This window comes from Hydractinia symbiolongicarpus, chromosome 6 (genome assembly GCF_029227915.1).
Source record: "Hydractinia symbiolongicarpus strain clone_291-10 chromosome 6, HSymV2.1, whole genome shotgun sequence".
Taxonomy (NCBI): Eukaryota; Metazoa; Cnidaria; class Hydrozoa; order Anthoathecata; family Hydractiniidae; genus Hydractinia; species Hydractinia symbiolongicarpus.
Genome location: NC_079880.1, coordinates 2,669,262 through 2,741,350, shown reverse-complemented (window position 1 = coordinate 2,741,350; position 72,089 = coordinate 2,669,262).

Genomic DNA, 72,089 nt, shown 5'->3' with positions numbered 1-72,089 from the left:
ATTTTTTAAATTATTTTTTCACCACTAAAACGCATGAGACTTGTAGTTTTCAAAAATGTTTTCATTTTTGATGAGACGCTGAATAAAAGAAGTTTAATCGCCGGCAAACGAAAACCTGCGACTTCCCGTAAATCCCTGACTCGGCCCGTATTGTCAAAAGTATACAAAGAAAGTATCCAGGGAGTAAACTCATTTACCGAACGATTTTTTAAATTATTTTTTCACCACTAAAACGCATGAGACTTGTAGTTTTCAAAAATGTTTTCATTTTTGATGAGACGCTGAATAAAAGATGTTTAATCGCCGGCAAACGAAAACCTGCGATTTCCCGTAAATGCCGGACTCGGCACGTATAATAAAGAAAGTACCCGGGATGTAAACTCATTTCAGGAACGATTTTTTAAATTATTATTTCACCACTAAAACCCATGAGACTTATAGTTTTTAAAAATGATTTCATTTTTGATGAGACGCTGAAAAAAAGAAGTTAAATCGCCGGCAAACGAAATCCCGCCATTTCCCGTAAACCCATGACTCGGCCCGTATTGTCAAAAGTATACAAAGAAAGTACCCAGGGAGTAAACTCATTTCCCGAACGATTTTTTAAATTATTTTTTCACCACTAAAACGCATGAGACTTGTAGTTTTCAAAAATGTTTTCATTATTGATGAGACGCTGAATAAAAGAAGTATAATCGCCGGCAAACGAAAACCTGCGATTTCCCGTAAATCCAGGACTCGGCCCGTATTGTCAAAAGTATACAAAGAAAGTACCCAGGGAATAAACTCATTTCCCGAACGATTTTTTAAATTATTTTTTCACCACTAAAACGCATGAGACTTGTAGTTTTCAAAAATGTTTTCATTTTTGATGAGACGCTGAATAAAAGATGTTTAATCGCCGGCAAACGAAAACCTGCGATTTCCCGTAAATGCCGGACTCGGCACGTATAGTAAAGAAAGTACCCGGGATGTAAACTCATTTCCGGAACGATTTTTTAAATTATTATTTCACCACTAAAACCCATGAGACTTATAGTTTTTAAAAATGATTTCATTTTTGATGAGACGCTGAAAAAAAGAAGTTAAATCGCCGGCAAACGAAATCCCGCCATTTCCCGTAAACCCATGACTCGGCCTGTATAGTCAAAAGTATACAAAGAAATTACCCAGGGAGTAAACTCATTTTCCGAACGATTTTTTAAATTATTTTTTCACCACTACAACGCATGAGACTTTTAGTTTTTAAAAATGTTTTCATTTTTGATGAGACGCTGAATAAAAGAAGTTTAATCGCCGGCAAACGAAAACCCGCCATTTCCCGTAAACCCCGGACTCGGCCCGTATAGTCAAAAGTATACAAAGAAAGTACCCAGGGAATAAACTCATTTTCCGAACGATTTTTTAAATTATTTTTTCACCACTACAACGCATGAGACTTGTAGTTTTCAAAAATGTTTTTATATTTGATGAGACGCTGAATAAAAGACGTTTAATTGCCGGCAAACGAAATCCCGCGATTTCCCGTAAATCCCGGGCTTGGCCCGTATAGTCGAATGTATACAAAGAAAGTACCTAGGGAGTAAACTCATTTCCCGAACGATTTTTTAAATTATTTTTTCACCACTAAAACGCATGAGACTTGTAGTTTTTAAAAATGTTTTCATTTTTGATGAGACGCTGAATTTAAGAAGTTTAATCGCCGGCAAACGAAAACCCGCCATTTCCCGTAAACCCCGGACTCGGCCCGTATAGTCAAAAGTATACAAAGAAAGTACCCAGGGAGTAAACTCATTTCCCGAACGATTTTTTAAATTATTTTTTCACCACTAAAACGCATGAGACTTGTAGTTTTCAAAAATGTTTTCATTTTTGATGAGACGCTGAATAAAAGAAGTTTAATCGCCGGCAAACGAAAACCTGCGACTTCCCGTAAATCCCTGACTCGGCCCGTATTGTCAAAAGTATACAAAGAAAGTACCCAGGGAGTAAACTCATTTACCGAACGATTTTTTAAATTATTTTTTCACCACTAAAACGCATGAGACTTGTAGTTTTCAAAAATGTTTTCATTTTTGATGAGACGCTGAATAAAAGATGTTTAATCGCCGGCAAACGAAAACCTGCGATTTCCCGTAAATGCCGGACTCGGCACGTATAATAAAGAAAGTACCCGGGATGTAAACTCATTTCAGGAACGATTTTTTAAATTATTATTTCACCACTAAAACCCATGAGACTTATAGTTTTTAAAAATGATTTCATTTTTGATGAGACGCTGAAAAAAAGAAGTTAAATCGCCGGCAAACGAAATCCCGCCATTTCCCGTAAACCCATGACTCGGCCCGTATTGTCAAAAGTATACAAAGAAAGTACCCAGGGAGTAAACTCATTTCCCGAACGATTTTTTAAATTATTTTTTCACCACTAAAACGCATGAGACTTGTAGTTTTCAAAAATGTTTTCATTATTGATGAGACGCTGAATAAAAGAAGTATAATCGCCGGCAAACGAAAACCTGCGATTTCCCGTAAATCCAGGACTCGGCCCGTATTGTCAAAAGTATACAAAGAAAGTACCCAGGGAATAAACTCATTTCCCGAACGATTTTTTAAATTATTTTTTCACCACTAAAACGCATGAGACTTGTAGTTTTCAAAAATGTTTTCATTTTTGATGAGACGCTGAATAAAAGATGTTTAATCGCCGGCAAACGAAAACCTGCGATTTCCCGTAAATGCCGGACTCGGCACGTATAGTAAAGAAAGTACCCGGGATGTAAACTCATTTCCGGAACGATTTTTTAAATTATTATTTCACCACTAAAACCCATGAGACTTATAGTTTTTAAAAATGATTTCATTTTTGATGAGACGCTGAAAAAAAGAAGTTAAATCGCCGGCAAACGAAATCCCGCCATTTCCCGTAAACCCATGACTCGGCCCGTATAGTCAAAAGTATACAAAGAAATTACCCAGGGAGTAAACTCATTTTCCGAACGATTTTTTAAATTATTTTTTCACCACTACAACGCATGAGACTTGTAGTTTTTAAAAATGTTTTCATTTTTGATGAGACGCTGAATAAAAGAAGTTTAATCGCCGGCAAACGAAAACCCGCCATTTCCCGTAAACCCCGGACTCGGCCCGTATAGTCAAAAGTATACAAAGAAAGTACCCAGGGAATAAACTCATTTTCCGAACGATTTTTTAAATTATTTTTTCACCACTACAACGCATGAGACTTGTAGTTTTCAAAAATGTTTTTATATTTGATGAGACGCTGAATAAAAGACGTTTAATCGCCGGCAAACGAAATCCCGCGATTTCCCGTAAATCCCGGGCTTGGCCCGTATAGTCAAATGTATACAAAGAAAGTACCTAGGGAGTAAACTCATTTCCCGAACGATTTTTTAAATTATTTTTTCACCACTAAAACGCATGAGACTTGTAGTTTTTAAAAATGTTTTCATTTTTGATGAGACGCTGAATAAAAGAAGTTTAATCGCCGGCAAACGAAAACCCGCCATTTCCCGTAAACCCCGGACTCGGCCCGTATAGTCAAAAGTATACAAAGAAAGTACCCAGGGAATAAACTCATTTTCCGAACGATTTTTTAAATTATTTTTTCACCACTAAAACGCATGAGACTTGTAGTTTTCAAAAATGTTTTCATTTTTGATGAGACGCTGAATAAAAGAAGTTTAATCGCCGGCAAACGAAAACCTGCGATTTCCCGTAAATCCCGGACTCGGCCCGTATAGTCAAATTTATACAAAGAAAGCACCCAAGGAGTAAACTCATTTCCCGAACGATTTTTTAAATTACTTTTTCACCACTAAAACGCATGAGACTTGTAGTTTTCAAAAATGTTTTCATATTTGATGAGACGCTGAATAAAAGAGGTTTAATCGCCTACAAACGAAATCCCGCGATTTCCCGTAATTCCCGGGCTTGGCCCGTATAGTCGAATGTATACAAAGAAAGTACCTAGGGAGTAAACTCATTTCCCGAACGATTTTTTAATTTTTTTTTTCACCACTAAAACGCATGAGACTTGTAGTTTTTAAAAATGTTTTCATTTTTGATGAGACGCTGAATAAAAGAAGTTTAATCGCCGGCAAACAAAAACCTGCGATTTCCCGTAAATCCCTGACTCGGCCCGTATTGTCAAAAGTATACAAAGAAAGTACCCAGGGAGTAAACTCATTTCCCGAACGATTTTTTAAATTATTTTTTCACCACTAAAACGCATGAGACTTGTAGTTTTCAAAAATGTTTTCATTTTTGATGAGACGCTGAATAAAAGATGTTTAATCGCCGGCAAACGAAAACCTGCGATTTCCCGTAAATGCCGAACTCGGCACGTATAGTAAAGAAAGTACCCGGGATGTAAACTCATTTCCGGAACGATTTTTTAAATTATTATTTCACCACTAAAACCCATGAGACTTATAGTTTTTAAAAATGATTTCATTTTTGATGAGACGCTGAAAAAAAGAAGTTAAATCGCCGGCAAACGAAATCCCGCCATTTCCCGTAAACCCATGACTCGGCCCGTATAGTCAAAAGTATACAAAGAAATTACCCAGGGAGTAAACTCATTTTCCGAACGATTTTTTAAATTATTTTTTCACCACTACAACGCATGAGACTTGTAGTTTTTAAAAATGTTTTCATTTTTGATGAGACGCTGAATAAAAGAAGTTTATTCGCCGGCAAACGAAAACCCGCCATTTCCCGTAAACCCCGGACTCGGCCCGTATAGTCAAAAGTATACAAAGAAAGTACCCAGGGAATAAACTCATTTTCCGAACGATTTTTTAAATTATTTTTTCACCACTACAACGCATGAGACTTGTAGTTTTTAAAAATGTTTTCATTTTTGATGAGACGCTGAATAAAAGAAGTTTATTCGCACTCAAACGAAAATCCGCGATTTCCCGTAAATCCCGGACTCGGCCCGTATAGTCAAAAGTATACAAAGAAAGTACCCAGGGAATAAACTCATTTCCCGAACGATTTTTTAAATTATTTTTTCACCACTAAAACGCATGAGACTTGTAGTTTTCAAAAATGTTTTCATTTTTGATGAGACGCTGAATAAAAGATGTTTAATCGCCGGCAAACGAAAACCTGCGATTTCCCGTAAATGCCGGACTTGGCACGTATAGTAAAGAAAGTACCCGGGATGTAAACTCATTTCCGGAACGATTTTTTAAATTATTATTTCACCACTAAAACCCATGAGACTTATAGTTTTTAAAAATGATTTCATTTTTGATGAGACGCTGAAAAAAAGAAGTTAAATCGCCGGCAAACGAAATCCCTCCATTTCCCGTAAACCCATGACTCGGCCCGTATAGTCAAAAGTATACAAAGAAATTACCCAGGGAGTAAACTCATTTTCCGAACGATTTTTTAAATTATTTTTTCACCACTACAACGCATGAGACTTGTAGTTTTTAAAAATGTTTTCATTTTTGATGAGACGCTGAATAAAAGAAGTTTAATCGCCGGCAAACGAAAACCCGCCATTTCCCGTAAACCCCGGACTCGGCCCGTATAGTCAAAAGTATACAAAGAAAGTACCCAGGGAATAAACTCATTTTCCGAACGATTTTTTAAATTATTTTTTCACCACTACAACGCATGAGACTTGTAGTTTTCAAAAATGTTTTCATATTTGATGAGACGCTGAATAAAAGACGTTTAATCGCCGGCAAACGAAATCCCGCGATTTCCCGTAAATCCCGGGCTTGGCCCGTATAGTCGAATGTATACAAAGAAAGTACCTAGGGAGTAAACTCATTTCCCGAACGATTTTTTAAATTATTTTTTCACCACTAAAACGCATGAGACTTGTAGTTTTTAAAAATGTTTTCATTTTTAATGAGACGCTGAATAAAAGAAGTTTAATCGCCGGCAAACGAAAACCCGCCATTTCCCGTAAACCCCGGACTCGGCCCGTATAGTCAAAAGTATACAAAGAAAGTACCCAGGGAATAAACTCATTTTCCGAACGATTTTTTAAATTATTTTTTCACCACTAAAACGCATGAGACTTGTAGTTTTCAAAAATGTTTTCATTTTTGATGAGACGCTGAATAAAAGAAGTTTAATCGCCGGCAAACGAAAACCTGCGATTTCCCGTAAATCCCGGACTCGGCCCGTATAGTCAAATGTATACAAAGAAAGCACCCAGGGAGTAAACTCATTTCCCGAACGATTTTTTAAATTACTTTTTCACCACTAAAACTCATGAGACTTGTAGTTTTCAAAAATGTTTACATATTTGATGAGACGCTGAATAAAAGAGGTTTAATCGCCTACAAACGAAATCCCGCGATTTCCCGTAATTCCCGGGCTTGGCCCGTATAGTCGAATGTATACAAAGAAAGTACCTAGGGAGTAAACTCATTTCCCGAACGATTTTTTAATTTTTTTTTTCACCACTAAAACGCATGAGACTTGTAGTTTTTAAAAATGTTTTCATTTTTGATGAGACGCTGAATAAAAGAAGTTTAATCGCCGGCAAACAAAAACCTGCGATTTCCCGTAAATCCCTGACTCGGCCCGTATTGTCAAAAGTATACAAAGAAAGTACCCAGGGAGTAAACTCATTTCCCGAACGATTTTTTAAATTATTTTTTCACCACTAAAACGCATGAGACTTGTAGTTTTCAAAAATGTTTTCATTTTTGATGAGACGCTGAATAAAAGAAGTTTAATCGCCGGCAAACGAAAACCTGCGACTTCCCGTAAATCCCTGACTCGGCCCGTATAGTCAAAAGTATACAAAGAAAGTACCCAGGGAATAAACTCATTTCCCGAACGATTTTTTAAATTATTTTTTCACCACTAAAACGCATGAGACTTGTAGTTTTCAAAAATGTTTTCATTTTTGATGAGACGCTGAATAAAAGATGTTTAATCGCCGGCAAACGAAAACCTGCGATTTCCCGTAAATGCCGGACTTGGCACGTATAGTAAAGAAAGTACCCGGGATGTAAACTCATTTCCGGAACGATTTTTTAAATTATTATTTCACCACTAAAACCCATGAGACTTATAGTTTTTAAAAATGATTTCATTTTTGATGAGACGCTGAAAAAAAGAAGTTAAATCGCCGGCAAACGAAATCCCGCCATTTCCCGTAAACCCATGACTCGGCCCGTATAGTCAAAAGTATACAAAGAAATTACCCAGGGAGTAAACTCATTTTCCGAACGATTTTTTAAATTATTTTTTCACCACTACAACGCATGAGACTTGTAGTTTTTAAAAATGTTTTCATTTTTGATGAGACGCTGAATAAAAGAAGTTTAATCGCCGGCAAACGAAAACCCGCCATTTCCCGTAAACCCCGGACTCGGCCCGTATAGTCAAAAGTATACAAAGAAAGTACCCAGGGAATAAACTCATTTTCCGAACGATTTTTTAAATTATTTTTTCACCACTACAACGCATGAGACTTGTAGTTTTCAAAAATGTTTTCATATTTGATGAGACGCTGAATAAAAGACGTTTAATCGCCGGCAAACGAAATCCCGCGATTTCCCGTAAATCCCGGGCTTGGCCCGTATAGTCGAATGTATACAAAGAAAGTACCTAGGGAGTAAACTCATTTCCCGAACGATTTTTTAAATTATTTTTTCACCACTAAAACGCATGAGACTTGTAGTTTTTAAAAATGTTTTCATTTTTGATGAGACGCTGAATAAAAGAAGTTTAATCGCCGGCAAACGAAAACCCGCCATTTCCCGTAAACCCCGGACTCGGCCCGTATAGTCAAAAGTATACAAAGAAAGTACCCAGGGAATAAACTCATTTTCCGAACGATTTTTTAAATTATTTTTTCACCACTAAAACGCATGAGACTTGTAGTTTTCAAAAATGTTTTCATTTTTGATGAGACGCTGAATAAAAGAAGTTTAATCGCCGGCAAACGAAAACCTGCGATTTCCCGTAAATCCCGGACTCGGCCCGTATAGTCAAATGTATACAAAGAAAGCACCCAGGGAGTAAACTCATTTCCCGAACGATTTTTTAAATTACTTTTTCACCACTAAAACTCATGAGACTTGTAGTTTTCAAAAATGTTTACATATTTGATGAGACGCTGAATAAAAGAGGTTTAATCGCCTACAAACGAAATCCCGCGATTTCCCGTAATTCCCGGGCTTGGCCCGTATAGTCGAATGTATACAAAGAAAGTACCTAGGGAGTAAACTCATTTCCCGAACGATTTTTTAATTTTTTTTTTCACCACTAAAACGCATGAGACTTGTAGTTTTTAAAAATGTTTTCATTTTTGATGAGACGCTGAATAAAAGAAGTTTAATCGCCGGCAAACAAAAACCTGCGATTTCCCGTAAATCCCTGACTCGGCCCGTATTGTCAAAAGTATACAAAGAAAGTACCCAGGGAGTAAACATATTTCCCGAACGATTTTTTAAATTATTTTTTCACCACTAAAACGCATGAGACTTGTAGTTTTCAAAAATGTTTTCATTTTTGATGAGACGCTGAATAAAAGAAGTTTAATCGCCGGCAAACGAAAACCTGCGACTTCCCGTAAATCCCTGACTCGGCCCGTATTGTCAAAAGTATACAAAGAAAGTACCCAGGGAGTAAACTCATTTACCGAACGATTTTTTAAATTATTTTTTCACCACTAAAACGCATGAGACTTGTAGTTTTCAAAAATGTTTTCATTTTTGATGAGACGCTGAATAAAAGATGTTTAATCGCCGGCAAACGAAAACCTGCGATTTCCCGTAAATGCCGGACTCGGCACGTATAGTAAAGAAAGTACCCGGGATGTAAACTCATTTCCGGAACGATTTTTTAAATTATTATTTCACCACTAAAACCCATGAGACTTATAGTTTTTAAAAATGATTTCATTTTTGATGAGACGCTGAAAAAAAGAAGTTAAATCGCCGGCAAACGAAATCCCGCCATTTCCCGTAAACCCATGACTCGGCCCGTATAGTCAAAAGTATACAAAGAAATTACCCAGGGAGTAAACTCATTTTCCGAACGATTTTTTAAATTATTTTTTCACCACTACAACGCATGAGACTTGTAGTTTTCAAAAATGTTTTCATTTTTGATGAGACGCTGAATAAAAGAAGTTTAATCGCCGGCAAACGAAAACCTGCGATTTCCCGTAAATCCCGGACTCGGCCCGTATAGTCAAATGTATACAAAGAAAGCACCCAGGGAGTAAACTCATTTCCCGAACGATTTTTTAAATTACTTTTTCACCACTAAAACTCATGAGACTTGTAGTTTTCAAAAATGTTTACATATTTGATGAGACGCTGAATAAAAGAGGTTTAATCGCCTACAAACGAAATCCCGCGATTTCCCGTAATTCCCGGGCTTGGCCCGTATAGTCGAATGTATACAAAGAAAGTACCTAGGGAGTAAACTCATTTCCCGAACGATTTTTTAATTTTTTTTTTCACCACTAAAACGCATGAGACTTGTAGTTTTTAAAAATGTTTTCATTTTTGATGAGACGCTGAATAAAAGAAGTTTAATCGCCGGCAAACAAAAACCTGCGATTTCCCGTAAATCCCTGACTCGGCCCGTATTGTCAAAAGTATACAAAGAAAGTACCCAGGGAGTAAACTCATTTACCGAACGATTTTTTAAATTATTTTTTCACCACTAAAACGCATGAGACTTGTAGTTTTCAAAAATGTTTTCATTTTTGATGAGACGCTGAATAAAAGATGTTTAATCGCCGGCAAACGAAAACCTGCGATTTCCCGTAAATGCCGGACTCGGCACGTATAGTAAAGAAAGTACCCGGGATGTAAACTCATTTCCGGAACGATTTTTTAAATTATTATTTCACCACTAAAACCCATGAGACTTATAGTTTTTAAAAATGATTTCATTTTTGATGAGACGCTGAAAAAAAGAAGTTAAATCGCCGGCAAACGAAATCCCGCCATTTCCCGTAAACCCATGACTCGGCCCGTATAGTCAAAAGTATACAAAGAAATTACCCAGGGAGTAAACTCATTTTCCGAACGATTTTTTAAATTATTTTTTCACCACTACAACGCATGAGACTTGTAGTTTTTAAAAATGTTTTCATTTTTGATGAGACGCTAAATAAAAGAAGTTTATTCGCCGGCAAACGAAAACCCGCCATTTCCCGTAAACCCCGGACTCGGCCCGTATAGTCAAAAGTATACAAAGAAAGTACCCAGGGAATAAACTCATTTTCCGAACGATTTTTTAAATTATTTTTTCACCACTACAACGCATGAGACTCGTAGTTTTCAAAAATGTTTTCATATTTGATGAGACGCTGAATAAAAGACGTTTAATCGCCGGCAAACGAAATCCCGCGATTTTCCGTAAATCCCGGGCTTGGCCCGTATAGTCGAATGTATACAAAGAAAGTACCTAGGGAGTAAACTCATTTCTCGAACGATTTTTTAATATTTTTTTTCACCACTAAAACGCATGAGACTTGTAGTTTTTAAAAATGTTTTCATTTTTGATGAGACGCTGAATAAAAGAAGTTTAATAGCTGGCAAACGAAAACCTGCGATTTCCCGAAAAATCCCTGACTCGGCCCGTATTGTCAAAAGTATACAAAGAAAGTACCCAGGGAGTAAACTCATTTCCCGAACGATTTTTTAAATTATTTTTTCACCACTACAACGCATGAGACTTGTAGTTTTTAAAAATGTTTTCATTTTTGATGAGACGCTGAATAAAAGAAGTTTAATCGCCGGCAAACGAAAACCCGCTATTTCCCGTAAACCCCGGACTCGGCCCGTATAGTCAAAAGTATACAAAGAAAGTACCCAGGGAATAAACTCATTTTCCGAACGATTTTTTAAATTATTTTTTCACCACTACAACGCATGAGACTTGTAGTTTTCAAAAATATTTTCATTTTTGATGAGACGCTGAATAAAAGAAGTTTATTCGCACTCAAACGAAAATTCGCGATTTCCCGTAAATCCCGGACTCGGCCCGTATAGTCCAAAGTATACAAAGAAAGTACCCAGGGAGTAAACGCATTTTCCGAACGATTTTTTAAATTATATTTTCACCACTAAAACGTATGAGACTTGTAGTTTTCAAAAATGTTTTCATATTTGATGAAACGCTGAATAAAAGACGTTTAATCGCCGGCAAACGAAATCCCGCGATTTCCCGTAAATCCCGGGCTTGGCCCGTATAGTCGAATGTATACAAAGAAAGTACCTAGGGAGTAAACTCATTTCCCGAACGATTTTTTAAATTATTTTTTCACCACTAAAACGCATGAGACTTGTAGTTTTCAAAAATGTTTTCATTTTTGATGAGACGCTGAATAAAAGACGTTTAATCGCCGGCAAACGAAAACCTGCGATTTCCCGTAAATCCCGGACTCGGCCCGTATAGTCAAATGTATACAAAGAAAGCACCCAGGGAGTAAACTCATTTCCCGAACGATTTTTTAAATTACTTTTTCACCACTAAAACGCATGAGACTTGTAGTTTTTAAAAATGTTTTCATTTTTGATGAGACGCTGAATAAAAGACGTTTAATCGCCGGCAAACGAAAACCTGCGATTTCCCGTAAATCCCGGGCTTGGTCCGTATAGTCGAATGTATACAAAGAAAGTACCTAGGGAGTAAACTCATTTCCCGAACGATTTTTGAATATTTTTATTCACCACTAAAACGCATGAGACTTGTAGTTTTTAAAAATGTTTTCATTTTTGATGAGACGCTGAATAAAAGAAGTTTAATAGCCGGCAAACGAAAACCTGCGATTTCCCGTAAATCCCTGACTCGGCCCGTATTGTCAAAAGTATACAAAGAAAGTACCCAGGGAGTAAACTCATTTCCCGAACGATTTTTTAAATTATTCTTTCACCACTAAAACGCATGAGACTTGTAGTTTTCAAAAATGTTTTCATTATTGATGAGACGCTGAATAAAAGAAGTATAATCGCCGGCAAACGAAAACCTGCGATTTCCCGTAAATCCAGGACTCGGCCCGTATTGTCAAAAGTATACAAAGAAAGTACCCAGGGAATAAACTCATTTCCCGAACGATTTTTTAAATTATTTTTTCACCACTAAAACGCATGAGACTTGTAGTTTTCAAAAATGTTTTCATTTTTGATGAGACGCTGAATAAAAGATGTTTAATCGCCGGCAAACGAAAACCTGCGATTTCCCGTAAATGCCGGACTCGGCACGTATAGTAAAGAAAGTACCCGGGATGTAAACTCATTTCCGGAACGATTTTTTAAATTATTATTTCACCACTAAAACCCATGAGACTTATAGTTTTTAAAAATGATTTCATTTTTGATGAGACGCTGAAAAAAAGAAGTTAAATCGCCGGCAAACGAAATCCCGCCATTTCCCGTAAACCCATGACTCGGCCCGTATAGTCAAAAGTATACAAAGAAATTACCCAGGGAGTAAACTCATTTTCCGAACGATTTTTTAAATTATTTTTTCACCACTACAACGCATGAGACTTGTAGTTTTTAAAAATGTTTTCATTTTTGATGAGACGCTGAAAAAAAGAAGTTTAATAGCCGGCAAACGAAAACCTGCGATTTCCCGTAAATCCCTGACTCGGCCCGTATTGTCAAAAGTATACAAAGAAAGTACCCAGGGAGTAAACTCATTTCCCGAACGATTTTTTAAATTATTTTTTCACCACTACAACGCATGAGACTTGTAGTTTTTAAAAATATTTTCATTTTTGATGAAACGCTGAATAAAAGAGGTTTAATCGCCGGCAAACGAAAACCCGCCATTTCCCGTAAACCCCGGACTCAGCCCGTATAGTCAAAAGTATACAAAGAAAGTACCCAGGGAATAAACTCATTTTCCGAACGATTTTTTAAATTATTTTTTCACCACTACAACGCATGAGACTTGTAGTTTTCAAAAATATTTTCATTTTTGATGAGACGCTGAATAAAAGAAGTTTATTCGCACTCAAACGAAAATCCGCGATTTCCCGTAAATCCCGGGCTTGGCCCGTATAGTCGAATGTATACAAAGAAAGTACCTAGGGAGTAAACTCATTTCCCGAACGATTTTTTAATATTTTTTTTCACCACTAAAACGCATGAGACTTGTAGTTTTTAAAAATATTTTCATTTTTGATGAAACGCTGAATAAAAGAGGTTTAATCGCCGGCAAACGAAAACCCGCCATTTCCCGTAAACCCCGGACTCGGCCCGTATAGTCAAAAGTATACAAAGAAAGTACCCAGGGAATAAACTCATTTTCCGAACGATTTTTTAAATTATTTTTTCACCACTACAACGCATGAGACTTGTAGTTTTCAAAAATATTTTCATTTTTGATGAGACGCTGAATAAAAGAAGTTTATTCGCACTCAAACGAAAATCCGCGATTTCCCGTAAATCCCGGGCTTGGCCCGTATAGTCGAATGTATACAAAGAAAGTACCTAGGGAGTAAACTCATTTCCCGAACGATTTTTTAATATTTTTTTTCACCACTAAAACGCATGAGACTTGTAGTTTTTAAAAATGTTTTCATTTTTGATGAGACGCTGAATAAAAGAAGTTTAATAGCCGGCAAACGAAAACCTGCGATTTCCCGTAAATCCCTGACTCGGCCCGTATTGTCAAAAGTATACAAAGAAAGTACCCAGGGAGTAAACTCATTTCCCAAACGATTTTTTAAATTATTTTTTCACCACTACAACGCATGAGACTTGTAGTTTTTAAAAATGTTTTCATTTTTGATGAGACGCTGAATAAAAGACGTTTAATCGCCGGCAAACGAAAACCTGCGATTTCCCGTAAATCCCGGGCTTGGTCCGTATAGTCGAATGTATACAAAGAAAGTACCTAGGGAGTAAACTCATTTCCCGAACGATTTTTGAATATTTTTATTCACCACTAAAACGCATGAGACTTGTAGTTTTTAAAAATGTTTTCATTTTTGATGAGACGCTGAATAAAAGAAGTTTAATAGCCGGCAAACGAAAACCTGCGATTTCCCGTAAATCCCTGACTCGGCCCGTATTGTCAAAAGTATACAAAGAAAGTACCCAGGGAGTAAACTCATTTCCCGAACGATTTTTTAAATTATTTTTTCACCACTAAAACGCATGAGACTTGTAGTTTTCAAAAATGTTTTCATTATTGATGAGACGCTGAATAAAAGAAGTATAATCGCCGGCAAACGAAAACCTGCGATTTCCCGTAAATCCAGGACTCGGCCCGTTTTGTCAAAAGTATACAAAGAAAGTACCCAGGGAATAAACTCATTTCCCGAACGATTTTTTAAATTATTTTTTCACCACTAAAACGCATGAGACTTGTAGTTTTCAAAAATGTTTTCATTTTTGATGAGACGCTGAATAAAAGATGTTTAATCGCCGGCAAACGAAAACCTGCGATTTCCCGTAAATGCCGGACTCGGCACGTATAGTAAAGAAAGTACCCGGGATGTAAACTCATTTCCGGAACGATTTTTTAAATTATTATTTCACCACTAAAACCCATGAGACTTATAGTTTTTAAAAATGATTTCATTTTTGATGAGACGCTGAAAAAAAGAAGTTAAATCGCCGGCAAACGAAATCCCGCCATTTCCCGTAAACCCATGACTCGGCCCGTATAGTCAAAAGTATACAAAGAAAGTACCTAGGGAGTAAACTCATTTCTCGAACGATTTTTTAATATTTTTTTTCACCACTAAAACGCATGAGACTTGTAGTTTTTAAAAATGTTTTCATTTTTGATGAGACGCTGAATAAAAGAAGTTTAATAGCCGGCAAACGAAAACCTGCGATTTCCCGTAAATCCCTGACTCGGCCCGTATTGTCAAAAGTATACAAAGAAAGTACCCAGGGAGTAAACTCATTTCCCAAACGATTTTTTAAATTATTTTTTCACCACTACAACGCATGAGACTTGTAGTTTTTAAAAATGTTTTCATTTTTGATGAGACGCTGAATAAAAGACGTTTAATCGCCGGCAAACGAAAACCTGCGATTTCCCGTAAATGCCGGACTCGGCACGTATAGTAAAGAAAGTACCCGGGATGTAAACTCATTTCCGGAACGATTTTTTAAATTATTATTTCACCACTAAAACCCATGAGACTTATAGTTTTTAAAAATGATTTCATTTTTGATGAGACGCTGAAAAAAAGAAGTTAAATCGCCGGCAAACGAAATCCCGCCATTTCCCGTAAACCCATGACTCGGCCCGTATAGTCAAAAGTATACAAAGAAAGTACCTAGGGAGTAAACTCATTTCCCGAACGATTTTTTAATATTTTTTTTCACCACTAAAACGCATGAGACTTGTAGTTTTTAAAAATGTTTTCATTTTTGATGAGACGCTGAATAAAAGAAGTTTAATAGCCGGCAAACGAAAACCTGCGATTTCCCGTAAATCCCTGACTCGGCCCGTATTGTCAAAAGTATACAAAGAAAGTACCCAGGGAGTAAACTCATTTCCCAAACGATTTTTTAAATTATTTTTTCACCACTACAACGCATGAGACTTGTAGTTTTTAAAAATGTTTTCATTTTTGATGAGACGCTGAATAAAAGACGTTTAATCGCCGGCAAACGAAAACCTGCGATTTCCCGTAAATCCCGGGCTTGGTCCGTATAGTCGAATGTATACAAAGAAAGTACCTAGGGAGTAAACTCATTTCCCGAACGATTTTTGAATATTTTTATTCGCCACTAAAACGCATGAGACTTGTAGTTTTTAAAAATGTTTTCATTTTTGATGAGACGCTGAATAAAAGAAGTTTAATAGCCGGCAAACGAAAACCTGCGATTTCCCGTAAATCCCTGACTCGGCCCGTATTGTCAAAAGTATACAAAGAAAGTACCCAGGGAGTAAACTCATTTCCCGAACGATTTTTTAAATTATTTTTTCACCACTAAAACGCATGAGACTTGTAGTTTTCAAAAATGTTTTCATTATTGATGAGACGCTGAATAAAAGAAGTATAATCGCCGGCAAACGAAAACCTGCGATTTCCCGTAAATCCAGGACTCGGCCCGTATTGTCAAAAGTATACAAAAAAGTACCCAGGGAATAAACTCATTTCCCGAACGATTTTTTAAATTATTTTTTCACCACTAAAACGCATGAGACTTGTAGTTTTCAAAAATGTTTTCATTTTTGATGAGACGCTGAATAAAAGATGTTTAATCGCCGGCAAACGAAAACCTGCGATTTCCCGTAAATGCCGGACTCGGCACGTATAGTAAAGAAAGTACCCGGGATGTAAACTCATTTCCGGAACGATTTTTTAAATTATTATTTCACCACTAAAACCCATGAGACTTATAGTTTTTAAAAATGATTTCATTTTTGATGAGACGCTGAAAAAAAGAAGTTAAATCGCCGGCAAACGAAATCCCGCCATTTCCCGTAAACCCATGACTCGGCCCGTATAGTCAAAAGTATACAAAGAAAGTACCTAGGGAGTAAACTCATTTCCCGAACGATTTTTTAATATTTTTTTTCACCACTAAAACGCATGAGACTTGTAGTTTTTAAAAATGTTTTCATTTTTGATGAGACGCTGAATAAAAGAAGTTTAATAGCCGGCAAACGAAAACCTGCGATTTCCCGTAAATCCCTGACTCGGCCCGTATTGTCAAAAGTATACAAAGAAAGTACCCAGGGAGTAAACTCATTTCCCAAACGATTTTTTAAATTATTTTTTCACCACTACAACGCATGAGACTTGTAGTTTTTAAAAATGTTTTCATTTTTGATGAGACGCTGAATAAAAGACGTTTAATCGCCGGCAAACGAAAACCTGCGATTTCCCGTAAATCCCGGGCTTGGTCCGTATAGTCGAATGTATACAAAGAAAGTACCTAGGGAGTAAACTCATTTCCCGAACGATTTTTGAATATTTTTATTCACCACTAAAACGCATGAGACTTGTAGTTTTTAAAAATGTTTTCGTTTTTGATGAGACGCTGAATAAAAGAAGTTTAATAGCCGGCAAACGAAAACCTGCGATTTCCCGTAAATCCCTGACTCGGCCCGTATTGTCAAAAGTATACAAAGAAAGTACCCAGGGAGTAAACTCATTTCCCGAACGATTTTTTAAATTATTTTTTCACCACTAAAACGCATGAGACTTGTAGTTTTCAAAAATGTTTTCATTATTGATGAGACACTGAATAAAAGAAGTATAATCGCCGGCAAACGAAAACCTGCGATTTCCCGTAAATCCAGGACTCGGCCCGTATTGTCAAAAGTATACAAAGAAAGTACCCAGGGAATAAACTCATTTCCCGAACGATTTTTAAAATTATTTTTTCACCACTAAAACGCATGAGACTTGTAGTTTTCAAAAATGTTTTCATTTTTGATGAGACGCTGAATAAAAGATGTTTAATCGCCGGCAAACGAAAACCTGCGATTTCCCGTAAATGCCGGACTCGGCACGTATAGTAAAGAAAGTACCCGGGATGTAAACTCATTTCCGGAACGATTTTTTAAATTATTATTTCACCACTAAAACCCATGAGACTTATAGTTTTTAAAAATGATTTCATTTTTGATGAGACGCTGAAAAAAAGAAGTTAAATCGCCGGCAAACGAAATCCCGCCATTTCCCGTAAACCCATGACTCGGCCCGTATAGTCAAAAGTATACAAAGAAATTACCCAGGGAGTAAACTCATTTTCCGAACGATTTTTTAAATTATTTTTTCACCACTACAACGCATGAGACTTGTAGTTTTTAAAAATGTTTTCATTTTTGATGAGACGCTGAATAAAAGAAGTTTAATCGCCGGCAAACGAAAACCCGCCATTTCCCGTAAACCCCGGACTCGGCCCGTATAGTCAAAAGTATACAAAGAAATTACCCAGGGAATAAACTCATTTTCCGAACGATTTTTTAAATTATTTTTTCACCACTACAACGCATGAGACTTGTAGTTTTCAAAAATGTTTTCATATTTGATGAGACGCTGAATAAAAGACGTTTAATCGCCGGCAAACGAAATCCCGCGATTTCCCGTAAATCCCGGGCTTGGCCCGTATAGTCGAATGTATACAAAGAAAGTACCTAGGGAGTAAACTCATTTCCCGAACGATTTTTTAATATTTTTTTTCACCACTAAAACGCATGAGACTTGTAGTTTTTAAAAATGTTTTCATTTTTGATGAGACGCTGAATAAAAGAAGTTTAATAGCCGGCAAACGAAAACCTGCGATTTCCCGTAAATCCCTGACTCGGCCCGTATTGTCAAAAGTATACAAAGAAAGTACCCAGGGAGTAAACTCATTTCCCGAACGATTTTTTAAATTATTTTTTCACCACTACAACGCATGAGACTTGTAGTTTTTAAAAATGTTTTCATTTTTGATGAGACGCTGAATAAAAGAAGTTTAATCGCCGGCAAACGAAAACCCGCCATTTCCCGTAAACCCCGGACTCGGCCCGTATAGTCAAAAGTATACAAAGAAAGTACCCAGGGAATAAACTCATTTTCCGAACGATTTTTTAAATTATTTTTTCACCACTACAACGCATGAGACTTGTAGTTTTTAAAAATATTTTCATTTTTGATGAGACGCTGAATAAAAGAAGTTTATTCGCACTCAAACGAAAATCCGCGATTTCCCGTAAATCCCGGACTCGGCCCGTATAGTCCAAAGTATACAAAGAAAGTACCCAGGGTGTAAACTCATTTTCCGAACGATTTTTTAAATTATATTTTCACCACTAAAACGTATGAGACTTGTAGTTTTCAAAAATGTTTTCATATTTGATGAGACGCTGAATAAAAGACGTTTAATCGCCGGCAAACGAAAACCCGCCATTTCCCGTAAACCCCGGACTCGGCCCGTATAGTCAAAAGTATACAAAGAAAGTACCCAGGGAATAAACTCATTTTCCGAACGATTTTTTAAATTATTTTTTCACCACTACAACGCATGAGACTTGTAGTTTTCAAAAATGTTTTCATATTTGATGAGACGCTGAATAAAAGACGTTTAATCGCCGGCAAACGAAATCCCGCGATTTCCCGTAAATCCCGGGCTTGGCCCGTATAGTCGAATGTATACAAAGAAAGTACCTAGGGAGTAAACTCATTTACCGAACGATTTTTTAATATTTTTTTTCACCACTAAAACGCATGAGACTTGTAGTTTTTAAAAATGTTTTCATTTTTGATGAGACGCTGAATAAAAGAAGTTTAATAGCCGGCAAACGAAAACCTGCGATTTCCCGTAAATCCCTGACTCGGCCCGTATTGTCAAAAGTATACAAAGAAAGTACCCAGGGAGTAAACTCATTTCCCGAACGATTTTTTAAATTAATTTTTCACCACTACAACGCATGAGACTTGTAGTTTTTAAAAATGTTTTCATTTTTGATGAGACGCTGAATAAAAGAAGTTTAATCGCCGGCAAACGAAAACCCGCGATTTCCCGTAAATGCCGGACTCGGCACGTATAGTAAAGAAAGTACCCGGGATGTAAACTCATTTCCGGAACGATTTTTTAAATTATTATTTCACCACTAAAACCCATGAGACTTATAGTTTTTAAAAATGATTTCATTTTTGATGAGACGCTGAAAAAAAGAAGTTAAATCGCCGGCAAACGAAATCCCGCCATTTCCCGTAAACCCATGACTCGGCCCGTATAGTCAAAAGTATACAAAGAAATTACCCAGGGAGTAAACTCATTTTCCGAACGATTTTTTAAATTATTTTTTCACCACTACAACGCATGAGACTTGTAGTTTTTAAAAATGTTTTCATTTTTGATGAGACGCTGAATAAAAGAAGTTTAATCGCCGGCAAACGAAAACCCGCCATTTCCCGTAAACCCCGGACTCGGCCCGTATAGTCAAAAGTATACAAAGAAATTACCCAGGGAATAAACTCATTTTCCGAACGATTTTTTAAATTATTTTTTCACCACTACAACGCATGAGACTTGTAGTTTTCAAAAATGTTTTCATATTTGATGAGACGCTGAATAAAAGACGTTTAATCGCCGGCAAACGAAATCCCGCGATTTCCCGTAAATCCCGGGCTTGGCCCGTATAGTCGAATGTATACAAAGAAAGTACCTAGGGAGTAAACTCATTTCCCGAACGATTTTTTAATATTTTTTTTCACCACTAAAACGCATGAGACTTGTAGTTTTTAAAAATGTTTTCATTTTTGATGAGACGCTGAATAAAAGAAGTTTAATAGCCGGCAAACGAAAACCTGCGATTTCCCGTAAATCCCTGACTCGGCCCGTATTGTCAAAAGTATACAAAGAAAGTACCCAGGGAGTAAACTCATTTCCCGAACGATTTTTTAAATTATTTTTTCACCACTACAACGCATGAGACTTGTAGTTTTTAAAAATGTTTTCATTTTTGATGAGACGCTGAATAAAAGAAGTTTAATCGCCGGCAAACGAAAACCCGCCATTTCCCGTAAACCCCGGACTCGGCCCGTATAGTCAAAAGTATACAAAGAAAGTACCCAGGGAATAAACTCATTTTCCGAACGATTTTTTAAATTATTTTTTCACCACTACAACGCATGAGACTTGTAGTTTTCAAAAATATTTTCATTTTTGATGAGACGCTGAATAAAAGAAGTTTATTCGCACTCAAACGAAAATCCGCGATTTCCCGTAAATCCCGGACTCGGCCCGTATAGTCCAAAGTATACAAAGAAAGTACCCAGGGTGTAAACTCATTTTCCGAACGATTTTTTAAATTATATTTTCACCACTAAAACGTATGAGACTTGTAGTTTTCAAAAATGTTTTCATATTTGATGAGACGCTGAATAAAAGACGTTTAATCGCCGGCAAACGAAAACCCGCCATTTCCCGTAAACTCCGGACTCGGCCCGTATAGTCAAAAGTATACAAAGAAAGTACCCAGAGAATAAACTCATTTTCCGAACGATTTTTTAAATTATTTTTTCACCACTACAACGCATGAGACTTGTAGTTTTCAAAAATGTTTTCATATTTGATGAGACGCTGAATAAAAGACGTTTAATCGCCGGCAAACGAAATCCCGCGATTTCCCGTAAATCCCGGGCTTGGCCCGTATAGTCGAATGTATACAAAGAAAGTACCTAGGGAGTAAACTCATTTACCGAACGATTTTTTAATATTTTTTTTCACCACTAAAACGCATGAGACTTGTAGTTTTTAAAAATGTTTTCATTTTTGATGAGACGCTGAATAAAAGAAGTTTAATAGCCGGCAAACGAAAACCTGCGATTTCCCGTAAATCCCTGACTCGGCCCGTATTGTCAAAAGTATACAAAGAAAGTACCCAGGGAGTAAACTCATTTCCCGAACGATTTTTTAAATTATTTTTTCACCACTACAACGCATGAGACTTGTAGTTTTTAAAAATGTTTTCATTTTTGATGAGACGCTGAATAAAAGAAGTTTAATCGCCGGCAAACGAAAACCCGCCATTTCCCGTAAACCCCGGACTCGGGCCGTATAGTCCAAAGTATACAAAGAAAGTACCCAGGGTGTAAACTCATTTTCCGAACGATTTTTTAAATTATATTTTCACCACTAAAACGTATGAGACTTGTAGTTTTCAAAAATGTTTTCATATTTGATGAGACGCTGAATAAAAGACGTTTAATCGCCGGCAAACGAAAACCCGCCATTTCCCGTAAACCCCGGACTCGGCCCGTATAGTCAAAAGTATACAAAGAAAGTACCCAGGGAATAAACTCATTTTCCGAACGATTTTTTAAATTATTTTTTCACCACTACAACGCATGAGACTTGTAGTTTTCAAAAATGTTTTCATATTTGATGAGACGCTGAATAAAAGACGTTTAATCGCCGGCAAACGAAATCCCGCGATTTCCCGTAAATCCCGGGCTTGGCCCGTATAGTCGAATGTATACAAAGAAAGTACCTAGGGAGTAAACTCATTTACCGAACGATTTTTTAATATTTTTTTTCACCACTAAAACGCATGAGACTTGTAGTTTTTAAAAATGTTTTCATTTTTGATGAGACGCTGAATAAAAGAAGTTTAATAGCCGGCAAACGAAAACCTGCGATTTCCCGTAAATCCCTGACTCGGCCCGTATTGTCAAAAGTATACAAAGAAAGTACCCAGGGAGTAAACTCATTTCCCGAACGATTTTTTAAATTATTTTTTCACCACTACAACGCATGAGACTTGTAGTTTTTAAAAATGTTTTCATTTTTGATGAGACGCTGAATAAAAGAAGTTTAATCGCCGGCAAACGAAAACCCGCCATTTCCCGTAAACCCCGGACTCGGGCCGTATAGTCAAAAGTATACAAAGAAAGTACCCAGGGAATAAACTCATTTTCCGAACGATTTTTTAAATTATTTTTTCACCACTACAACGCATGAGACTTGTAGTTTTCAAAAATATTTTCATTTTTGATGAGACGCTGAATAAAAGAAGTTTATTCGCACTCAAACGAAAATCCGCGATTTCCCGTAAATCCCGGACTCGGCCCGTATAGTCCAAAGTATACAAAGAAAGTACCCAGGGAGTAAACTCATTTTCCGAACGATTTTTTAAATTATATTTTCACCACTAAAACGTATGAGACTTGTAGTTTTCAAAAATGTTTTCATATTTGATGAGACGCTGAATAAAAGACGTTTAATCGCCGGCAAACGAAATCCCGCGATTTCCCGTAAATCCCGGGCTTGGCCCGTATAGTCGAATGTATACAAAGAAAGTACCTAGGGAGTAAACTCATTTCCCGAACGATTTTTTAAATTATTTTTTCACCACTAAAACGCATGAGACTTGTAGTTTTCAAAAATGTTTTCATTTTTGATGAGACGCTGAATAAAAGAAGTTTAATCGCCGGCAAACGAAAACCTGCGATTTCCCGTAAATCCCGGACTCGGCCCGTATAGTCAAATGTATACTAAGAAAGCACCCAGGGAGTAAACTCATTTCCCGAACGATTTTTTAAATTACTTTTTCACCACTAAAACGCATGAGATTTGTAGTTTTCAAAAATGTTTTCATATTTGATGAGACGCTGAATAAAAGAGGTTTAATCGCCTACAAACGAAATCCCGCGATTTCCCGTAATTCCCGGGCTTGTCCCGTATAGACGAATGTATACAAAGAAAGTACCTAGGGAGTAAACTCATTTCCCGAACGATTTTTTAATTTTTTTTTTCACCACTAAAGCGCATGAGACTTGTAGTTTTTAAAAATGTTTTCATTTTTGATGAGACGCTGAATAAAAGAAGTTTAATCGCCGGCAAACAAAAACCTGCGATTTCCCGTAAATCCCTGAGTCGGCCCGTATTGTCAAAAGTATACAAAGAAAGTACCCAGGGAGTAAACTCATTTCCCGAACGATTTTTTAAATTATTTTTTCACCACTAAAACGCATGAGACTTGTAGTTTTCAAAAATGTTTTCATTTTTGATGAGACGCTGAATAAAAGAAGTTTAATCGCCGGCAAACGAAAACCTGCGATTTCCCGTAAATCCCTGACTCGGCCCGTATTGTCAAAAGTATACAAAGAAAGTACCCAGGGAGTAAACTCATTTACCGAACGATTTTTTAAATTATTTTTTCACCACTAAAACGCATGAGACTTGTAGTTTTCAAAAATGTTTTCATTTTTGATGAGACGCTGAATAAAAGATGTTTAATCGCCGGCAAACGAAAACCTGCGATTTCCCGTAAATGCCGGACTCGGCACGTATAGTAAAGAAAGTACCCGGGATGTAAACTCATTTCCGGAACGATTTTTTAAATTATTAATTCACCACTAAAACCCATGAGACTTATAGTTTTTAAAAATGATTTCATTTTTGATGAGACGCTGAAAAAAAGAAGTTAAATCGCCGGCAAACGAAATCCCGCCATTTCCCGTAAACCCATGACTCGGCCCGTATAGTCAAAAGTATACAAAGAAATTACCCAGGGAGTAAACTCATTTTCCGAACGATTTTTTAAATTATTTTTTCACCACTACAACGCATGAGACTTGTAGTTTTTAAAAATGTTTTCATTTTTGATGAGACGCTGAATAAAAGAAGTTTAATCGCCGGCAAACGAAAACCGCCATTTCCCGTAAACCCCGGACTCGGCCCGTATAGTCAAAAGTATACAAAGAAAGTACCCAGGGAATAAACTCATTTTCCGAACGATTTTTTAAATTTTTTTTTCACCACTACAACGCATGGGACTTGTAGTTTTCAAAACTGTTTTCATATTTGATGAGACGCTGAATAAAAGACGTTTAATCGCCGGCAAACGAAATCCCGCGATTTCCCGTAAATCCCGGGCTTGGCCCGTATAGTCGAATGTATACAAAGAAAGTACCTAGGGAGTAAACTCATTTCCCGAACGATTTTTTAATATTTTTTTTCACCACTAAAACGCATGAGACTTGTAGTTTTCAAAAATGTTTTCATTTTTGATGAGACGCTGAATAAAAGATGTTTAATCGCCGGCAAACGAAAACCTGCGATTTCCCGTAAATGCCGGACTCGGCACGTATAGTAAAGAAAGTACCCGGGATGTAAACTCATTTCCGGAACGATTTTTTAAATTATTAATTCACCACTAAAACCCATGAGACTTATAGTTTTAAAAAATGATTTCATTTTTGATGAGACGCTGAAAAAAAGAAGTTAAATCGCCGGCAAACGAAATCCCGCCATTTCCCGTAAACCCATGACTCGGCCCGTATAGTCAAAAGTATACAAAGAAAGTACCCAGGGAATAAACTCATTTTCCGAACGATTTTTTAAATTTTTTTTTCACCACTACAACGCATGGGACTTGTAGTTTTCAAAACTGTTTTCATATTTGATGAGACGCTGAATAAAAGACGTTTAATCGCCGGCAAACGAAATCCCGCGATTTCCCGTAAATCCCGGGCTTGGCCCGTATAGTCGAATGTATACAAAGAAAGTACCTAGGGAGTAAACTCATTTCCCGAACGATTTTTTAATATTTTTTTTCACCACTAAAACGCATGAGACTTGTAGTTTTTAAAAATGTTTTCATTTTTGATGAGACGCTGAATAAAAGAAGTTTAATAGCCGGCAAACGAAAACCTGCGATTTCCCGTAAATCCCTGACTCTGCCCGTATTGTCAAAAGTATGCAAAGAAAGTACCCAGGGAGTAAACTCATTTCCCGAACGATTTTTTAAATTATTTTTTCACCACTACAACGCATGAGACTTGTAGTTTTTAAAAATGTTTTCATTTTTGATGAGACGCTGAATAAAAGAAGTTTAATCGCCGGCAAACGAAAACCCGCCATTTCCCGTAAACCCCGGAATCGGCCCGTATAGTCAAAAGTATACAAAGAAAGTACCCAGGGAATAAACTCATTTTCCGAACGATTTTTTAAATTATTTTTTCACCACTACAACGCATGAGACTTGTAGTTTTCAAAAATATTTTCATTTTTGATGAGACGCTGAATAAAAGAAGTTTATTCGCACTCAAACGAAAATCCGCGATTTCCCGTAAATCCCGGACTCGGCCCGTATAGTCCAAAGTATACAAAGAAAGTACCCAGGGAGTAAACTCATTTTCCGAACGATTTTTTAAATTATATTTTCACCACTAAAACGTATGAGACTTGTAGTTTTCAAAAATGTTTTCATATTTGATGAGACGCTGAATAAAAGACGTTTAATCGCCGGCAAACGAAATCCCGCGATTTCCCGTAAATCCCGGGCTTGGCCCGTATAGTCGAATGTATACAAAGAAAGTACCTAGGGAGTAAACTCATTTCCCGAACGATTTTTTAAATTATTTTTTAACCACTAAAACGCATGAGACTTGTAGTTTTCAAAAATGTTTTCATTTTTGATGAGACGCTGAATAAAAGAAGTTTAATCGCCGGCAAACGAAAACCTGCGATTTCCCGTAAATCCCGGACTCGGCCCGTATAGTCAAATGTATACAAAGAAAGCACCCATGGAGTAAACTCATTTCCCGAACGATTTTTTAAATTACTTTTTCACCACTAAAACGCATGAGACTTGTAGTTTTTAAAAATGTTTTCATTTTTGATGAGACGCTGAATAAAAGAAGTTTAATCGCCGGCAAACAAAAACCTGCGATTTCCCGTAAATCCCTGACTCGGCCCGTATTGTCAAAAGTATACAAAGAAAGTACCCAGGGAGTAAACTCATTTCCCGAACGATTTTTTAAATTATTTTTTCACCACTAAAACGCATGAGACTTGTAGTTTTCAAAAATGTTTTCATTTTTGATGAGACGCTGAATAAAAGAAGTTTAATCGCCGGCAAACGAAAACCTGCGATTTCCCGTAAATCCCTGACTCGGCCCGTATTGTCAAAAGTATACAAAGAAAGTACCCAGGGAGTAAACTCATTTACCGAACGATTTTTTAAATTATTTTTTCACCACTAAAACGCATGAGACTTGTAGTTTTCAAAAATGTTTTCATTTTTGATGAGACGCTGAATAAAAGAAGTTTAATCGCCGGCACACGAAAACCTGCGATTTCCCGTAAATCCCGGACTCGGCCCGAATAGCCAAAAGTATACAAAGAAAGTACCCAGGGAGTAAACTCATTTCCCGAACGATTTTTTAAATTACTTTTTCACCACTAAAACGCATGAGACTTGTAGTTTTTAAAAATCTTTTCATTTTTGATGAGACGCTGAATAAAAGAAGTTTAATCGCCGGCAAACGAAACCCGCGATTTCCCGTAAATCCCGGGCTGGGCCCGTATAGTCGAATGTTTACAAAGAAAGTATCCTGTGAGTAAACTCATTTCCAAAATGATTTTTTAAATTATCTTTTCACCACTAAAACGCATGAGACTTGTAGTTTTCAAAAATGTTTTCATTTTAGATGAGACGCTGAATAAAAGAAGTTTAATCGCCGGCAAACGAAAACCCGCCATTTCCCGTAAACCCCGGACTCCACCCGTATAGTCAAAAGTATACAGAGAAAGTACCAAGGGAGTAAACTCATCTCCCGAACGATTTTTTATATTATTTTTTTACCACTAAACGCATGAGACTTGTATTTTTCAAAAATATTTTCATTATTGATGGGACGCTGAATAAAAGAAGTTTAATCGCCGGCAAACGAAGATCCGCGATTTCCGGTAAATCCCGGACTCGGCCCGTATAGTCAAAAGTATACAAAGAAAGTACCCAGGGAGTAAACTCATTTCCCGAACGATTTTTTAAATTATTTTTTCACCACTAAAACGCATGAGACTTGTAGTTTTCAAAAATGTTTTCATTTTTGATGAGACGCTTACTGAAAGAGGTTTAATCGCCGGCAAACGAAATCCTGCGTTTTCCCGTAAATCCGGGGCTTGGCCCGTATAGTTGAATGTATACAAAGAAAGTACCCTGTGAGTAAACTCATTTACTGAACGATTTTTTAAATTATTTTTTCACCACTAAAACGCATAAGACTTGTAGTTTTTAAAAATGTTTTCATTTTTGATAAAACGCTGAATAAAAGAAGTTTAATCGCCGGCAAACGAAAACCCGCGATTTCCCGTAAATCTCGGCTTGGCCCGTATAGTCAAAAGTATACAAAGAAAGTACCCAGGGAGTAAACTCATTTCCCGAACGATTTTTAAAATTATTTCTTCACCACTAAAACCCATGAGACTTATAGTTTTTAAAAATGTTTTCATTTTTGATGAGACGCGGAAAAAAAAGAAGTTAAATCGCCGGCAAACGAAAACCCGCCATTTCCCATAAACCCCTGACTCGGCCCGTATAGTCAAAAGTATACAAAGAAATTACCCAGGGAGTAAACTCATTTTCCGAACGATTTTTTAAATTATTTTTTCACCACTACAACGCATGAGACTTGTAGTTTTCAAAAATGTTTTCATATTTGATGAGACGCTGAATAAAAGACGTTTAATCGCCGGCAAACGAAATCCCGCGATTTCCCGTAAATCCCGGGCTTGGCCCGTATAGTCGAATGTATACAAAGAAAGTACCTAGGGAGTAAACTCATTTCCCGAACGATTTTTTAATATTTTTTTTCACCACTAAAACGCATGAGACTTGTAGTTTTTAAAAATGTTTTCATTTTTGATGAGACGCTGAATAAAAGAAGTTTAATAGCCGGCAAACGAAAACCTGCGATTTCCCGTAAATCCCTGACTCGGCCCGTATTGTCAAAAGTATACAAAGAAAGTACCCAGGGAGTAAACTCATTTCCCGAACGATTTTTTAAATTATTTTTTCACCACTACAACGCATGAGACTTGTAGTTTTTAAAAATGTTTTCATTTTTGATGAGACGCTGAATAAAAGAAGTTTAATCGCCGGCAAACGAAAACCCGCCATTTCCCGTAAACCCCGGACTCGGCCCGTATAGTCAAAAGTATACAAAGAAAGTACCCAGGGAATAAACTCATTTTCCGAACGATTTTTTAAATTATTTTTTCACCACTACAACGCATGAGACTTGTAGTTTTCAAAAATATTTTCATTTTTGATGAGACGCTGAATAAAAGAAGTTTATTCGCACTCAAACGAAAATCCGCGATTTCCCGTAAATCCCGGACTCGGCCCGTATAGTCCAAAGTATACAAAGAAAGTACCCAGGGAGTAAACTCATTTTCCGAACGATTTTTTAAATTATATTTTCACCACTAAAACGTATGAGACTTGTAGTTTTCAAAAATGTTTTCATATTTGATGAGACGCTGAATAAAAGACGTTTAATCGCCGGCAAACGAAATCCCGCGATTTCCCGTAAATCCCGGGCTTGGCCCGTATAGTCGAATGTATACAAAGAAAGTACCTAGGGAGTAAACTCATTTCCCGAACGATTTTTTAAATTATTTTTTCACCACTAAAACGCATGAGACTTGTAGTTTTCAAAAATGTTTTCATTTTTGATGAGACGCTGAATAAAAGAAGTTTAATCGCCGGCAAACGAAAACCTGCGATTTCCCGTAAATCCCGGACTCGGCCCGTATAGTCAAATGTATACAAAGAAAGCACCCAGGGAGTAAACTCATTTCCCGAACGATTTTTTAAATTACTTTTTCACCACTAAAACCCATGAGACTTATAGTTTTTAAAAATGTTTTTATTTTTGATGAGACGCGGAAAAAAAAGAAGTTAAATCGCCGGCAAACGAAAACCCGCCATTTCCCATAAACCCCTGACTCGGCCCGTATAGTCAAAAGTATACAAAGAAATTACCCAGGGAGTAAACTCATTTTCCGAACGATTTTTTAAATTATTTTTTCACCACTACAACGCATGAGACTTGTAGTTTTCAAAAATGTTTTCATATTTGATGAGACGCTGAATAAAAGACGTTTAATCGCCGGCAAACGAAATCCCGCGATTTCCCGTAAATCCCGGGCTTGGCCCGTATAGTCGAATGTATACAAAGAAAGTACCTAGGGAGTAAACTCATTTCCCGAACGATTTTTTAATATTTTTTTTCACCACTAAAACGCATGAGACTTGTAGTTTTTAAAAATGTTTTCATTTTTGATGAGACGCTGAATAAAAGAAGTTTAATAGCCGGCAAACGAAAACCTGCGATTTCCCGTAAATCCCTGACTCGGCCCGTATTGTCAAAAGTATACAAAGAAAGTACCCAGGGAGTAAACTCATTTCCCGAACGATTTTTTAAATTATTTTTTCACCACTACAACGCATGAGACTTGTAGTTTTTAAAAATGTTTTCATTTTTGATGAGACGCTGAATAAAAGAAGTTTAATCGCCGGCAAACGAAAACCCGCCATTTCCCGTAAACCCCGGACTCGGCCCGTATAGTCAAAAGTATACAAAGAAAGTACCCAGGGAATAAACTCATTTTCCGAACGATTTTTTAAATTATTTTTTCACCACTACAACGCATGAGACTTGTAGTTTTCAAAAATATTTTCATTTTTGATAAGACGCTGAATAAAAGAAGTTTATTCGCACTCAAACGAAAATCCGCGATTTCCCGTAAATCCCGGACTCGGCCCGTATAGTCCAAAGTATACAAAGAAAGTACCCAGGGAGTAAACTCATTTTCCGAACGATTTTTTAAATTATATTTTCACCACTAAAACGTATGAGACTTGTAGTTTTCAAAAATGTTTTCATATTTGATGAGACGCTGAATAAAAGACGTTTAATCGCCGGCAATCGAAATCCCGCGATTTCCCGTAAATCCCGGGCTTGGCCCGTATAGTCGAATGTATACAAAGAAAGTACCTAGGGAGTAAACTCATTTCCCGAACGATTTTTTAAATTATTTTTTCACCACTAAAACGCATGAGACTTGTAGTTTTCAAAAATGTTTTCATTTTTGATGAGACGCTGAATAAAAGAAGTTTAATCGCCGGCAAACGAAAACCTGCGATTTCCCGTAAATCCCGGACTCGGCCCGTATAGTCAAATGTATACAAAGAAAGCACCCAGGGAGTAAACTCATTTCCCGAACGATTTTTTAAATTACTTTTTCACCACTAAAACGGATGAGACTTGTAGTTTTCAAAAATGTTTTCATATTTGATGAGACGCTGAATAAAAGAGGTTTAATCGCCTACAAACGAAATCCCGCGATTTCCCGTAATTCCCGGGCTTGGCCCGTATAGTCGAATGTATACAAAGAAAGTACCTAGGGAGTAAACTCATTTCCCGAACGATTTTTTAATTTTTTTTTTCACCACTAAAACGCATGAGACTTGTAGTTTTTAAAAATGTTTTCATTTTTGATGAGACGCTGAATAAAAGAAGTTTAATCGCCGGCAAACAAAAACCTGCGATTTCCCGTAAATCCCTGACTCGGCCCGTATTGTCAAAAGTATACAAACAAAGTACCCAGGGAGTAAACTCATTTCCCGAACGATTTTTTAAATTATTTTTTCACCACTAAAACGCATGAGACTTGTAGTTTTCAAAAATGTTTTCATTTTTGATGAGACGCTGAATAAAAGAAGTTTAATCGCCGGCAAACGAAAACCTGCGATTTCCCGTAAATCCCTGACTCGGCCCGTATTGTCAAAAGTATACAAAGAAAGTACCCAGGGAGTAAACTCATTTACCGAACGATTTTTTAAATTATTTTTTCACCACTAAAACGCATGAGACTTGTAGTTTTCAAAAATGTTTTCATTTTTGATGAGACGCTGAATAAAAGAAGTTTAATCGCCGGCACACGAAAACCTGCGATTTCCCCTAAATCCCGGACTCGGTCCGTATAGCCAAAAGTATACAAAGAAAGTACCCAGGGAGTAAACTCATTTCCCGAACGATTTTTTAAATTATTTTTTCACCACTAAAACGCATGAGACTTGCAGTTTTCAAAAATGTTTTCATTTTTGATGAGACGCTGAATAAAAGAAGTTTAATCGCCGGCAAACGAAAACCTGCGATTTCCCGTAAATCCCTGACTCGGCCCGTATTGTCAAAAGTATACAAAGAAAGTACCCAGGGAGTAAACTCATTTACCGAACGATTTTTTAAATTATTTTTTCACCACTAAAACGCATGAGACTTGTAGTTTTCAAAAATGTTTTCATTTTTGATGAGACGCTGAATAAAAGAAGTTTAATCGCCGGCACAGGAAAACCTGCGATTTCCCCTAAATCCCGGACTCGGTCCGTATAGCCAAAAGTATACAAAGAAAGTACCCAGGGAGTAAACTCATTTCCCGAACGATTTTTTAAATTACTTTTTCACCACTAAAACGCATGAGACTTGTAGTTTTTAAAAATTTTTTCATTTTTGATGAGACGCTGAATAAAAGAAGTTTAATCGCCGGCAAACGAAACTCGCGATTTCCCGTAAATCCCGGGCTGGGCCCGTATAGTCGAATGTTTACAAAGAAAGTATCCTGTGAGTAAACTCATTTCCAAAATGATTTTTTAAATTATCTTTTCACCACTAAAACGCATGAGACTTGTAGTTTTCAAAAATATTTTCATTTTAGATGAGACGCTGAATAAAAGAAGTTTAATCGCCGGCAAACGAAAACCCGCCATTTCCCGTAAACCCCGGACTCGAACCGTATAGTCAAAAGTATACAGAGAAAGTACCCAGGGAGTAAACTCATTTCCCGAACGATTTTTTATATTATTTTCTTACCACTAAACGCATGAGACTTGTATTTTTCAAAAATATTTTCATTATTGATGGGACGCTGAATAAAAGAAGTTTAATCGCCGGCAAACGAAGATCCGCGATTTCCGGTAAATCCCGGACTCGGCCCGTATATTTAAAAGTATACAAAGAAAGTACCCAGGGAGTAAACTCATTTCCCGAACGATTTTTTAAATTATTTTTTCACCACTAAAACGCATGAGACTTGTAGTTTTCAAAAATGTTTTCATTTTTGATGAGACGCTTAATGAAAGAAGTTTAATCGCCGGCAAACGAAACCCGCGATTTCCCGTAAATCCCGGGCTGGGCCCGTATAGTCGAATGTTTACAAAGAAAGTATCCTGTGAGTAAACTCATTTCCAAAATGATTTTTTAAATTATCTTTTCACCACTAAAACGGATGAGACTTGTAGTTTTCAAAAATGTTTTCATATTTGATGAGACGCTGAATAAAAGAGGTTTAATCGCCTACAAACGAAATCCCGCGATTTCCCGTAATTCCCGGGCTTGGCCCGTATAGTCGAATGTATACAAAGAAAGTACCTAGGGAGTAAACTCATTTCCCGAACGATTTTTTAATTTTTTTTTTCACCACTAAAACGCATGAGACTTGTAGTTTTTAAAAATGTTTTCATTTTTGATGAGACGCTGAATAAAAGAAGTTTAATCGCCGGCAAACAAAAACCTGCGATTTCCCGTAAATCCCTGACTCGGCCCGTATTGTCAAAAGTATACAAACAAAGTACCCAGGGAGTAAACTCATTTCCCGAACGATTTTTTAAATTATTTTTTCACCACTAAAACGCATGAGACTTGTAGTTTTCAAAAATGTTTTCATTTTTGATGAGACGCTGAATAAAAGAAGTTTAATCGCCGGCAAACGAAAACCTGCGATTTCCCGTAAATCCCTGACTCGGCCCGTATTGTCAAAAGTATACAAAGAAAGTACCCAGGGAGTAAACTCATTTACCGAACGATTTTTTAAATTATTTTTTCACCACTAAAACGCATGAGACTTGTAGTTTTCAAAAATGTTTTCATTTTTGATGAGACGCTGAATAAAAGAAGTTTAATCGCCGGCACACGAAAACCTGCGATTTCCCCTAAATCCCGGACTCGGTCCGTATAGCCAAAAGTATACAAAGAAAGTACCCAGGGAGTAAACTCATTTCCCGAACGATTTTTTAAATTATTTTTTCACCACTAAAACGCATGAGACTTGCAGTTTTCAAAAATGTTTTCATTTTTGATGAGACGCTGAATAAAAGAAGTTTAATCGCCGGCAAACGAAAACCTGCGATTTCCCGTAAATCCCTGACTCGGCCCGTATTGTCAAAAGTATACAAAGAAAGTACCCAGGGAGTAAACTCATTTACCGAACGATTTTTTAAATTATTTTTTCACCACTAAAACGCATGAGACTTGTAGTTTTCAAAAATGTTTTCATTTTTGATGAGACGCTGAATAAAAGAAGTTTAATCGCCGGCACAGGAAAACCTGCGATTTCCCCTAAATCCCGGACTCGGTCCGTATAGCCAAAAGTATACAAAGAAAGTACCCAGGGAGTAAACTCATTTCCCGAACGATTTTTTAAATTACTTTTTCACCACTAAAACGCATGAGACTTGTAGTTTTTAAAAATTTTTTCATTTTTGATGAGACGCTGAATAAAAGAAGTTTAATCGCCGGCAAACGAAACTCGCGATTTCCCGTAAATCCCGGGCTGGGCCCGTATAGTCGAATGTTTACAAAGAAAGTATCCTGTGAGTAAACTCATTTCCAAAATGATTTTTTAAATTATCTTTTCACCACTAAAACGCATGAGACTTGTAGTTTTCAAAAATGTTTTCATTTTAGATGAGACGCTGAATAAAAGAAGTTTAATCGCCGGCAAACGAAAACCCGCCATTTCCCGTAAACCCCGGACTCGAACCGTATAGTCAAAAGTATACAGAGAAAGTACCCAGGGAGTAAACTCATTTCCCGAACGATTTTTTATATTATTTTCTTACCACTAAACGCATGAGACTTGTATTTTTCAAAAATATTTTCATTATTGATGGGACGCTGAATAAAAGAAGTTTAATCGCCGGCAAACGAAGATCCGCGATTTCCGGTAAATCCCGGACTCGGCCCGTATATTTAAAAGTATACAAAGAAAGTACCCAGGGAGTAAACTCATTTCCCGAACGATTTTTTAAATTATTTTTTCACCACTAAAACGCATGAGACTTGTAGTTTTCAAAAATGTTTTCATTTTTGATGAGACGCTTAATGAAAGAAGTTTAATCGCCGGCAAACGAAACCCGCGATTTCCCGTAAATCCCGGGCTGGGCCCGTATAGTCGAATGTTTACAAAGAAAGTATCCTGTGAGTAAACTCATTTCCAAAATGATTTTTTAAATTATCTTTTCACCACTAAAACGCATGAGACTTGTAGTTTTCAAAAATGTTTTCATTTTATATGAGACGCTGAATAAAAGAAGTTTAATCGCCGGCAAACGAAAACCCGCCATTTCCCGTAAACCCCGGACTCGACCCGTATAGTCAAAAGTATACAGAGAAAGTACCCAGGGAGTAAACTCATTTCCCGAACGATTTTTTATATTATTTTTTTACCACTAAACGCATGAGACTTGTATTTTTCAAAAATATTTTCATTATTGATGGGACGCTGAATAAAAGAAGTTTAATCGCCGGCAAACGAAGATCCGCGATTTCCGGTAAATCCCGGACTCGGCCCGTATAGTCAAAAGTATACAAAGAAAGTACCCAGGGAGTAAACTCATTTCCCGAACGATTTTTTAAATTATTTTTTCACCACTAAAACGCATGAGACTTGTAGTTTTCAAAAATGTTTTCATTTTTGATGAGACGCTTAATGAAAGAGGTTTAATCGCCGGCAAACGAAATCCCGCGTTTTCCCGTAAATCCGGGGCTTGGCCCGTATAGTTGAATGTATACAAAGAAAGTACCCTGTGAGTAAACTCATTTCCTGAACGATTTTTTAAATTATTTTTTCACCACTAAAACGCATAAGACTTGTAGTTTTTAAAAATGTTTTCATTTTTGATGAAACGCTGAATAAAAGAAGTTTAATCGCCGGCAAACGAAAACCCGCGATTTCCCGTAAATCTCGGCTTGGCCCGTATAGTCAAAAGTATACAAAGAAAGTACCCAGGGAGTAAACTCATTTCCCGAACGATTTTTTAAATTATTTCTTCACCACTAAAACCCATGAGACTTATAGTTTTTAAAAATGTTTTCATTTTTGATGAGACGCTGAAAAAAAAGAAGTTAAATCGCCGGCAAACGAAAACCCGCCATTTCCCGTAAACCCCTGACTCGGCCCGTATAGTCAAAAGTATACAAAGAAATTACCCAGGGAGTAAACTCATTTTCCGAACGATTTTTTAAGTTATTTTTTCACCACTACAACGCATGAGACTTGTAGTTTTCAAAAATGTTTTCATTTTTGATGAGACGCTGAATAAAAGAAGTTTATTCGCACTCAAACGAAAATCAGCGATTTCCCGTAAATCCTGGACTCGGCCCGTATAGTCCAAAGTATACAAAGAAAGTACCCAGGGAGTAAACGCATTTTCCGAACGATTTTTTAAATTATTTTTTCACCACTAAAACGCATGAGACTTGTAGTTTTCAAAAATGTTTTCATATTTGATGAGACGCTTAATGAAAGAGGTTTAATCGCCGGCAAACGAAATCCCGCGATTTCCCGTAAATCCCCGGCTTGGCCCGTATAGTCGAATGTATACAAAGAAAGTACCTAGGGAGTAAACTCATTTCCCGAACGATTTTTTAATTTTTTTTTTCACCACTAAAACGCAGGAGTCTTGTATTTTTTAAAAATGTTTTCATTTTTGATGAGACGTTGAATAAAAGAAGTTTAATCGCCGGCAAGCGAAAACCTGCGATTTCCCGTAAATCCTGGACACGGCCCGTATTGTCAAAAGTATACAAAGAAAGTACCCAGGGAGTAAACTCATTTCCCGAACGATTTTTTAAATTATTTTTTTACCACTAAAACGCATGAGACTTGTAGTTTTCAAAAATGTTTTCATTTTTGATGAGACGCTGAATAAAAGAAGTTTAATCGCCGGCAAACGAAAACTTGCGATTTCCCGTAAATCCCGGACACGGCCCGTATAGTAAAGAAAGTACCCGGGATGTAAACTCATTTCCCGAACGATTTTTTAAAATATTCTTTCACCACTAAAACGGCTGAGATTTGTAATTTTCAAAAATGTTTTAATTTTTGATGAGACGCTGAATAAAAGAAGTTTAATCGCCGGCAATCGAAAACCTGCGATTTCCCGTAAATCCCGGACTCGGCCCGTATAGTCAAAAGTATACAAAGAAAGTACCCAGGGAGTAAACTCATTTTCCGAACGATTTTTTAAATTATTTTTTCACCACTAAAACGCATGAGACTTGTAGTTTTCAAAAATGTTTTCATTTTTGATGAGACGCTTAATGAAAGAGGTTTAATCGCCGGCAAACGAAATCCCGCGTTTTCCCGTAAATCCGGGGCTTGGCCCGTATAGTTGAATGTATACAAAGAAAGTACCCTGTGAGTAAACTCATTTCCTGAACGATTTTTTAAATTATTTTTTCACCACTAAAACGCATAAGACTTGTAGTTTTTAAAAATGTTTTCATTTTTGATGAAACGCTGAATAAAAGAAGTTTAATCGCCGGCAAACGAAAACCCGCGATTTCCCGTAAATCTCGGCTTGGCCCGTATAGTCAAAAGTATACAAAGAAAGTACCCAGGGAGTAAACTCATTTCCCGAACGATTTTTTAAATTATTTCTTCACCACTAAAACCCATGAGACTTATAGTTTTTAAAAATGTTTTCATTTTTGATGAGACGCTGAAAAAAAAGAAGTTAAATCGCCGGCAAACGAAAACCCGCCATTTCCCGTAAACCCCTGACTCGGCCCGTATAGTCAAAAGTATACAAAGAAATTACCCAGGGAGTAAACTCATTTTCCGAACGATTTTTTAAGTTATTTTTTCACCACTACAACGCATGAGACTTGTAGTTTTCAAAAATGTTTTCATTTTTGATGAGACGCTGAATAAAAGAAGTTTATTCGCACTCAAACAAAAATCAGCGATTTCCCGTAAATCCTGGACTCGGCCCGTATAGTCCAAAGTATACAAAGAAAGTACCCAGGGAGTAAACGCATTTTCCGAACGATTTTTTAAATTATTTTTTCACCACTAAAACGCATGAGACTTGTAGTTTTCAAAAATGTTTTCATATTTGATGAGACGCTTAATGAAAGAGGTTTAATCGCCGGCAAACGAAATCCCGCGATTTCCCGTAAATCCCCGGCTTGGCCCGTATAGTCGAATGTATACAAAGAAAGTACCTAGGGAGTAAACTCATTTCCCGAACGATTTTTTAATTTTTTTTTTCACCACTAAAACGCAGGAGTCTTGTATTTTTTAAAAATGTTTTCATTTTTGATGAGACGTTGAATAAAAGAAGTTTAATCGCCGGCAAGCGAAAACCTGCGATTTCCCGTAAATCCTGGACACGGCCCGTATTGTCAAAAGTATACAAAGAAAGTACCCAGGGAGTAAACTCATTTCCCGAACGATTTTTTAAATTATTTTTTTACCACTAAAACGCATGAGACTTGTAGTTTTCAAAAATGTTTTCATTTTTGATGAGACGCTAAATAAAAGAAGTTTAATCGCCGGCAAACGAAAACTTGCGATTTCCCGTAAATCCCGGACACGGCCCGTATAGTAAAGAAAGTACCCGGGATGTAAACTCATTTCCCGAACGATTTTTTAAAATATTCTTTCACCACTAAAACGGCTGAGATTTGTAATTTTCAAAAATGTTTTAATTTTTGATGAGACGCTGAATAAAAGAAGTTTAATCGCCGGCAATCGAAAACCTGCGATTTCCCGTAAATCCCGGACTCGGCCCGTATAGTCAAAAGTATACAAAGAAAGTACCCAGGGAGTAAACTCATTTTCCGAACGATTTTTTAAATTATTTTTTCACCACTAAAACGCATGAGACTTGTAGTTTTCAAAAATGTTTTCATTTTTGATGAGACGCTTAATGAAAGAGGTTTAATCGCCGGCAAACGAAATCCCGCGTTTTCCCGTAAATCCGGGGCTTGGCCCGTATAGTTGAATGTATACAAAGAAAGTACCTAGGGAGTAAACTCATTTCCCGAACGATTTTTTAATTTTTTTTTTCACCACTAAAGCGCATAAGACTTGTAGTTTTTAAAAATGTTTTCATTTTTGATGAAACGCTGAATAGAAGAAGTTTAATCGCCGGCAAACGAAAACCCGCGATTTCCCGTAAATCTCGGATTGGCCCGTATAGTCAAAAGTATACAAAGAAAGTACCCAGGGAGTAAACTCATTTCCCGAACGATTTTTTAAATTATTTCTTCACCACTAAAACCCATGAGACTTATAGTTTTTAAAAATGTTTTCATTTTTGATGAGACGCTGAAAAAAAAGAAGTTAAATCGCCGGCAAACGAGAACCCGCCATTTCCCGTAAACCCCTGACTCGGCCCGTATAGTCAAAAGTATACAAAGAAATTACCCAGGGAGTAAACTCATTTCCGAACGATTTTTTAAATTATTTTTTCACCACTACAACGAATGAGACTTGTAGTTTTTAAAAATGTTTTCATTTTTGATGAGACGCTGAATAAAAGAAGTTTAATCGCCGGCAAACGAAAACCCGCCATTTCCCGAAAACCCCGGAATCGGCCAGTATAGTCAAAAGTATACAAAGAAAGTACCCAGGGAGTAAACTCTTTTTCCGAACGATTTTTTAAATTATTTTTTCACCACTACAACGCATGAGACTTGTAGTTTTCAAAAATGTTTTCATTTTTGATGAGACGCTGAATAAAAGAAGTTTATTCGCACTCAAACTAAAATCCGCGATTTCCCGTAAATCCTGGACTCGGCCCGTATAGTCCAAAGTATACAAAGAAAGTACCCAGGGAGTAAACGCATTTTCCGAACGATTTTTTAAATTATTTTTTCACCACTAAAACGCATGAGACTTGTAGTTTTCAAAAATGTTTTCATATTTGATGAGACGCTTAATGAAAGAGGTTTAATCGCCGGCAAACGAAATCCCGCGATTTCCCGTAAATCCCCGGCTTGGCCCGTATAGTCGAATGTATACAAAGAAAGTACCTAGGGAGTAAACTCATTTCCCGAACGATTTTTTAATTTTTTTTTTCACCACTAAAACGCAGGAGTCTTGTATTTTTTAAAAATGTTTTCATTTTTGATGAGACGTTGAATAAAAGAAGTTTAATCGCCGGCAAGCGAAAACCTGCGATTTCCCGTAAATCCTGGACACGGCCCGTATTGTCAAAAGTATACAAAGAAAGTACCCAGGGAGTAAACTCATTTCCCGAACGATTTTTTAAATTATTTTTTTACCACTAAAACGCATGAGACTTGTAGTTTTCAAAAATGTTTTCATTTTTGATGAGACGCTGAATAAAAGAAGTTTAATCGCCGGCAAACGAAAACCTGCGATTTCCCGTAAATCCCGGACACGGCCCGTATAGTAAAGAAAGTACCCGGGATGTAAACTCATTTCCCGAACGATTTTTTAAAATATTCTTTCACCACTAAAACGGCTGAGATTTGTAGTTTTCAAAAATGTTTTCATTTTTGATGAGACGCTGAATAAAAGAAGTTTAATCGCCGGCAATCGAAAACCTTCGATTTCCCGTAAATCCCGGACTCGGCCCGTATAGTCAAAAGTATACAAAGAAAGTACCCAGGGAGTAAACTCATTTTCCGAACGATTTTTTAAATTATTTTTTCACCACTAAAACGCATGAGACTTGTACTTTTCAAAATAGTTTTCATATTTGATGAGACGCTTAATGAAAGAGGTTTAATCGCCGGCAAACGAAATCCTGCGATTTCCCGTAAATCCCGGGCTTGGCCCGTATAGTCGAATGTATACAAAGAAAGTACCTAGGGAGTAAACTCATTTCCCGAACGATTTTTTAATTTTTTTTTTCACCACTAAAACGCATGAGACTTGTAAGTTTTAAAAATGTTTTCATTTTTGATGAGACGCTGAATAAAAGAAGTTTAATCGCCGGCAAACGAAAACCTGCGATTTCCCGTAAATCCCGGACTCGGCCCGTATTGTCAAAAGTATACAAAGAAAGTACCCAGGGAGTAAACTCATTTCCCGAACGATTTTTTAAATTATTTTTTCACCACTAAAACGCATGAGACTTGTAGTTTTCAAAAATGTTTTCATTTTTGATGAGACGCTGAATAAAAGAAGTTTAATCGCCGGCAAACGAAAACCTGCGATTTCCCGTAAATCCCGGACTCGGCCCGTATAGTCAAAAGTATACAAAGAAAGTACCCAGGGAGTAAACTCATTTCCCGAACGATTTTTAAATTACTTTTTCACCACTAAAACGCATGAGACTTGTAGTTTTTAAAAATGTTTTCATTTTTGATGAGGTGCTGAATAAAAGTAGTTTAATCGCCGGCAAACGAAACCTGCGATTTCCCGTAAATCCTGGACTCGGCCCGTATAGTCAAAAGTATACAAAGAAAGTACCCAGGGAGTAAACTCATTTCCCAAACGATTTTTTAAATTATTATTTCACCACTAAAGCCCATGAGACTTGTAGTTTTTAAAAACGTTTTCATTTTTGATGAGACGCTGAATAAAACAAGTTTAATCGCCGGCAAACGAAAACCCGCAATTTCCCGTAAATCCCGGTCTCTGCCCGTATAGTCAAAAGTATACAAAGAAAGTACCCAGGGAGTAAACTCATTTCCCAAACGATTTTTTAAATTGCTTTTACACCACTAAAACGCATGAGACTTTTAGTTTTTAAAATGTTTTCATTTTTGATGAGACGCTGAATAAAAGAAGTTTAATCGCCGGCAAACGAAACCTGCGATTTCCCGTAAATCCTGGACTTGGCCCGTATAGTCAAAAGTATACAAAGAAAGTACCCAGGGAGTAAACTCATTTCCCAACCGATTTTTTAAATTATTATTTCACCACTAAAGCCCATGAGACTTGTAGTTTTTAAAAATGTTTTCATTTTTGATGAGACGTTTAATGAAAGTGGTTTAATTGCCAGCAAACGAAAACCCGCGATTTCCCGTAAATCCCGGGCTTGGCCCGTATAGTCGAATGTTTACAAAGAAAGTACCCTGTGAGTAAACTCATTTCCAAAACGATTTTTTAAATTATCTTTTCACCACTAAAACGCATGAGACTTGTAGTTTTCAAAAATGTTTTCATTTTTGATGAGACGCTGAATAAAAGAAGTTTATTCGCACTCAAACGAAAATCCGCGATTTCCCGTAAATCCCGGACTCGGCCCGCATAGTCCAAAGTATACAAAGAAAGTACCCAGGGAATGAACTCATTTCCCGAACGATTTTTTAAATTATTTTTTCACCACTAAAACGCATGAGACTTGTAGTTTTCAAAAATGTTTTCATTTTTGATGAGACGCTGAATAAAAGAAGTTTAATCGCCGGCAAACGAAAACCTGCGATTTCCCGTAAATCCCGGACACGGCCCGTATAGTAAAGAAAGTACCCTGGATGTAAACTCATTTCCCGAACGATTTTTTAAAATATTCTTTCACCACTAAAACGGCTGAGATTTGTAGTTTTCAAAAATGTTTTCATTTTTGATGAGACGCTGAATAAAAGAAGTTTAATCGCCGGCAATCGAAAACCTGCGATTTCCCGTAAATCCCGGACTCGGCCCGTATAGTCAAAAGTATACAAAGAAAGTACCCAGGGAGTAAACTCATTTTCCGAACGATTTTTTAAATTATTTTTTCACCACTAAAACGCATGAGACTTGTACTTTTCAAAAATGTTTTCATATTTGATGAGACGCTTAATGAAAGAGGTTTAATCGCCGGCAAACGAAATCCTGCGATTTCCCGTAAATCCCGGGCTTGGCCCGTATAGTCGAATGTATACAAAGAAAGTACCTAGGGAGTAAACTCATTTCCCGAACGATTTTTTAATTTTTTTTTTCACCACTAAAACGCATGAGACTTGTAGTTTTTAAAAATGTTTTCATTTTTGATGAGACGCTGAATAAAAGAAGTTTAATCGCCGGCAAACGAAAACCTGCGATTTCCCGTAAATCCCGGACTCGGCCCGTATTGTCAAAAGTATACAAAGAAAGTACCCAGGGAGTAAACTCATTTCCCGAACGATTTTTTAAATTATTTTTTCACCACTAAAACGCATGAGACTTGTAGTTTTCAAAAATGTTTTTATTTTTGATGAGACGCTGAATAAAAGAAGTTTAATCGCCGGCAAACGAAAACCTGCGATTTCCCGTAAATCCCGGACTCGGCCCGTATAGTCAAAAGTATACAAAGAAAGTACCCAGGGAGTAAACTCAATTCCCGAACGATTTTTAAATTACTTTTTCACCACTAAAACGCATGAGACTTGTAGTTTTTAAAAATGTTTTCATTTTTGATGAGGCGCTGAATAAAAGAAGTTTAATCGCCGGCAAACGAAACCTGCGATTTCCCGTAAATCCTGGACTCGGCCCGTATAGTCAAAAGTATACAAAGAAAGTACCCAGGGAGTAAACTCATTTCCCAAACGATTTTTTAAATTATTATTTCACCACTAAAGCCCATGAGACTTGTAGTTTTTAAAAACGTTTTCATTTTTGATGAGACGCTGAATAAAACAAGTTTAATCGCCGGCAAACGAAAACCCGCAATTTCCCGTAAATCCCGGTCTCTGCCCGTATAGTCAAAAGTATACAAAGAAAGTACCCAGGGAGTAAACTCATTTCCCAAACGATTTTTTAAATTGCTTTTTCACCACTAAAACGCATGAGACTTTTAGTTTTTAAAATGTTTTCATTTTTGATGAGACGCTGAATAAAAGAAGTTTAATCGCCGGCAAACGAACCCTGCAGTTTCCCGTAAATCCTGGACTTGGCCCGTATAGTCAAAAGTATACAAAGAAAGTACCCAGGGAGTAAACTCATTTCCCAAACGATTTTTTAAATTATTATTTCACCACTAAAGCCCATGAGACTTGTAGTTTTTAAAAATGTTTTCATTTTTGATGAGACATTTAATGAAAGTGGTTTAATTGCCAGCAAACGAAAACCCGCGATTTCCCGTAAATCCCGGGCTTGGCCCGTATAGTCGAATGTTTACAAAGAAAGTACCCTGTGAGTAAACTCATTTCCAAAACGATTTTTTAAATTATCTTTTCACCACTAAAACGCATGAGACTTGTAGTTTTCAAAAATGTTTTCATTTTTGATGAGACGCTGAATAAAAGAAGTTTATTCGCACTCAAACGAAAATCCGCGATTTCCCGTAAATCCCGGACTCGGCCCGTATAGTCCAAAGTATACAAAGAAAGTACCCAGGGAATAAACTCATTTCCCGAACGATTTTTTAAATTATTTTTTCACCACTAAAACGCATGAGACTTGTAGTTTTCAAAAATGTTTTCATTTTTGATGAGACGCTGAATAAAAGAAGTTTAATCGCCGGCAAACGAAAACCTGCGATTTCCCGTAAATCCCGGACACGGCCCGTATAGTAAAGTACCCGGGATGTAAACTCATTTCCCGAACGATTTTTTAAAATATTCTTTCACCACTAAAACCGCTGAGATTTGTAGTTTTCAAAAATGTTTTCATTTTTGATGAGACGCTGAATAAAGGAAGTTTAATCGCCGGCAATCGAAAACCTGCGATTTCCCGTAAATCCCGGACTCGGCCCGTATAGTCAAAAGTATACAAAGAAAGTACCCAGGGAGTAAACTCATTTTCCGAACGATTTTTTAAATTATTTTTTCACCACTAAAACGCATGAGACTTGTACTTTTCAAAAATGTTTTCATATTTGATGAGACGCTTAATGAAAGAGGTTTAATCGCCGGCAAACGAAATCCTGCGATTTCCCGTAAATCCCGGGCTTGGCCCGTATAGTCGAATGTATACAAAGAAAGTACCTAGGGAGTAAACTCATTTCCCGAACGATTTTTTAATTTTTTTTTTCACCACTAAAACGCATGAGACTTGTAGTTCTTAAAAATGTTTTCATTTTTGATGAGACGCTGAATAAAAGAAGTTTAATCGCCGGCAAACGAAAACCTGCGATTTCCCGTAAATCCCGGACTCGGCCCGTATTGTCAAAAGTATACAAAGAAAGTACCCAGGGAGTAAACTCATTTCCCGAACGATTTTTTAAATTATTTTTTCACCACTAAAACTCATGAGACTTGTAGTTTTCAAAAATGTTTTCATTTTTGATGAGACGCTGAATAAAAGAAGTTTAATCGCCGGCAAACGAAAACCTGCGATTTCCCGTAAATCCCGGACTCGGCCCGTATAGTCAAAAGTATACAAAGAAAGTACCCAGGGAGTAAACTCATTTCCCGAACGATTTTTAAATTACTTTTTCACCACTAAAACGCATGAGACTTGTAGTTTTTAAAAATGTTTTCATTTTTGATGAGACGCTGAATAAAAGAAGTTTAATCGCCGGCAAACGAAAACCTGCGATTTCCCGTAAATCCCGGACTTGGCCCGTATTGTCAAAAGTATACAAAGAAAGTACCCAGGGAGTAAACTCATTTCCCGAACGATTTTTTAAATTATTTTTTCACCACTAAAACGCATGAGACTTGTAGTTTTCAAAAATGTTTTCATTTTTGATGAGACGCTGAATAAAAGAAGTTTAATCGCCGGCAAACGAAAACCTGCGATTTCCCGTAAATCCCGGACTCGGCCCGTATAGTCAAAAGTATACAAAGAAAGTACCCAGGGAGTTAAACTCATTTCCCGAACGATTTTTAAATTACTTTTTCACCACTAAAACGCATGAGACTTGTAGTTTTTAAAAATGTTTTCATTTTTGATGAGGCGCTGAATAAAAGAAGTTTAATCGCCGGCAAACGAAACCTGCGATTTCCCGTAAATCCTGGACTCGGCCCGTATAGTCAAAAGTATACAAAGAAAGTACCCAGGGAGTAAACTCATTTTCCGAACGATTTTTTAAATTATTTTTTCACCACTAAAACGCATGAGACTTGTACTTTTCAAAAATGTTTTCATATTTGATGAGACGCTTAATGAAAGAGGTTTAATCGCCGGCAAACGAAATCCTGCGATTTCCCGTAAATCCCGGGCTTGGCCCGTATAGTCGAATGTATACAAAGAAAGTACCTAGGGAGTAAACTCATTTCCCGAACGATTTTTTAATTTTTTTTTTCACCACTAAAACGCATGAGACTTGTAGTTTTTAAAAATGTTTTCATTTTTGATGAGACGCTGAATAAAAGAAGTTTAATCGCCGGCAAACGAAAAACTGCGATTTCCCGTAAATCCCGGACTCGGCCCGTATTGTCAAAAGTATACAAAGAAAGTACCCAGGGAGTAAACTCATTTCCCGAACGATTTTTTAAATTATTTTTTCACCACTAAAACGCATGAGACTTGTAGTTTTCAAAAATGTTTTCATTTTTGATGAGACGCTGAATAAAAGAAGTTTAATCGCCGGCAAACGAAAACCTGCGATTTCCCGTAAATCCCGGACTCGGCCCGTATAGTCAAAAGTATACAAAGAAAGTACCCAGGGAGTAAACTCAATTCCCGAACGATTTTTAAATTACTTTTTCACCACTAAAACGCATGAGACTTGTAGTTTTTAAAAATGTTTTCATTTTTGATGAGGCGCTGAATAAAAGAAGTTTAATCGCCGGCAAACGAAACCTGCGATTTCCCGTAAATCCTGGACTCGGCCCGTATAGTCAAAAGTATACAAAGAAAGTACCCAGGGAGTAAACTCATTTCCCAAACGATTTTTTAAATTATTATTTCACCACTAAAGCCCATGAGACTTGTAGTTTTTAAAAACGTTTTCATTTTTGATGAGACGCTGAATAAAACAAGTTTAATCGCCGGCAAACGAAAACCCGCAATTTCCCGTAAATCCCGGTCTCTGCCCGTATAGTCAAAAGTATACAAAGAAAGTACCCAGGGAGTAAACTCATTTCCCAAACGATTTTTTAAATTGCTTTTTCACCACTAAAACGCATGAGACTTTTAGTTTTTAAAATGTTTTCATTTTTGATGAGACGCTGAATAAAAGAAGTTTAATCGCCGGCAAACGAACCCTGCAGTTTCCCGTAAATCCTGGACTTGGCCCGTATAGTCAAAAGTATACAAAGAAAGTACCCAGGGAGTAAACTCATTTCCCAAACGATTTTTTAAATTATTATTTCACCACTAAAGCCCATGAGACTTGTAGTTTTTAAAAATGTTTTCATTTTTGATGAGACATTTAATGAAAGTGGTTTAATTGCCAGCAAACGAAAACCCGCGATTTCCCGTAAATCCCGGGCTTGGCCCGTATAGTCGAATGTATACAAAGAAAGTACCTAGGGAGTAAACTCATTTCCCGAACGATTTTTTAATTTTTTTTTTCACCACTAAAACGCATGAGACTTGTAGTTTTTAAAAATGTTTTCATTTTTGATGAGACGCTGAATAAAAGAAGTTTAATCGCCGGCAAACGAAAAACTGCGATTTCCCGTAAATCCCGGACTCGGCCCGTATTGTCAAAAGTATACAAAGAAAGTACCCAGGGAGTAAACTCATTTCCCGAACGATTTTTTAAATTATTTTTTCACCACTAAAACGCATGAGACTTGTAGTTTTCAAAAATGTTTTCATTTTTGATGAGACGCTGAATAAAAGAAGTTTAATCGCCGGCAAACGAAAACCTGCGATTTCCCGTAATTCCCGGACTCGGCCCGTATAGTCAAAAGTATACAAAGAAAGTACCCAGGGAGTAAACTCAATTCCCGAACGATTTTTAAATTACTTTTTCACCACTAAAACGCATGAGACTTGTAGTTTTTAAAAATGTTTTCATTTTTGATGAGGCGCTGAATAAAAGAAGTTTAATCGCCGGCAAACGAAACCTGCGATTTCCCGTAAATCCTGGACTCGGCCCGTATAGTCAAAAGTATACAAAGAAAGTACCCAGGGAGTAAACTCATTTCCCAAACGATTTTTTAAATTATTATTTCACCACTAAAGCCCATGAGACTTGTAGTTTTTAAAAACGTTTTCATTTTTGATGAGACGCTGAATAAAACAAGTTTAATCGCCGGCAAACGAAAACCCGCAATTTCCCGTAAATCCCGGTCTCTGCCCGTATAGTCAAAAGTATACAAAGAAAGTACCCAGGGAGTAAACTCATTTCCCAAACGATTTTTTAAATTGCTTTTTCACCACTAAAACGCATGAGACTTTTAGTTTTTAAAATGTTTTCATTTTTGATGAGACGCTGAATAAAAGAAGTTTAATCGCCGGCAAACGAACCCTGCAGTTTCCCGTAAATCCTGGACTTGGCCCGTATAGTCAAAAGTATACAAAGAAAGTACCCAGGGAGTAAACTCATTTCCCAAACGATTTTTTAAATTATTATTTCACCACTAAAGCCCATGAGACTTGTAGTTTTTAAAAATGTTTTCATTTTTGATGAGACATTTAATGAAAGTGGTTTAATTGCCAGCAAACGAAAACCCGCGATTTCCCGTAAATCCCGGGCTTGGCCCGTATAGTCGAATGTTTACAAAGAAAGTACCCTGTGAGTAAACTCATTTCCAAAACGATTTTTTAAATTATCTTTTCACCACTAAAACGCATGAGACTTGTAGTTTTCAAAAATGTTTTCATTTTTGATGAGACGCTGAATAAAAGAAGTTTATTCGCACTCAAACGAAAATCCGCGATTTCCCGTAAATCCCGGACTCGGCCCGTATAGTCCAAAGTATACAAAGAAAGTACCCAGGGAATAAACTCATTTCCCGAACGATTTTTTAAATTATTTTTTCACCACTAAAACGCATGAGACTTGTAGTTTTCAAAAATGTTTTCATTTTTGATGAGACGCTGAATAAAAGAAGTTTAATCGCCGGCAAACGAAAACCTGCGATTTCCCGTAAATCCCGGACACGGCCCGTATAGTAAAGAAAGTACCCGGGATGTAAACTCATTTCCCGAACGATTTTTTAAAATATTCTTTCACCACTAAAACGGCTGAGATTTGTAGTTTTCAAAAATGTTTTCATTTTTGATGAGACGCTGAATAAAGGAAGTTTAATCGCCGGCAATCGAAAACCTGCGATTTCCCGTAAATCCCGGACTCGGCCCGTATAGTCAAAAGTATACAAAGAAAGTACCCAGGGAGTAAACTCATTTCCCAAACGATTTTTTAAATTATTTTTTCACCACTAAAACGCATGAGACTTGTACTTTTCAAAAATGTTTTCATATTTGATGAGACGCTTAATGAAAGAGGTTTAATCGCCGGCAAACGAAATCCTGCGATTTCCCGTAAATCCCGGGCTTGGCCCGTATAGTCGAATGTATACAAAGAAAGTACCTAGGGAGTAAACTCATTTCCCGAACGATTTTTTAATTTTTTTTTTCACCACTAAAACGCATGAGACTTGTAGTTCTTAAAAATGTTTTCATTTTTGATGAGACGCTGAATAAAAGAAGTTTAATCGCCGGCAAACGAAAACCTGCGATTTCCCGTAAATCCCGGACTCGGCCCGTATTGTCAAAAGTATACAAAGAAAGTACCCAGGGAGTAAACTCATTTCCCGAACGATTTTTTAAATTATTTTTTCACCACTAAAACTCATGAGACTTGTAGTTTTCAAAAATGTTTTCATTTTTGATGAGACGCTGAATAAAAGAAGTTTAATCGCCGGCAAACGAAAACCTGCGATTTCCCGTAAATCCCGGACTCGGCCCGTATAGTCAAAAGTATACAAAGAAAGTACCCAGGGAGTAAACTCATTTCCCGAACGATTTTTAAATTACTTTTTCACCACTAAAACGCATGAGACTTGTAGTTTTTAAAAATGTTTTCATTTTTGATGAGACGCTGAATAAAAGAAGTTTAATCGCCGGCAAACGAAAACCTGCGATTTCCCGTAAATCCCGGACTTGGCCCGTATTGTCAAAAGTATACAAAGAAAGTACCCAGGGAGTAAACTCATTTCCCGAACGATTTTTTAAATTATTTTTTCACCACTAAAACGCATGAGACTTGTAGTTTTCAAAAATGTTTTCATTTTTGATGAGACGCTGAATAAAAGAAGTTTAATCGCCGGCAAACGAAAACCTGCGATTTCCCGTAAATCCCGGACTCGGCCCGTATAGTCAAAAGTATACAAAGAAAGTACCCAGGGAGTTAAACTCATTTCCCGAACGATTTTTAAATTACTTTTTCACCACTAAAACGCATGAGACTTGTAGTTTTTAAAAATGTTTTCATTTTTGATGAGGCGCTGAATAAAAGAAGTTTAATCGCCGGCAAACGAAACCTGCGATTTCCCGTAAATCCTGGACTCGGCCCGTATAGTCAAAAGTATACAAAGAAAGTACCCAGGGAGTAAACTCATTTCCCAAACGATTTTTTAAATTATTATTTCACCACTAAAGCCCATGAGACTTGTAGTTTTTAAAAACGTTTTCATTTTTGATGAGACGCTGAATAAAACAAGTTTAATCGCCGGCAAACAAAAACCCGCAATTTCCCGTAAATCCCGGTCTCTTCCCGTATAGTCAAAAGTATACAAAGAAAGTACCCAGGGAGTAAACTCATTTCCCAAACGATTTTTTAAATTGCTTTTTCACCACTAAAACGCATGAGACTTTTAGTTTTTAAAATGTTTTCATTTTTGATGAGACGCTGAATAAAAGAAGTTTAATCGCCGGCAAACGAAACCTGCGATTTCCCGTAAATCCTGGACTTGGCCCGTATAGTCAAAAGTATACAAAGAAAGTACCCAGGGAGTAAACTCATTTCCCAAACGATTTTTTAAATTATTATTTCACCACTAAAGCCCATGAGACTTGTAGTTTTTAAAAATGTTTTCATTTTTGATGAGACGTTTAATGAAAGTGGTTTAATTGCCAGCAAACGAAAACCCGCGATTTCCCGTAAATCCCGGGCTTGGCCCGTATAGTCGAATGTTTACAAAGAAAGTACCCTGTGAGTAAACTCATTTCCAAAACCGATTTTTTAAATTATCTTTTCACCACTAAAACGCATGAGACTTGTAGTTTTCAAAAATGTTTTCATTTTTGATGAGACGCTGAATAAAAGAAGTTTATTCGCACTCAAACGAAAATCCGCGATTTCCCGTAAATCCCGGACTCGGCCCGTATAGTCCAAAGTATACAAAGAAAGTACCCAGGGAGTATACTCATTTTCCGAACGATTTTTTAAATTATTTTTTCACTACTAAAACGCATGAGACTTGTAGTTTTCAAAAATGTTTTCATATTTGATGAGACGCTTAATGAAAGAGGTTTAATCGCCGGCAAACGAAATCCCGCGATTTCCCGTAAATCCCGGGCTTGGCCCGTATAGTCGAATGTATACAAAGAAAGTACCTAGGGAGTAAACTCATTTCCCGAACGATTTTTTAATTTTTTTTTCACCACTAAAACGCATGAGACTTGTAGTTTTTAAAAATGTTTTCATTTTTGATGAGACGCTGAATAAAAGAAGTTTAATCGCCGGCAAACGAAAACCTGCGATTTCCCGTAAATCCCGGACTCGGCCCGTATTGTCAAAAGTATACAAAGAAAGTACCCAGGGAATAAACTCATTTCCCGAACGATTTTTTAAATTATTTTTTCACCACTAAAACGCATGAGACTTGTAGTTTTCAAAAATGTTTTCATTTTTGATGAGACGCTGAATAAAAGAAGTTTAATCGCCGGCAAACGAAAACCAGCGATTTCCCGTAAATGCCGGCCTCGGCACGTATAGTAAAGAAAGTACCCGGGATGTAAACTCATTTCCCGAACGATTTTTTAAATTATTATTTCACCACTGAAACCCATGAGACTTATAGTTTTTAAAAATGATTTCATTTTTGATGAGACGCTGAAAAAAAGAAGTTAAATCGCCGGCAAACGAAATCCCGCCATTTCCCGTAAACCCATGACTCGGCCCGTATAGTCAAAAGTATACAAAGAAATTACCCAGGGAGTAAACTCATTTTCCGAACGATTTTTTAAATTATTTTTTCACCACTACAACGCATGAGACTTGTAGTTTTTAAAAATGTTTTCATTTTTGATGAGACGCTGAATAAAAGAAGTTTAATCGCCGGCAAACGAAAACCCGCCATTTCCCGTAAACCCCGGACTCGGCCCATATAGTCAAAAGTATACAAAGAAAGTACCCAGGGAATAAACTCATTTTCCGAACGATTTTTTAAATTATTTTTTCACCACTACAACGCATGAGACTTGTAGTTTTCAAAAATATTTTCATTTTTGATGAGACGCTGAATAAAAGAAGTTTATTCGCACTCAAACGAAAATCCGCGATTTCCCGTAAATCCCGGACTCGGCCCGTATAGTCCAAAGTATACAAAGAAAGTACCCAGGGAGTAAACTCATTTTCCGAACGATTTTTTAAATTATATTTTCACCACTAAAACGTATGAGACTTGTAGTTTTCAAAAATGTTTTCATATTTGATGAGACGCTGAATAAAACACGTTTAATCGCCGGCAAACAAAATCCCGCGATTTCCCGTAAATCCCGGGCTTGGCCCGTATAGTCGAATGTATACAAAGAAAGTACCTAGGGAGTAAACTCATTTCCCGAACGATTTTTTAATATTTTTTTTTCACCACTAAAACGCATGAGACTTGTAGTTTTTAAAAATGTTTTCATTTTTGATGAGACGCTGAATAAAAGAAGTTTAATAGCCGGCAAACGAAAACCTGCGATTTCCCGTAAATCCCTGACTTGGCCCGTATTGTCAAAAGTATACAAAGAAAGTACCCAGGGAGTAAACTCATTTCCCGAACGATTTTTTAAATTATTTTTTCACCACTAAAACGCATGAGACTTGTAGTTTTCAAAAATATTTTCATTTTTGATGAGACGCTGAATAAAAGAAGTTTAATCGCCGGCAAACGAAAACCTGCGATTTCCCGTAAATCCCGGACTCGGCCCGTATAGTCAAATGTATACAAAGAAAGCACCCAGGGAGTAAACTCATTTCCCGAACGATTTTTTAAATTACTTTTTCACCACTAAAACGCATGAGACTTGTAGTTTTCAAAAATCTTTTCATTTTTGATGAGACGCTGAATAAAAGAAGTTTAATCGCCGGCAAACGAAACCCGCGATTTCCCGTAAATCCCGGGCTGGGCCCGTATAGTCGAATGTTTACAAAGAAAGTATCCTGTGAGTAAACTCATTTCCAAAACGATTTTTTAAATTATCTTTTCACCACTAAAACGCATGAGACTTGTAGTTTTCAAAAATGTTTTCATTTTAGATGAGACGCTGAATAAAAGAAGTTTAATCGCGGGCAAACGAAAACCCGCCATTTCCCGTAAACCCCGGACTCGACCCGTATAGTCAAAAGTATACAGAAAAAGTGCCCAGGGAGTAAACTCATTTCCCGAACGATTTTTTATATTATTTTTTTACCACTAAACGCATGAGACTTGTATTTTTCAAAAATATTTTCATTATTGATGGGACGCTGAATAAAAGAAGTTTAATCGCCGGCAAACGAAGATCCGCGATTTCCTGTAAATCCCGGACTCGGCCCGTATAGTCAAAAGTATACAAAGAAAGTACCCAGGGAGTAAACTCATTTCCCGAACGATTTTTTAAATTATTTTTTCACCACTAAAACGCATGAGACTTGTAGTTTTTAAAAATGTTTTCATTTTTGATGAAACGCTGAATAAAAGAAGTTTAATCGCCGGCAAACGAAAACCCGCGATTTCCCGTAAATCTCGGCTTGGCCCGTATAGTCAAAAGTATACAAAGAAAGTACCCAGGGAGTAAACTCATTTCCCGAACGATTTTTTAAATTATTTCTTCACCACTAAAACCCATGAGACTTATAGTTTTTAAAAATGTTTTCATTTTTGATGAGACGCTGAAAAAAAAGAAGTTAAATCGCCGGCAAACGAAAACCCGCCATTTCCCGTAAACCCCTGACTCGGCCCGTATAGTCAAAAGTATACAAAGAAATTACCCAGGGAGTAAACTCATTTTCCGAACGATTTTTTAAATTATTTTTTCACCACTACAACGCATGAGACTTGTAGTTTTTAAAAATGTTTTCATTTTTGATGAGACGCTGAATAAAAGAAGTTTATTCGCACTCAAACGAAAATCCGCGATTTCCCGTAAATCCCGGACTCGGCCCGTATAGTCCAAAGTATACAAAGAAAGTACCCAGGGAGTAAACGCATTTTCCGAACGATTTTTTAAATTATTTTTTCACCACTAAAACGCATGAGACTTGTAATTTTCAAAAATGTTTTCATATTTGATGAGACGCTTAATGAAAGAGGTTTAATCACCGGCAAACGAAATCCCGCGATTTCCCGTAAATCCCTGGCTTGGCCCGTATAGTCGAATGTATACAAAGAAAGTACCTAGGGAGTAAACTCATTTCCCGAACGATTTTTTAAATTATTTTTTCACCACTACAACGCATGAGACTTGTAGTTTTTAAAAATGTTTTCATTTTTGATGAGACGCTGAATAAAAGAAGTTTAATCGCCGGCAAACGAAACCTGCCATTTCCCGTAAATCCTGGACTCGGCCCGTATAGTCAAAAGTATACAAAGAAAGTACCCAGGGAGTAAACTCATTTCCAAAACGATTTTTTAAATTATTATTTCACCACTAAAGCCCATGAGACTTGTAGTTTTTAAAAACGTTTTCGTTTTTGATGAGACGCTGAATAAAACAAGTTTAATCGCCGGCAAACGAAAACCCGCAATTTCCCGTAAATCCCGGTCTCTGCCCGTATAGTCAAAAGTATACAAGGAAAGTACCCAGTGAGTAAACTCATTTCCCTAACGAATTTTTAAATTATTTTTTCACCACTAAAACGCACGAGACTTGTAGTTTTCAAAAATGTTTTCATTTTTGATGAGACGCTGAATAAAACAAGTTTAATCGCCGGCAAACGAAAACCTGCGATTTCCCGTAAATCCCGGACTCGGCCCGTATAGTCAAAAGTACACAAAGAGAGTACCCAGGGTGTAAACTCATTTCCTGAACGATTTTTTAAATTATTTTTTCACCACTAAAACGCATGAGACTTGTAGTTTTTAAAAATGTTTTCATTTTTGATGGAACGCTGAATAAAAGAAGTTTAATCGCCGGCAAACGAAAACCCGCGATTTCCCGTAAATCCCGGACTCAGCCCATATAGTCAAAAGTATACAAAGAAAGTACCGAGGGAGTAAACTCATTTCCCAAACGATTTTTTAAATTATTATTTCACCACTAAAGCCCATGAGACTTGTAGTTTTTAAAAACGTTTTCATTTTTGATGAGACGCTGAATAAAACAAGTTTAATCGCCGGCAAACGAAAACCCGCAATTTCCCGTAAATCCCGGTCTCTGCCCGTATAGTCAAAAGTATACAAGGAAAGTACCCAGTGAGTAAACTCATTTCCCTAACGAATTTTTAAATTATTTTTTCACCACTAAAACGCACGAGACTTGTAGTTTTCAACAATGTTTTCATTTTTGATGAGACGCTGAATAAAACAAGTTTAATCGCAGGCACACGAAAACCTGCGATTTCCCGTAAATCCCGGACTCGGCCCGTATAGTCAAAAGTACACAAGGAGAGTACCCAGGGTGTAAACTCATTTCCTGAACGAATTTTTAAATTATTTTTTCACCACTAAAACGCACGAGACTTGTAGTTTTCAACAATGTTTTCATTTTTGATGAGACGCTGAATAAAACAAGTTTAATCGCCGGCACACGAAAACCTGCGATTTCCCGTAAATCCCGGACTCGGCCCGTATAGTCAAAAGTACACAAAGAGAGTACCCAGGGTGTAAACTCATTTCCTGAACGATTTTTTAAATTATTTTTTCACCAGGGAACGCTGAATAAAAGAAGTTTAATCGCCGGCAAACGAAAACCCGCGATTTCCCGTAAATCCCGGACTCAGCCCGTATAGTCAAAAGTATACAAAGAAAGTACCGAGGGAGTAAACTCATTTCCCAAACGATTTTTTAAATTATTATTTCACCACTTAAGCCCATGAGACTTGTAGTTTTCAAAAATGTTTTCATTTTTGATGAGACGCTTAATGAAAGAAGTTTAATCGCCGGATTTACGGGAAATCGCAGGTTTTCGTTTGCCGGCGATTAAACTGCTTTTGTTCAGCGTCTCATCAAAAATGAAAACATTTTTGAAAACTACAAGTCTCACGCGTTTTAGTGGTGAAAAAATAATTTAAAAAATCGTGAGGAAAATGAGTTTACTCCCTGGGTACTTTCTTTGTATACTTTTGACTATACGGGCCAAGCCGGGATTTACGGGAAATCGCGGGTTTTCGTTTGCCGGCGATTAAACTTCTTTTATTCAGCGTTTCATCAAAAATGAAAACATTTTTAAAAACTACAAGGCTTGTGCGTTTTAGTGGTGAAAAAATAATTTAAAAAATCGTTCTGGAAATGAGTTTACTCACAGGGTACTTTCTTTGTATACATTCGACTATACGGGCCAAGCCCGGGATTTACGGGAAATCGCGGGTTTTCGTTTTCCGGCGATTAAACCTCTTTCATTAAGCGTCTCATCAAAAATGAAAACTATTTTGAAAACTACAAGTCTCATGCGTTTTAGTGGTGAAAGAAAAATTTAAAAAATCGTTCGGGAAATGAGTTTACTCCCTGGGTACTTTCTTTGTATACTTTTGACTATACGGGCCGAGTCCAAGATTTACGGGAAATCGCGGATTTTCGTTTGCCGGCGATAAAACTTCTTTTATTCAGTGTCCCATCAAATATGAAAATATTTTTGAAAACTACAAGTCTCTTGCGTTTAGTGGTAAAGAAAATAATATAAAAAATCGTTCGGGAAATGAGTTTACTCCCTGGATACTTTCTTTGTATGCTTTTGACTATACGGGTCAAGTCCGGGGTTTACGGGAAATGCCGGGTTTTCGTTTGCCGTCGATTAAACTTCTTTTATTCAGCGTCTCATCAAAAATGAAAACATTTTTAAAAACTACAAGTCTCATGCGTTTTAGTGGTAAAAAGATAATTTAAAAAATCGTTTTGGAAATGAGTTTACTCACAGGGTACTTTCTTTGTATACATTCGACTATACGGGCCAACCCCGGGATTTACGGGAAATCGCGGGTTTTCGTTTGCTGGCGATTAAACCACGTTCATTAAGCGTCTCATCAAAAATGAAAACATTTCTGAAAACTACAAGTCTCATGCGTTTTAGTGGTAAAAAAATAATTTAAAAATCGTTCGGGAAATGAGTTTACTCACAGGGTACTTTCTTTGTATACATTCGACTACACGGGCCAAGCCCGGGATTTACGGAAAATCGCGGGATTTCGTTTGCTGGCGATTAAACTTCTTTCATCAACCGTCTCATCAAAAATGAAAACATTTTTGAAAACTTCAAGTCTCATGCGTTTTAGTGGTGAAAAAAAAAATTAAAAAATCGTTTGGGAAATGAGTTTACTCCCTGGGTACTTTCTTTGTATACATTCGACTATGCGGGCCAAGCCCGGGATTTACGGGAAATCGCGGGATTTCGTTTGCCGGCGATTAAACCTCTTTTAATAAGCGGCTCATCAAAAATGAAAACATTTTTGAAAACTACAAGTCTCATGCGTTTTAGTGGTGAAAAAATAATTTAAAAAATCGTTCGGGAAATGAGTTTACTCCCTGGGTACTTTCTTTGTATACTTTGGACTATACGGGCCGAGTCCGGGGTTTACGGGAAATCGCGGATTTTCGTTTGAGGGCGATTAAACTTCTTTTATTCAGCGTCTCATCAAAAATGCAAACATTTTTGAAAACTACAAGTCTCATGCGTTTTAGTGGTGAAAAAAAAATTTAAAATATCGTTCGGGAAATGAGTTTACTCCCTGGGTACTTTCTTTGTATACATTCGACTATACGGGCCAAGCCCCGGATTTACAGGAAAACGCGGGATTTCGTTTGCCGGCGATTAAACCTCTTTCATTAAGCGTCTTATCAAAAATGAAAACATTTTTGAAAACTACAAGTCTCATGCGTTTTAGTGGTGAAAAAAAGAAATTAAAAAATCGTTTGGGAAATGAGTTTACTCACTTTGTACTTTCTTTGTATACATTCGACTATACGGGCCAAGCCCGGGATTTACGGGAAATCGCGGGATTTCGTTTGCCGGCGATTAAACTTCTTTCATTAACCGTCTCATCAAAAATGAAAACATTTTTGAAAACTTCAAGTCTCATGCGTTTTAGTGGTGAAAAAAAAAATTAAAAAATCGTTTGGGAAATGAGTTTACTCCCTGGGTACTTTCTTTGTATACATTCGACTATACGGGCCAAGCCCGGGATTTACGGGAAATCGCGGGATTTCGTTTGCCGGCGATTAAACCTCTTTTAATAAGCGGCTCATCAAAAATGAAAACATTTTTGAAAACTACAAGTCTCATGCGTTTTAGTGGTGAAAAAATAATTTAAAAAATCGTTCGGCAAATGAGTTTACTCCCTGGGTACTTTCTTTGTATACTTTGGACTATACGGGCCGAGTCCGGGGTTTACGGGAAATCGCGGATTTTCGTTTGAGGGCGATTAAACTTCTTTTATTCAGCGTCTCATCAAAAATGCAAACATTTTTGAAAACTACAAGTCTCATGCGTTTTAGTGGTGAAAAAAAAATTTAAAATATCGTTCGGGAAATGAGTTTACTCCCTGGGTACTTTCTTTGTATACATTCGACTATACGGGCCAAGCCCCGGATTTACAGGAAAACGCGGGATTTCGTTTGCCGGCGATTAAACCTCTTTCATTAAGCGTCTTATCAAAAATGAAAACATTTTTGAAAACTACAAGTCTCATGCGTTTTAGTGGTGAAAAAAAGAAATTAAAAAATCGTTTGGGAAATGAGTTTACTCACTTTGTAATCTCTTTGTATACATTCGACTATACGGGCCAAGCCCGGGATTTACGGGAAATCGCGGGATTTCGTTTGCCGGCGATTAAACTTCTTTCATTAACCGTCTCATCAAAAATGAAAACATTTTTGAAAACTTCAAGTCTCATGCGTTTTAGTGGTGAAAAAAAAAATTAAAAAATCGTTTGGGAAATGAGTTTACTCACTTTGTACTTTCTTTGTATACATTCGACTATACGGGCCAAGCCCGGGATTTACGGGAAATCGCGGGATTTCGTTTGCCGGCGATTAAACTTCTTTCATTAACCGTCTCATCAAAAATGAAAACATTTTTGAAAACTTCAAGTCTCATGCGTTTTAGTGGTGAAAAAAAAAATTAAAAAATCGTTCGGGAAATGAGTTTACTCCCTGGGTACTTTCTTTGTATACTTTTGACTATACGGGCCGAGTCCGGGATTTACGGGAAATCGCAGGTTTTCGTTTGCCGGCGATTAAACTGCTTTTATTCAGCGTCTCATCAAAAATAAAAATATTTTTGAAAACTACAAGTCTCATGCGTTTTAGTGGTGAAAAAATAATTTAAAAAATCGTTCGGGAAATGAGTTTACTCCCTGGGTACTTTCTTTGTATACTTTTGACTATACGGGCCAAGCCGGGATTTACGGGAAATCGCGGGTTTTCGTTTGCCGGCGATTAAACTTCTTTTATTCAGCGTTTCATCAAAAATGAAAATATTTTTAAAAACTACAAGTCTTATGCGTTTTAGTGGTGAAAAAATAATTTAAAAAATCGTTCTGGAAATGAGTTTACTCACAGGGTACTTTCTTTGTATACATTCGACTATACGGGCCAAGCCCGGGATTTACGGAAAATCGAGGGTATTCGTTTTTCGGCGATTAAACCTCTTTCATTAAGCGTCTCATCAAAAATGAAAACATTTTTGAAAACTACAAGTCTCATGCGTTTTAGTGGTAAAGAAAATAATATAAAAAATCGTTCGGGAAATGAGTTTACTCCCTGGGTACTTTCTTTGTATACTTTTGACTATACGGGTCGAGTCCGGGGTTTACGGGGAATGGCGGGTTTTCGTTTGCCGTCGATTAAACTTCTTTTATTCAGCGTCTCATCAAAAATGAAAACATTTTTAAAAACTACAAGTCTTATGCGTTTTAGTGGTGAAAAAATAATTTAAAAAATCGTTCTGGAAATGAGTTTACTCACAGGGTACTTTCTTTGTATACATTCGACTATACGGGCCAAGCCCGGGATTTACGGTAAATCGCGGGTTTTCGTTTTCCGGCGATTAAACCTCTTTCATTAAGCGTCTCATCAAAAATGAAAACTATTTTGAAAACTACAAGTCTCATGCGTTTTAGTGGTGAAAGAAAAATTTAAAAAATCGTTCGGGAAATGAGTTTACTCCCTGGGTACTTTCTTGGTATACTTTTGACTATACGGCCCGAGTCCGGGATTTACGGGAAATCGCGGATTTTCGTTTGCCGGCGATTAAACTTCTTTTATTCAGCGTCCCATCAAATATGAAAATATTTTTGAAAACTACAAGTCTCATGCGTTTAGTGGTAAAGAAAATAATATAAAAATCGTTCGGGAAATGAGTTTACTCCCTGGGTACTTTCTTTGTATACTTTTGACTATACGGGTCGAGTCCGGGGTTTACGGGAAATGGCGGGTTTTCGTTTGCCGTCGATTAAACTTCTTTTATTCAGCGTCTCATTACAAATGAAAACATTTTTAAAAACTACAAGTCTCATGCGTTTTAGTGGTGAAAAGATAATTTAAAAAATCGTTTTGGAAATGAGTTTACTCACAGGGTACTTTCTTTGTATACATTCGACTATACGGGCCAAGCCCGGGATTTACGGAAAATCGCGGGTTTTCGTTTGCTGGCGATTAAACCACTTTCATTAAGCGTCTCATCAAAAATGAAAACATTTCTGAAAACTACAAGTCTCATGCGTTTTAGTGGTAAAAAAATAATTTAAAATATCGTTCGGGAAATGAGTTTACTCACAGGGTACTTTCTTTGTAAACATTCGACTACACGGGCCAAGCCCGGGATTTACGGGAAATCGCGGGATTTCGTTTGCTGAAGATTAAACTTCTTTCATCAACCGTCTCATCAAAAATGAAAACATTTTTGAAAACTTCAAGTCTCATGCGTTTTAGTGGTGAAAAAAAAAAATTAAAAAATCGTTCGGGAAATGAGTTTACTCCCTGGGTACTTTCTTTGTATACATTCGACTATACGGGCCAAGCCCGGGATTTACGGGAAATCGCGGGATTTCGTTTGCCGGCGATTAAACCTCTTTTAATAAGCGTATCATCAAAAATGAAAACATTTTTGAAAACTACAAGTCTCATGCGTTTTAGTGGTGAAAAAATAATTTAAAAAATCGTTCGGGAAATGAGTTTACTCCCTGGGTACTTTCTTTGTATACTTTGGACTATACGGGCCGAGTCCGGGATTTACGGGAAATCGCGGATTTTCGTTTGAGGGTGATTAAACTTCTTTTATTCAGCGTCTCATCAAAAATGAAAACATTTTTAAAAACTACAAGTCTTATGCGTTTTAGTGGTGAAAAAATAATTTAAAAAATCGTTCTGGAAATGAGTTTACTCACAGGGTACTTTCTTTGTATACATTCGACTATACGGGCCAAGCCCGGGATTTACGGTAAATCGCGTGTTTTCGTTTTCCGGCGATTAAACCTCTTTCATTAAGCGTCTCATCAAAAATAAAAACTATTTTGAAAACTACAAGTCTCATGCGTTTTAGTGGTGAAAAGATAATTTAAAAAATCGTTTTGGAAATGAGTTTACTCACAGGGTACTTTCTTTGTATACATTCGACTATACGGGCCAAGCCCGGGATTTACGGGAAATCGCGGGTTTTCGTTTGCTGGCGATTAAACCACTTTCATTAAGCGTCTCATCAAAAATGAAAACAGTTCTAAAAACTACAAGTCTCATGCGTTTTAGTGGTGAAAAAATAATTTAAAAAATCGTTCGGGAAATGAGTTTACTCCCTGGGTACTTTCTTTGTATACTTTTGACTATACGGGCCAAGCCGGGATTTACGGGAAATCGCGGGTTTTCGTTTGCCGGCGATTAAACTTCTTTTATTCAGCGTTTCATCAAAAATGAAAATATTTTTAAAAACTACAAGTCTTATGCGTTTTAGTGGTGAAAAAATAATTTAAAAAATCGTTCTGGAAATGAGTTTACTCACAGCGTACTTTCTTTGTATACATTCGACTATACGGGCCAAGCCCGGGATTTACGGAAAATCGCGGGTATTCGTTTTTCGGCGATTAACCCTCTTTCATTAAGCGTCTCATCAAAAATGAAAACATTTTTGAAAACTACAAGTCTCATGCGTTTTAGTGGTAAAGAAAATAATATAAAAAATCGTTCGGGAAATGAGTTTACTCCCTGGGTACTTTCTTTGTATACTTTTGACTACACGGGTCGAGTCCGGGGTTTACGGGGAATGGCGGGTTTTCGTTTGCCGTCGATTAAACCACTTTCATTAAGCGTCTCATCAAAAATGAAAACATTTCTGAAAACTACAAGTCTCATGCGTTTTAGTGGTAAAAAAATAATTTAAAATATCGTTCGGGAAATGAGTTTACTCACAGGGTACTTTCTTTGTAAACATTCGACTACACGGGCCAAGCCCGGGATTTACGGGAAATCGCGGGATTTCGTTTGCTGAAGATTAAACTTCTTTCATCAACCGTCTCATCAAAAATGAAAACATTTTTGAAAACTTCAAGTCTCATGCGTTTTAGTGGTGAAAAAAAAAAATTAAAAAATCGTTCGGGAAATGAGTTTACTCCCTGGGTACTTTCTTTGTATACATTCGACTATACGGGCCAAGCCCGGGATTTACGGGAAATCGCGGGATTTCGTTTGCCGGCGATTAAACCTCTTTTAATAAGCGTATCATCAAAAATGAAAACATTTTTGAAAACTACAAGTCTCATGCGTTTTAGTGGTGAAAAAATAATTTAAAAAATCGTTCGGGAAATGAGTTTACTCCCTGGGTACTTTCTTTGTATACTTTGGACTATACGGGCCGAGTCCGGGATTTACGGGAAATCGCGGATTTTCGTTTGAGGGTGATTAAACTTCTTTTATTCAGCGTCTCATCAAAAATGAAAACATTTTTAAAAACTACAAGTCTTATGCGTTTTAGTGGTGAAAAAATAATTTAAAAAATCGTTCTGGAAATGAGTTTACTCGCAGGGTACTTTCTTTGTATACATTCGACTATACGGGCCAAGCCCGGGATTTACGGTAAATCGCGTGTTTTCGTTTTCCGGCGATTAAACCTCTTTCATTAAGCGTCTCATCAAAAATGAAAACTATTTTGAAAACTACAAGTCTCATGCGTTTTAGTGGTGAAAAGATAATTTAAAAAATCGTTTTGGAAATGAGTTTACTCACAGGGTACTTTCTTTGTATACATTCGACTATACGGGCCAAGCCCGGGATTTACGGGAAATCGCGGGTTTTCGTTTGCTGGCGATTAAACCACTTTCATTAAGCGTCTCATCAAAAATGAAAACAGTTCTAAAAACTACAAGTCTCATGCGTTTTAGTGGTGAAAAAATAATTTAAAAAATCGTTCGGGAAATGAGTTTACTCCCTGGGTACTTTCTTTGTATACTTTTGACTATACGGGCCAAGCCGGGATTTACGGGAAATCGCGGGTTTTCGTTTGCCGGCGATTAAACTTCTTTTATTCAGCGTTTCATCAAAAATGAAAATATTTTTAAAAACTACAAGTCTTATGCGTTTTAGTGGTGAAAAAATAATTTAAAAAATCGTTCTGGAAATGAGTTTACTCACAGGGTACTTTCTTTGTATACATTCGACTATACGGGCCAAGCCCGGGATTTACGGAAAATCGCGGGTATTCGTTTTTCGGCGATTAAACCTCTTTCATTAAGCGTCTCATCAAAAATGAAAACATTTTTGAAAACTACAAGTCTCATGCGTTTTAGTGGTAAAGAAAATAATATAAAAAATCGTTCGGGAAATGAGTTTACTCCCTGGGTACTTTCTTTGTATACTTTTGACTATACGGGTCGAGTCCGGGGTTTACGGGGAATGGCGGGTTTTCGTTTGCCGTCGATTAAACTTCTTTTATTCAGCGTCTCATCAAAAATGAAAACATTTTTAAAAACTACAAGTCTTATGCGTTTTAGTGGTGAAAAAATAATTTAAAAAATCGTTCTGGAAATGAGTTTACTCACAGGGTACTTTCTTTGTATACATTCGACTATACGGGCCAAGCCCGGGATTTACGGTAAATCGCGGGTTTTCGTTTTCCGGCGATTAAACCTCTTTCATTAAGCGTCTCATCAAAAATGAAAACTATTTTGAAAACTACAAGTCTCATGCGTTTTAGTGGTGAAAGAAAAATTTAAAAAATCGTTCGGGAAATGAGTTTACTCCCTGGGTACTTTCTTGGTATACTTTTGACTATACGGCCCGAGTCCGGGATTTACGGGAAATCGCGGATTTTCGTTTGCCGGCGATTAAACTTCTTTTATTCAGCGTCCCATCAAATATGAAAATATTTTTGAAAACTACAAGTCTCATGCGTTTAGTGGTAAAGAAAATAATATAAAAATCGTTCGGGAAATGAGTTTACTCCCTGGGTACTTTCTTTGTATACTTTTGACTATACGGGTCGAGTCCGGGGTTTACGGGAAATGGCGGGTTTTCGTTTGCCGTCGATTAAACTTCTTTTATTCAGCGTCTCATTACAAATGAAAACATTTTTAAAAACTACAAGTCTCATGCGTTTTAGTGGTGAAAAGATAATTTAAAAAATCGTTTTGGAAATGAGTTTACTCACAGGGTACTTTCTTTGTATACATTCGACTATACGGGCCAAGCCCAGGATTTACGGAAAATCGCGGGTTTTCGTTTGCTGGCGATTAAACCACTTTCATTAAGCGTCTCATCAAAAATGAAAACATTTCTGAAAACTACAAGTCTCATGCGTTTTAGTGGTAAAAAAATAATTTAAAATATCGTTCGGGAAATGAGTTTACTCACAGGGTACTTTCTTTGTATACATTCGACTACACGGGCCAAGCCCGGGATTTACGGGAAATCGCGGGATTTCGTTTGCTGAAGATTAAACTTCTTTCATCAACCGTCTCATCAAAAATGAAAACATTTTTGAAAACTTCAAGTCTCATGCGTTTTAGTGGTGAAAAAAAATAATTAAAAAATCGTTCGGGAAATGAGTTTACTCCCTGGGTACTTTCTTTGTATACATTCGACTATACGGGCCAAGCCCGGGATTTACGGGAAATCGCGGGATTTCGTTTGCCGGCGATTAAACCTCTTTTAATAAGCGTATCATCAAAAATGAAAACATTTTTGAAAACTACAAGTCTCATGCGTTTTAGTGGTGAAAAAATAATTTAAAAAATCGTTTGGGAAATGAGTTTACTCCCTGGGTACTTTCTTTGTATACTTTGGACTATACGGGCCGAGTCCGGGATTTACGGGAAATCGCGGATTTTTGTTTGAGGGTGATTAAACTTCTTTTATTCAGCGTCCCATCAAAAATGAAAACATTTTTAAAAACTACAAGTCTTATGCGTTTTAGTGGTGAAAAAATAATTTTAAAAATCGTTCTGGAAATGAGTTTACTCACAGGGTACTTTCTTTGTATACATTCGACTATACGGGCCAAGCCCGGGATTTACGGTAAATCGCGTGTTTTCGTTTTCCGGCGATTAAACCTCTTTCATTAAGCGTCTCATCAAAAATGAAAACTATTTTGAAAACTACAAGTCTCATGCGTTTTAGTGGTGAAAAGATAATTTAAAAAATCGTTTTGGAAATGAGTTTACTCACAGGGTACTTTCTTTGTATACATTCGACTATACGGGCCAAGCCCGGGATTTACGGGAAATCGCGGGTTTTCGTTTGCTGGCGATTAAACCACTTTCATTAAGCGTCTCATCAAAAATGAAAACAGTTCTAAAAACTACAAGTCTCATGCGTTTTAGTGGTAAAAAAATAATTTAAAAAATCGTTCGAGAAATGAGTTTACTCACAGGGTACTTTCTTTGTATACATTCGACTACACGGGCCAAGCCCGGGATTTACGGGAAATCGCGGGATTTCGTTTGCTGACGATTAAACTTCTTTCATCAACCGTCTCATCAAAAATGAAAACATTTTTGAAAACTTCAAGTCTCATGCGTTTTAGTGGTGAAAAAAAAAATTAAAAAATCGTTCGGGAAATGAGTTTACTCCCTGGGTACTTTCTTTGTATACATTCGACTATACGGGCCAAGCCCGGAATTTACGGGAAATCGCGGGATTTCGTTTGCCGGCGATTAAACCTCTTTTAATAAGCGTCTCATCAAAAATGAAAACATTTTTGAAAACTACAAGTCTCATGCGTTTTAGTGGTGAAAAAATAATTTAAAAAATCGTTCGGGAAATGAGTTTACTCCCTGGGTACTTTCTTTGTATACTTTTGACTATACGGGCCGAGTCCGGGATTTACGGGAAATCGCGGATTTTCGTTTGCCGGGGATTAAACTTCTTTTATTCAGCGTCCCATCAAATATGAAAATATTTTTGAAAACTACAAGTCTCATGCGTTTAGTGGTAAAGAAAATAATATAAAAAATCGTTCGGGAAATGAGTTTACTCCCTGGGTACTTTCTTTGTATACTTTTGACTATACGGGTCGAGTCCGGGGTTTACGGGAAATGGCGGGTTTTCGTTTGCCGTCGATTAAACTTCTTTTATTCAGCGTCTCATCACAAATGAAAACATTTTTAAAAACTACAAGTCTCATGCGTTTTAGTGGTGAAAAGATAATTTAAAAAATCGTTTTGGAAATGAGTTTACTCACAGGGTACTTTCTTTGTATACATTCGACTATACGGGCCAAGCCCGGGATTTAAGGGAAATCGCGGGTTTTCGTTTGCTGGCGATTAAACCACTTTCATTAAACGTCTCATCAAAAATGAAAACATTTCTGAAAACTACAAGTCTCATGCGTTTTAGTGGTAAAAAAATAATTTAAAAAATCGTTCGAGAAATGACTTTAATCACAGGGAACTTTCTTTGTATACATTCGACTACACGGGCCAAGCCCGGGATTTACGGGAAATCGCGGGATTTCGTTTGCTGACGATTAAACTTCTTTCATCAACCGTCTCATCAAAAATGAAAACATTTTTGAAAACTTCAAGTCTTATGCGTTTTAGTGGTGAAAAAAAAAATTAAAAAATCGTTCGGGAAATGAGTTTATTCCCTGGGTACTTTCTTTGTATACATTCGACTATACGGGCCAAGCCCGGGATTTACGGGAAATCGCGGGATTTCGTTTGCCGGCGATTAAACCTCTTTTAATAAGCGTCTCATCAAAAATGAAAACATTTTTGAAAACTACAAGTCTCATGCGTTTTAGTGGTGAAAAAATAATTTAAAAAATCGTTCGGGAAATGAGTTTACTCACAGGGTACTTTCTTTGTATACTTTGGACTATACGGGCCGAGTCCGGGATTTACGGGAAATCGCGGATTTTCGTTTGAAGGCGATTAAACTTCTGTTATTCAGCGTCTCATCAAAAATGAAAACATTTTTGAAAACTACAAGTCTCATGCGTTTTAGTGGTGAAAAAAAAATTTAAAAAATCGTTCGGGAAATGAGTTTACTTCCTGGGTACTTTCTTTGTATACATTCGACTATAAGGGCCAAGCCCCGGATTTACGGGAAAACGCGGGATTTCGTTTGCCGGCGATTAAACCTCTTTCATTAAGCGTCTCATCAAAAATGAAAACATTTTTGAAAACTACAAGTCTCATGCGTTTAAGTGGTGAAAAAAAAAATTAAAAAATCGTTTGGGAAATGAGTTTACTCACTTTGTACTTTCTTTGTATACATTCGACTATACGGGCCAAGCCCGGGATTTACGGGAAATCGCGGGATTTCGTTTGCCGGCGATTAAACTTCTTGCATTAACCGTCTCATCAAAAATGAAAACATTTTTGAAAACTTCATGTCTCATGCGTTTTAGTGGTGAAAAAAAAATTAAAAAATCGTTCGGGAAATGAGTTTACTCCCTGGGTACTTTCTTTTTATACATTCGACTTGACGGGCCAAGCCCGGTATTTACGGGAAATCGCGGGATTTCGTTTGCCGGCGATTAAACCTCTTTTAATAAGCGTCTCATCAAAAATGAAAACATTTTTGAAAACTACAAGTCTCATGCGTTTTAGTGGTGAAAAAATACTTTAAAAAATCGTTCGGGAAATGAGTTTATTCCCTGGGTACTTTCTTTGTATACTTTGGACTATACGGGCCAAGTCCGGGATTTACGGGAAATCGCAGGTTTTCGTTTGCCGGCGATTAAACTTCTTTTATTCAGCGTCTCATCAAAAATGAAAACATTTTTAAAAACTACAAGTCTCATGCGTTTTAGTGGTGAAAAGATAATATAAAAAATCGTTTTGGAAATGAGTTTACTCACAGGGTACTTTCTTTTTATGCATTCGACTATACGGGCCAAGCCCGGGATTTACGCGAAATCGCGGGTTTTCGTTTGCTGGCGATTAAACCACTTTCATTAAGCGTCTCATCAAAAATGAAAACATTTTTGAAAACTAAAAGTCTTATGCGTTTTAGTGGTGAAAAAATAATTTAAAAAATCGTTCTGGAAATGAGTTTACTCACTGGGTACTTTCTTTGTATACATTCGACTATACGGGCCAAGACCGGGATTTACGGGAAATCGCGGGTTTTCGTTTTCCGGCGATTAAACCTCTTTCATTAGGCGTCTCATCAAAAATGAAAACATTTTTGAAAACTACAAGTCTCATGCGTTTTAGTGGTGAAAGAAAAATTTAAAAAATCGTTCGGGAAATGAGTTCACTCCCTAGGTACTTTCTTTGTATATATTCGACTATACGGGCCAAGCCCCGGATTTACGGTAAATCGCGGGATTTCGTTTGCCGGCGATTAAACCTCTTTCATTAAGCGTCTCATCAAAAATGAAAACTATTTTGAAAACTACAAGTCTCATGCGTTTTAGTGGTGAAAGAAAAATTTAAAAAATCGTTCGGGAAATGAGTTTACTCCCTGGGTACTTTCTTTGTATACTTTTGACTATACGGGCCGAGTCCGGGATTTACGGGAAATCGCGGATTTTCGTTTGCCGGCGATTAAACTTCTTTTATTCAGCGTCCCATCAAATATGAAAATATTTTTGAAAACTACAAGTCTCATGCGTTTAGTGGTAAAGAAAATAATATAAAAAATCGTTCGGGAAATGAGTTTACTCCCTGGGTACTTTCTTTGTATACTTTTGACTATACGGGTCGAGTCCGGGGTTTACGGGAAATGGCGGGTTTTCGTTTGCCGTCGATTAAACTTCTTTTATTCAGCGTCTCATTACAAATGAAAACATTTTTAAAAACTACAAGTCTCATGCGTTTGAGTGGTGAAAAGATAATTTAAAAAATCGTTTTGGAAATGAGTTTACTCACAGGGTACTTTCTTTGTATACATTCGACTATACGGGCCAAGCCCGGGATTTACGGAAAATCGCGGGTTTTCGTTTGCCGGCGATTAAACCTCTTTCATTAAGCGTCTCATCAAAAATGAAAACATTTTTGAAAACTACAAGTCTCATGCGTTTTAGTGGTGAAAAAAAAAATTAAAAAATCGTTCGGGAAATGAGTTTACTTCCTGGGTTCTTTCTTTGCATACATTCGACTATACGGGCCAAGCCCGGGATTTACGGGAAATCGCGGGATTTCGTTTGCCGGCGATTAAACTTCTTTTATTCAGCGTCTCATCAAAAATGAAAACATTTTTGAAAACTACAAGTCTCATGCGTTTTAGTGGTGAAAAAAAAATTTAAAAAATCGTTCGGGAAATGAGTTTACTTCCTAGGTACTTTCTTTGTATACATTCGACTATACGGGCCAAGCCCGGGATTTACGGGAAATCGCGGGATTTCGTTTGCCGGCGATTAAACCTCTTTTATTAAGCGTCTCATCAAAAATGAAAACATTTTTGAAAACTACAAGTCTCATGGGTTTAGTGGTGAAAAAATAAGTTAAAAAATCGTTCGGGAAATGAGTTAACTCCCTGGGTACTTTCTTTGTATACTTTTGACTATACGGGCCGAGTCCGGGATTTACGAGAAGTCGCGAGTTTTTGTTTGCCGCCGATTAAACTTCTTTTATGCAGCGTCTCATCAAAAATGAAAGTATTCTTAAATACTACAAGTCTCATGGGCTTTAGTGGTGAAATAATAATTTAAAAAATCATTCGGGAAATGAGTTTACACCCTGGGTACTTTCTTTGTATTTTTTTGACTATACGGGCCGAGTCCGGGATTTACGGGAAGTCGCGAGTTTTTGTTGCCGGCTATTAAACTTCTTTTATTCCGCGTCTCATCAAAAATGAAAGTATTCTTAAATACTACAAGTCTCATGGGCTTTAGTGGTGAAATAATAATTTAAAAAATCATTCGGGAAATGAGTTTACACCCTGGGTACTTTCTTTATATACTTTTGACTATGCGGGCCGAGTCCGGGGTTTACGGGAAATGGCGGGTTTTCGTTTGCCGGCGATTAAACTTCTTTTATTTAGCGTCTCATCAAAAATGAAAACATTTTTGAAAACTACAAGTCTCAAGCGTTTTGGTGGTGTAAAGATAATTTAAAAATCGTTTTGGAAATGAGTTTACTCACAGGGTACTTTCTTTGTATACATTCGACTATACGGGCCAAGCCCGGGATTTACGGGAAATCGCGGGTTTTCGTTTGCCGGCGATTAAACCACTTTCATTTAGCGTCTCATCAAAAATGAAAACATTTCTGAAAACTACAAGTCTCATGCGTTTTAGTGGGGAAAAAATAATTTAAAAATTCGTTCGGGAAATGAGTTTACTCACTGGGTACTTTTCTTGTATACTTTTGACTATCCAGGCCGAGTCCGGGATTTACGGGAAATCGCGGCTTTTCGTTTGCCGGCGATTAAACTTCTTTTATTCAGCGTCTCATCAAAAATGAAAACATTTTTAAAAACTACAAGTCTCATGCGTTTTAGTGGTGAAAAGATAATTTAAAAAATCGTTTTGGAAATGAGTTTACTCACAGGGTACTTTCTTTGTATACATTCGACTATACGGGCCAAGCCCGGGATTTACGGAAAATCGCGGGTTTTCGTTTGCCGGCGATTAAACCTCTTTCATTAAGCGTCTCATCAAAAATGAAAACATTTTTGAAAACTACAAGTCTCATGCGTTTTAGTGGTGAAAAAAAAAATTAAAAAATCGTTCGGGAAATGAGTTTACTTCCTGGGTTCTTTCTTTGCATACATTCGACTATACGGGCCAAGCCCGGGATTTACGGGAAATCGCGGGATTTCGTTTGCCGGCGATTAAACTTCTTTTATTCAGCGTCTCATCAAAAATGAAAACATTTTTGAAAACTACAAGTCTCATGCGTTTTAGTGGTGAAAGAAAAATTTAAAAAATCGTTCGGGAAATGAGTTCACTCCCTAGGTACTTTCTTTGTATATATTCGACTATACGGGCCAAGCCCCGGATTTACGGTAAATCGCGGGATTTCGTTTGCCGGCGATTAAACCTCTTTCATTAAGCGTCTCATCAAAAATGAAAACTATTTTGAAAACTACAAGTCTCATGCGTTTTAGTGGTGAAAGAAAAATTTAAAAAATCGTTCGGGAAATGAGTTTACTCCCTGGGTACTTTCTTTGTATACTTTTGACTATACGGGCCGAGTCCGGGATTTACGGGAAATCGCGGATTTTCGTTTGCCGGCGATTAAACTTCTTTTATTCAGCGTCCCATCAAATATGAAAATATTTTTGAAAACTACAAGTCTCATGCGTTTAGTGGTAAAGAAAATAATATAAAAAATCGTTCGGGAAATGAGTTTACTCCCTGGGTACTTTCTTTGTATACTTTTGACTATACGGGTCGAGTCCGGGGTTTACGGGAAATGGCGGGTTTTCGTTTGCCGTCGATTAAACTTCTTTTATTCAACGTCTCATCACAAATGAAAACATTTTTAAAAACTACAAGTCTCATGCGTTTTAGTGGTGAAAAGATAATTTAAAAAATCGTTTTGGAAATGAGTTTACTCACAGGGTACTTTCTTTGTATACATTCGACTATACGGGCCAAGCCCGGGATTTACGGGAAATCGCGGGTTTTCGTTTGCTGGCGATTAAACCACTTTCATTAGGCGTCTCATCAAAAATGAAAACATTTTTGAAAACTACAAGTCTCATGCGTTTTAGTGGTGAAAAAATAATTTAAAAAATCGTACGGGAAATGAGTTTACACCCTGGGTACTTTGTTTGTATGCTTTTGACTATACGGGCCGAGTCCGGGATTTACGGGAAATCGCAGGTTTTCGTTTGCCGGCGATTAAACTTCTTTTATTCAGCGTCTTATCAAAAATGAAAACATTTTTGAAAACTACAAGTCTCATACGTTTTAGTGGTGAAAAAATAATTTAAAAATTCGTTCGGGAAATGAGTTTACTCAGTGGGTACTTTCCTTGTATACTTTTAACTATACGGGCCGAGTCCGGGATTTACGGGAAATCGCGGGTTTTCGTTTGCCGGCGATTAAACTTCTTTTATTCAGCGTCTCATCAAAAATGAAAACATTTTTAAAAACTACAAGTCTCATGGGCTTTAGTGGTTAAATAATAATTTAAAAAATCGTTTATGAAATGAGTTTACTCCCTGGGTACTTTCCTTGTATACTTTTAACTATACGGGCTGAGTCCGGGATTTACGGGAAATCGCGGGTTTTCGTTTGCCGGCGATTAAACCACTTTCATTAAGCGTCTCATCAAAAA